Here is a 69,586-nt window from a genome sequence, read left to right as displayed (position 1 = left end):
GCTCACTGCAACCTCCACCTCCCAAGTTCAAGCGATTCTCCCGCCTTAGCCTCCCAAGTAGCTGGGATTACAGGCACCTGTCATCACGCCCAGCTAATTTTTTAATGTATTTTTGTAGAGACGGGGTTTCACCATGCTGGCCAGGCTGGTCTCGAACTACTGACCTCAAGTGATCCTTCTGCCTCGGCCTCCCAAAGTGCTGGGATTACAGGCGTGAGCCACCATGCCCGGCCTTTCTCCCCCTTTTCTACTGAGTTATGATTTACATACAGTAAAGTATACAAATATAATTGTAGCTCAGTGAATTTTTGTATGTGCATACACTCATGAAACCACCATCTGGACCAAGATACAAAATGTTGGCTGGGCATGGTGGCTCACACCTGTAATCCCAGCACTGGGAGGCCAAGGTGGGAGGATTGCTTGAGCTCAGAAATTTGAGACCAACCTGGGCAACATGGCAAGACTCCATCTCTACAAAAATAAAAATAAAAATAAATAACTAGGCTGGGTGTGGTGGCTCATGCCTATAATCCCAACACTTTGGGAGACCAAGGCGGGTGGATCACCTGAGGTCTGGAGTTCGAGACCAGCCTGGCCAATAGGGTGAAACCCTGTCTCTACTAAAAATACAAAAATTAGCTGGGCATGGTGGCAGGCGCCTATAATCTCAGCTACTCAGGAGGCTGAGGCAGGATAAGTGCTTGAACCTGGGAGGTGGAGAGGTTGCGGTGAGCTGAGATCATGCCACTGCACTCCAGCCTGGACAACAAGAGTGAAACTCTGTCTCAAAAAAAAAAAAAAAAAAAAAAAAAGCCCGGTGTGGTGGTGTGCACCTGTAGTCCCAGCTACTCGGGAGGCTGAGGTGGGAGGATTGCTTGAGCCTGGGAGGTAAAGTGCAGTGATTGCACCACTGCATTCCAGGCTGGGCAACAGAGCAAAATCCTGTCTCAAAGAAAAAAAAAAAAAAAAAGAGAAACAGAAAAAGAAAAAAAATATTTAGCATCCCCTAAACTTCCCATCAATACTTGTCACCTGCCAAAAGTAACCTTTCTTTCTTCTCTCACCGCAGATTCATTACTGCCTGGGGCTTTTTTGGTCTTTATTTAAATGGACTTTAGCAATCGATATTCTTGTGTTTAGCTTCTTTTGTTCAACATTGTCCATGAGATTCATTCACATTGTGTATATCAGTAGGTTCTTTTTCATTGCTGTTTAATATTCCATTAAGTTAATATACTACGGTTATTTTTTTCATTTTATAGTTGATAGATTTGTTCTTTCTTGACTCTTATGAATAAAGCTGCTATGAACATTCTCACACATATTTTCGTGGACATAAGTGCTTATTTCTGCTGAGTATATATCCAGAATTGGAGTTGCTGGGCCACTGGGTATATGTATGTTTAGCTTTAGTAGATACTGCCAGCTTTCTGAAGTGTGCCAATTTGTACTCCCACCAGCAATGTATGAGAGCTCCGATTGTTCCACATCCTTGCTAACACTTTGTATTGTCATTCTTTTAAGTTTAGCCATTCTGGTGACTAAAATAATTGATTTTCACAAAAATCCTGTTATGTGTTGGTATTGTTATAATCCCCACTTGACAGACAAGGGGTCTGGGACTCAGCGAGGAGAAGCCACTTATCCCAGATCATGCAGGATGTTAGCAGCAAGTGGGAAACAGCAGGTCTGTGTGATTCTTCTGCATCTGTGGCTGCATGCATTTTTTTTTTTTTTTTTTTTTTTTGAGATAGAGTTTCACTCTGGCACCTAGGCTGAGGTGCAGTGGTTCTATCTCGGCTTACTGCAACCTCCACCTCCTGGACTCAGGTGATCTTCCCACCTCAGCCTCCTGAGTAGCTGGGACTACAAGCGCACACCACTACGCCTGGCTAATTTTTGTATTTTTTGTAGAGACAGGGTTTCGCCATGTTGCCTAGGCTGGTCTTCAACTCCTGGGCTCAAGTGATCTGCCTGCCTTGGCCTCCCAAAGTGCTGAGATTACAGGTGTCAGCCACAGCGCCCAGCCTGCATGGAATTTTAAAGTCAGAATATTTGAGTGTGTCAAATATCATCTTATTTTCATAATTCCTTTCTACAGCACTTATTTCCATTTGACAGCAGAAATATAATCTGATCACTTCCTGGCAAATACAGTCAAGTAAGTGCGTGATCACCCAGTCATTCCAGGGAATACTCAGTCGAGTGTTCTGTCCCTCCACTTCTATCCAGGGGCACAGTTACATTCTGTGGAGGTTATGTGGTCATGGCATGGAGTGGGAAGTGAGGGGGTTAAGGTTGTCTGGTCCTTGGTCATCATCATCTTCCTCTGCTGCTCAGGGAGGCAGGCCGACTTCGCCCCTGCCAGTTGTGGGTTGTCATCTCTGGTTTCTACTCTGCCCACAGATGTATGCATTCGTGCCATGGTCTCTGGCTTGGACTGTGGCGTTAATGCTCCCTTTATTCTGTTTATTATCCCAGAAGTTATTTCCTGGTTATCTGGCCCCTCTCAGCAACTTCATGCTGTTCTAGGGCCTCAGGACACATGCTAATGCTTCCTGGGATTCTCACACATTAGGCATGGGACTGAGATGCTCCCAGGGCCCCCTGCGTAGGCACACCCAGCTGCCATTTCTACTTGACTGCTACCATACTTTCTCATCATGGAAGATTATTTAGACCCTACCCACAGACAGATTCTCCCCTCTCTCAGAACCTCCAAACCTATCTGGGGTCCTAATCCCTCCCTATCCCTGGGTTGAGAGGATGGAAGAATGAGAGAGAGTCCCTTCTCAGAGACCCACACTGGAAGCTAACTGCATGCAGTGGTCTCCTCCCCACCCCAAGCCTGGCATCATACCTTCTTTCCAATTCTTTCAACAGAGGAAGGTGAGGCCCAGAGACGTGAAGTAAGTTACCCAAGATCACGTAACAGAGGCAGGTAGTCTGACTTCAGAGTGGCTATGCTTACCCCTGTATTAGAGGACCAAGACTGAGAGAATTGACACACAGCAGGATGCAGCCAGGAGACCTTTGACCATGCAGACTGAATACTTCCTAGCTTACATGCTGTCCTATGGGATGGAACATGTATCTAAGTCCAGAGTCTGTCCCATGGATGGGTGCACAAGAAATAGAATGAGAACTGAATTCTGGGCTGCAGAGTCCTGTTTGTTTGTTTGTTTACTTTGAGTGGAATCTTGCTCTGCCGCCCAGGCTGGAGTGTAGTGGCGAGATCTCCACTCACTGCAGCCTCCACCTCCTGGGTTCAAGCAATTCTTCTGCCTTAGCCTCCCGAGTAGCTGGGATTACAGACACCTGCCACCATGCCTGGCTAATTTTTTTTTTTTTTTTGTATTTTTAGTAGAGACGGGGTTTCACCATGTTGGCCAGGCTGGTCTCGAACTGCTGACCTCAAGTGATCCTCCTGCCTTGGTCTCTCAAAGTGCTGAGATTACAGGCATGAGCCACTGTGCCCGGCCCAGCGTCCCGCTTTAGATGCACTGACAGGGTTGCTCCTCATAGGAATCCTCCTGTGAATGCTTTATAGCAACGAAGACTCCAACGAAGACTTACAAAGGGAGATCATTTCTGGAAATGAATTCATCATAAAAACTGGATTTTCACATCTGGAATATTTGAATCAAAGGCCTTTAGTCTCCCTGGAAGTAGTATGCTGGGAACAGCTGTAAATTAGAAAATGCTCCTGCATTTGAGGAATGGGGCTAAGATTCACTGCCTGGGCTGTGATGGCAGATACATAGCTGGGGCTGGTGTGATGGCTGGGAAAGTCTCTTTGGTTTTGTTTCCTTCCTCTTAGGACAAGGGGTTTTGATTACCCCTTGGCACGGAGCATATGGAGTGACCGGAGTAAGGGTGGAGCCTCAGCTTCCTCAGGGCCAGCTCTGGTAACATAGGTACCCCTGCCCCTCACACCCACACATGTATCCACACGTACCACAGGGACTCTGTGCGGGCCAATCCTTTCTGACCTGTGGTCATCACTATGGATAAATGAATGGAGATGAGTCACTCCCAGCCTGTCCCACAGTGCTGCAGCTACCTTGGCCCTCCTGAGTGGAGGGTTTGAGAGAAGGTAGGGTTGATCCAGAAAGTGAGGAGCTAAACTAGTCACCTTTGACGAACACTGTTGGCTCCTTCCTGGCAGTGCTTCACCACTGAGACGCTACTACAGAGGTTTATTCACTTACTCTGGGCTTGAGGATCACCTGGAGAACTTGTTTAAAGGGCAGAAAAACCTGCCGCCAGGGAGTTATTAGATTGAAAGTGGACCCAGGAATCTGCATTTTTCTTGAACAAATTTATTTTTAAGTTAAAAATTTTGAATATGTAATACATTGATGTGAATTGATACCCAAAAGGTAGAAAGGGGTATAAGGTGAAAAATTATTCTAACCCGTCCCTCAGTGACCTAGTTCCCTTCCTCTGAGGCGACCAATTTCTTGTGTATCTTTCCTGAGATAATCTATACATAAAGCACCATATACAAGCAAATGAAATATGTTTTATTTATTTATTTTTTGAGACTGCGTCTCACTCTGTCACCCAGGCTGGAGTGCAGTGACATCATCTCAGCTCATCGCAACCTCTGCCTCCTAGGCTCAGGTGATCCTCCCACCTTAACCTCCAGAGTAGCTGGGACTACAGGCTCACGCCACCATACCCAGCTAATTTTTGTTTTTTTGTAGAGATGGGGTTTCACTATGTTGCCCAGGCTGGTCTCGAACTACTGAGTTCAAGTGATCTGCCCACCTCGGCCTCCCAAAGTGCTGAGATTACAGGTGTGAGCCTCCATGCCCGGCCCCGAAATCTCTTTTAAAAGTAGGCATTTCTTGGTGATTCTAATAAAGGGGGTTCTCAGACATATTTGGAAAAGCATATACCTACTTTTACGCCAGACCCTGTGCTGGGGCCCCAGGCTAGCTGTATGACCTGACACTGCACAGTCCTGCTTAGGATGCTCAAGGAGAGTTTATAAGGTATCACCCTGCATACCATAGGCAGGGGAGCAAAGGGGCTCCAGTGGGCCCTGCCTAGGAGGCCTGAAGCTGGAGCTGCTGAGGGCAGGGCTGTGCTGCTGAGAAAATATCTGAGAGCTGCAGGCGTTTCATCTTCTGTCATCAGCTGTGGCACCTGGCAGACACTGGATACCACAGCTTGTAGACAAAGACCTGGTAACTCAAGAAGCTGCTTGGCATTCCTGCCCAGTCCCATCCCAGAGGCACTGTACGTCTCCGGTTTCTTCAGGGGGCCCTGTGTGGAAGTATCTTTTGTCTTCCTGTGTCAGGGATACCATCACGTGCCTATTGGCTAGACGAGCCCGGCGCCCAGTCTCCTAGGACAGGGAGAATAACGTTCCCGAGCAGAGCGGGGTGGGGCTTTCAGACTACTCCCGTTCCTTTACTGCAGGCTTCATTCCATCGACCTCATCACAGCCTTCCTGGGAGCACCCCAGACAAGAGTTCTGTCCAGGCCGGGCCCTGGCTGCCTGGTTCACTGCCGAATCCCCAGCACCACGCCTCGCATGTCGGGCTCAGAGCATGTTTAGTGAAGGAATGGGTACCTATTGCTAGATGGAAGCCATCTCTCTAGATTTGGGGTTTCCCTACGACGATGGCTATTTTTGGCACGGAAGCCTCTTTAGAAGTCAATAGTAGGAAATAAGGGCTAACGGCACCTAACTGTGGAGTAATGTTCAAATCCTGGCTCTGCCACTTAACCGTTCCGAACCTGTTCCCTCACTGCAGAGGCGAAAAGGCTAACACTATTTCACCTCGGAGGGTTACTGTGGAGAATGGAGGCTGGACAAGCTGTATCAGTTCAGTAGTAAAACACACACACACAAGCGCCCCCCCATCCCCACCCCAGGAATGAACACACACACACCCGCGCGCGCACACACATACACCTCAGGAATGAACACACGCGCGTACACACACACGCAGCCCCTCCCAGGAATGAACACACACACACACGCGCGCGCGCCCCGTTCTGTTGTTCCCAGGAACACACACATAGGCGCACACACGCCCCGTTTTGTTTTTTCCAGGCCGTTTAGCTGGGGTATTTTACTCGGCTTAGGGCGCCCCTGCCTGAAAGACCTTTCTAGGCCAGTCAGGGTTCGGCACCCAGTTGATGAGAGAGCGCGGCGCTTTCAGAGCTAGGGAAAGGCGAAAGCTCTCCCGTTCCCCAACCCCCCGGCCAGCCGCCCCGGCAGCTCCTCGTCGCCTCCCGGCCTGGGCCCGCCCCGCCGTCTTCGGCCTGCCGTCAGGCGATCTCGGCGGCCAGCCCAGCCGCTGTGTGACGCCGCGCGCCCCGGGGTCCTCGGCGCCTGCGCCCTCTCCTATAAAGCAGACGCCGCGCCGCGCCGAGAGGCTGTAGTGGCTTCGTCCTCCGCTTTTCTGTTCCTCCGCTGACGTCTCCTAGCTCTCGTCAGCCTCCCGCCGGCAGTCTCCTTAACACCGAACACCGTGAGTAGCCGCCCACTGAGCTGGAAAGGGTCGTGGCTCCCGGATTGCATGCAGGCTGGCCTCACTGCTGCGGTTTGGGCCTGCCCGCGGCGGGCGGTGACTGGGCCTGGCCTTCTTTCGGGCCCGGTGGATCGTGTTGTCGACCCCGTTCTTCGGGAGACACCATCAGGTCTCGTCCACCCTCTCCGCCCCCGATTCAGCGAGGCCTGCTCTGGCCGCGCGTCCTCACAGCGCTCCATAAGTGTGAGCCGAACCCCGGGCTGGGCTTTCTCTGCACCGGCCGAGCGTCAGCCGGCGCAGGCTCGGCTGCAAGGCCCAGGCTATGGCCGGGGGCCTCTCTTGGCCTTAAGCCTGCTGTCCCGGGGACTAGGGCGGGGGTGGCGGCGGGGTTGTGAATGGGGGTCCCTTGGCTGTCGTGAGCATGGGCGTGTGTCGGTGTCTGGCTTTTGTTGTGGTCGGGAGGGAGAGCTGCGGTGGTGGTCTGAGGCCGCCCGGTTCTTGGCTGCCATCCTTTCTCCCCCGTGTCTGGCGTCACTAGCTACCCGTCGGTCCTGGCTAACTGTGTGCGGGCGCCGAGTTTCTGCACATAGCCGCCTGTTCCTTGTAAATATTTCTTCGCGTTGTTTTGCTATGACTTGGAGTCGTTGAAATAACTATTGTGATAGCAGATACCATCTTCAGAGTGGTGTGACTTGTAAGAGCTGTGTATAACTTAACTCGAAGTGTCTGGCTTTTAAAGAAATAGGATGTCCAGCTGCTTTGGTTCACTTTTAGTGGGAACTTCACGTTTGGGTTTTAGGAACATGCATTTTTCCATTAGAGCGTCACAATAGAATGTATCTGTGTCATAGAACAATAGTCTCCTCCACTGTGCAGTCTAAAAAGCAGTGGCAGAATTTCGGGTCACTTAAAACGCAGGGGTTTTTTTCCCTTTATGATGTGATAGAACCCACTTTATGCTGGCCATGGAGAATTATTTACAAGTGCAGGAGCCTTTAGGCCTCTTTCTTTAGAATGGAATTGTTTTGAAAACATTTCAAATCAAAATTTCATCCATTATTACTTAAAAATTTTGCACTTTATTCTACTGTAACACTAAAACTTATCTTTTAGTTTAGTATTACCAAGTGCATCGAATTACAGATTTAACCGATTACCTACCTGCTATTTAGTAAGATCTCAACTCCCTTAAGAGTAACCCAATCCACGAATTTGACTATGACTAAGCACTTGAGTTATTTGAAAGAAATATGAAACGGTCGTCTTGCTTTTAGAGTAATTTTATCAACTGCATTGTTAGACTTGTGATTCTGCACTGTTCATTTCAGTACTATCTGATATAAAAATTACATGTTTAAATGTTTTATAATTAAAAATTGGACTCACGTTAAAATATTTTCTTTTGGAGATACCTTTTATTGTTGTCTTGTCACAGGAAGGGTCCTCTACTCTGGGTCCTTCTTCATTGAGCAGGGACAACGGCATTATTGGCAAGCGCTAAGCAACATGGAGAAGCAGACATGTTTGTGAATTGCAAAGTGAAATCTGATTCTCTCCAACCATGGATGAGTGAGAGTAGGATATTTCAGTGGCTGGTTTTAAAACACGCTTTACTTTTTTGCTTCCTTTGCCTAAGAACCTGTTTGCTTTGGGGTTGCGGACAATTGTCTCAGAGAAGCTGAATGAATATTTTAACCGATGTAATGGGTCATAAGTCTTTGAACATAAAATGGGTGTGATGCATGTTTTAAATGCCAAATGATACACTTTTGTGAAAATATATGCGATTTTTAATACAACACACCTAGAAAACTTCAGAGGTACCATAAGTTAATAGTGACATCATTGGATTATGAATACTTGAGAAGCATGGGCCTTTTAAAAGTTGTATGTGAATTTTAAGAGGCCTTGAATTAATCTGTACCAGGTATTGCTACTCTTTTTGTTGTTGTTTTTCTTTTATGTATGTTTTCTTTTTTAAAAAAAGAATTTGAAGATGGTAAGAAATTGTTGGACTTTTAATTTTAAATTCCTTTTTTTTTTTTTTTGCCAGAACTCAAGTCCTTTGGAATTAATTGCTTAACTTTTTTTTTTGACACGGAGTCTTGCTCTGCCACCCAGGCTGGAGTACAGCGGCGCGGTCTCGGCTCACTGTAAGCTCTGCTTCCTGGGTTCATGCCATTCTCCTGCCTCAGCCTCCCAAGTAGCTGGGACTACAGGCGCCCGCCACCACGCCCGGCTAATTTTTTGTATTTTTGGTAGAGACGGGGTTTCACCATGTTAGCCAGGATGGTCTCGATCTCCTGACCTCGTGATCCACCTGCCTCGGCCTCCCAAAGTGCTGGGATTATAGGCGTGAGCCACCACGCCTGGCCTAATTGCCTAACTTTTTATGTAAGATTATCTTTTTCCTAGTGACTCATAATTACTCTGAGTTAATAAATGCATTTTCAGAGCAAGTAATAGGTTATTATTATGGAGCTCTTGACAAGAGATCTCAAAGTTGGTCAGTTGGACAGTCAGTACTGAAAGATAAAAAGCGCTCTGAAATGAAGCTTCTTACTAGATTTAGGGAATTGTACTCACATCTGCTTATCTTTAAATCATTTTATTCTTGTGTATATGGTCTTGCATTGCCTCAGACATAAATCAGCATATTCTCATTTACTCTCTGGATCTGAACTTATCTTCACAGGTAGGTCTCACTGTGGGGAAAATTTCTGTCTTATTTGGTAGCCTTGTTTATTTTGGACTGACCTTCCTTAGGTTTGCATGTAGTTAATTGTGGCAGTTAACTGCTCAAATGGAGTAGTCCAGTATTCATTGGGAGACGAAAGGCAGGAAGAAAGCAAATACAAATATGTATGTTTTATTAAATTTATACCAATAGTGAGTTCAATAGGGCAGGCCTTAAAAGCTTCTGTTCCTAGTAGTTATACTTTGAAAAAAGTTAATAGAAATACTTGCAGGCTAACCTGTGAATAACTACTTTCAACAGTGTTTTACAGGATTATGTATTGTAGGTCCTTAGAACTTTGTGGTCAATAAGTTATAGCCTTCTGACGGACTGTAGTTGATGAAATATCATGTAGAACTCTCTCTCAAATTTTACATCTAATGTGCTTGTTTTTAGATGCCTTCAATTAAGTTGCAGAGTTCTGATGGAGAGATATTTGAAGTTGATGTGGAAATTGCCAAACAATCTGTGACTATTAAGACCATGTTGGAAGGTAAGTTCATTGGAAAACCTGGGTGGGGAGAAATGTGTAATTTGAGATAATTTGTGAATATCAAGTTTATATGAGCAGCAGGCTGTCATAAGGTACTTGAGAGTATAAAGAGGTAAAGTTTACATTTTTTTCTTTATAACTTACATTTTTCTGATACAAGTCATCCTTTCTGCATTGTCTGAATTAGTGAGGGTTCTGTAATTAAATGGATAAAATCATAAGGTAATAAACATTGAAGTGATTGCCAAGCCTTAGGCAATGGTTAATTTCTGTTCAAGTAAATTTGAATTCATAAGTTCCAGTGACAGAAATTAAAGTCTTTGGAAAAGAGATACCGTCCTATAATGGTAGCTGAATAGAACACCTTATTTCAGTGAAGGGAGTGAGCTCTGTGGATTGCTGTGTAGATTTTATTTATTTATTTATTTATTTATTTATTCATTCATTCATTCATTCATTCATTCGAGACGGAGTCTCACTCTTGCCCAGGCTGGAGTGCAGTGGTGCAGTCATGGCTCACTGCAGCCTCAACCTTCTGGGCTCAAGCAATCCTCTCACTTCAGCCTCCTGAATAACTGGGACTACAGGCACGTGCCACCACATCTAGCTGATTTTTTTTGAGACAGATTTTTGCTCTTGTTGCCCAGCCTGAAGTGCGATGGTGTAATCTTGACTCACTGTAACCTCCGTCTCCCTGGTTCAAGCGATTCTCCTGCCTCAGCCTACCGAATAGCTGGAATTAGAGGCTTACGCCAGCAAGCCCAGCTAATTTTGTATTTTTTTTAGAGACGAGGTTTCTCCATGTTGGTCAGGCTGGTGTCGAACTCCCAACCTCAGGTCATCCGCCCGCCTTGGCCTCCCAAAGTGTTGGGATCACAGGCGTGAGCCACCGTGCCCAGCCCCAGCTGAGTTTTTTTTTTTTTTTTGAGACGGAGTCTTGCTCTGTTGCCCAGGCTGGAGTGCAAGTGGCAAGATCTGAGCTCACTGCAACCTCTGCCTTCCGGGTTCGATTCTCCTGCCTTAGCCTCCCAAGTAGCTGGGATTACAGGTGCACGCCACCATGCCTGGCTAATTTTTGTATTTTTAGTAGAGACAGGATTTCACCATGTTGGTCAGGCTGGTCTCGAACTCGTGACCTCATGATCTGCCTGCCTGAGCCTCCCAAAGTGCTGGGATTACAGGCGTGAGCCACCATGCCCAGCCTAAATGTTACCCTGGCTGTTCTCACACTTTTGGACTCAAGCCATCTTCCCACCTCGGCACCCCAAAGTACTGGGAAGAGCCACATTACAGGCATGAGCCACTGTGCCAGGCAGAATTTTTTATTTATTTATTTATTTATTTATTTATTTTTTTGAGACAGAGTCTCGCTCTGTCGCCCAGGCTGGAGTGCAGTGGCGCAATCTCGGCTCACTGCAAGCTCCGCCTCCCGGGTTCACGCCATTCTCCTGCCTCAGCCTCCTGAGTAGCTGGGACTACAGGCGCCCGCCACCGCGCCTGGCTAATTTTTTGTATTTTTAGTAGAAACGGGGTTTCACCGTGGTCTCGATCTCCTGACCTTGTGATCCGCCCGCCTTGGCCTCCCAAAGTGCTGGGATTACAGGCATGAGCCACCGCGCCTGGCTTTTTTTTTTTTTTTTTAAAACAAGCTTTCTCTTTTTGTCATTCCCCTTAAACTGCTACAAAGTATATATGCAGCATAAGGAAGTGAGTTAGAAAACAGTTCTTGAAACTCACTAGTTAATGTAGATCTCTTTTAAGTATTACCAGTGGGGTGATACAAATCAGTGTCTGGAATTGATGAAAAAAACTCAGTAGTATTGAGTGTTCTTTAGTACTTAAATGTCAGAGGTTTTTTACGTAGGGAAGATCAGTAGCTTATAAATACTTAAACGAAGAGAAGGGTTATATGCCAACATTGGTGCTGGTGAAAAGAAGGTAAGTGAGACATGGCCTTTGCCCTTGAAGAACTTATAAGCTAGGAGGGAAGCCAGACACAAACAAGGCAAACTTGTCACATGGTGTAATTAGCGCATTAATAAAGTTGCGTGCCAAGTGGCGCTGTGGGAACATCTTGGCTAGTGTTATGCTTCAGTCTTGAAGAGATTGTAGTATGTAGTACTGGTGAGGATATTTCTTCTATTTATTTATTTTTTTGAGGCTGAGTTTTGCTCTTGTTGCCCAGCCTGGTGTGCAGTGGTGCGATCTCAGCTCACTGCCACCTCTGCCTCCGGGGTTCAAGCACTTCTTCTGCCTCAGCCTCCCAGGTAGCTGAGATTACAGGCATGCGCCACCATGCCCATCTCATTTTGTATTTTTAGTAGAGACGAGGTTTCTCCATGTTAGGCTGGTCTCAAACTTCTGACCTCAGGTGATCCTCCCACCTCAGCCTCCCAATATGTTGGAATTACAGGCGTGAGCCATTAAGCCCAGCCGAGGTGATATTTAAATCCAGTAAAATTAGGATGTTTTGGGAGATCATTCTGAAGTAAAGTAGACAGGGTGTGCTAGGGAAAGTAAAAATAAGGTTTTCAGTTGGGGTGGGATGGAATTGCGATACTGTAGTTGGTAGAGCTGAAAATGGGTTTGAGAGGAATGGAGAAGAAAATGACTTTAAGCTTAAACCATGTTTGAGATTCCTTCAGAAGATCTATGTAGCAGTCTACTAGGTGATTGAGTTTGTGAATATTGGCCCCAGAGTTAGACTGCTAGAGATAAGGAGACTTGTTTTATATATTGGGTTATGGGAGTTTAACTCTGGAAGATGATGATGTTGGAGCTGGGGTGCTAAAGAGTATAGAAGTCAGTAGTAGAGAATTAGTAAAGTAGCATTTGTGTAAGTTAAGGGAAAAGGGAACATTTCTAGGTGACTAGAGTGATTGCCAGATTTATATACTGTAGACTGGTCCTTAGAATTTCATAGTTAATAAGTTAGAGGACTTCTAGCTGCAGATACTTAGGTGTGGTAGAGGCAGAAGCTGAATTACAGAGATGTGTCTTCCGTTTTGTTTTTTAAGTGGGTGACATCTGTTTTCTGATAAAAGCTTAGAATTCTCTTTAGTAACTGGTACCAATCATGGTGGCCCTTAAAGTCCTGTATTCTGGTAACTTAAGATAACTTCTACTAAGTTGTAAACTGCTTGGTACATCCCACAGTCACTGTTCATCAAGTACCTCTTCAATGAAGAAGTATGTTATGCTCACTAAAAAAAAGTGAAAGTAATCCAAGTGTCCCTAAAAGGCCAGGTGAGTAAGGTTTTATCCAGAAGATGTAGAAACTGATACCTGAATTGCTGCCTGAATACTTTGGCATTGAAAGTGTTCTTTATTTTATCTTGGTGCCTGACACTAATCTGTCCTGTGCTGCTTCAAAGAAGCATTTGCCAAGTTTAAAAACGTAGGGCATCTTGAAGACTTAGCATGCCAACTTTGATCACTGAAGTAAGTGGACTGATAGGCAGTTAGCAACAATTAAATTATTCTTTTACTCCATTGCCTTTGGGAATCAAGTGAATGGTTTTATCTTAAGTACCAATGGCTTACATAAGATTTTAGCCTCTTGAGGACTGGAGTCTTTTGAATTTGGCAACTTACTGCTTTTCTTGTTTTCCATCTGCAGTATCTCTGGTTATGGGTTTTATGTGACTTAGAAAACAAAAATAAAACCTTTTAATCCACAGGACAATCAGAAGTGAGACTCCTGGCACATTTACATGTGGATTGGATGATTAGTTCAGGTCCAGGGTACAGTATCAGGATAGAGATATCTTTCAGAAGTCTCTGAAACTGAATAGCTTAAAGGAATGACTGTTGCTACTTGTGCTTTTAGTCTGAAAGCAAAAAATACTGTACATCCTTAGTTTAAATGCTGGAGGATTTAAAGAGGATTGCTTGAGCCCAGGAGTTCAAAACCAGCCTGGACAACATAGCAAGACCCTGTCTTTACAAAAAATAAAAAATTAGCTTTACGATCCTTTACAGTCATAAAAGCCTTATTTTTTTATTATTATTATTTTTTGAGATGGAGTTTCACTCTTGTTGCCCAGGCTGGAGTGCAGTGGCACAATCGCGGCTCACTGCAATCTCTGCCTCATGGGTTCGAGCAGTTCTGCTGACTCAGCCTCCCAAGTAGCTGGGATTACAGGCACGTGCCACCATGCCCAGCTTTTTTTTTTTTTTTGAGATGGAGTCTGTCACCCAGGCTAGAGTGCAGTGGCACAATCTCGGCCCACTGCAACCTCCGCCTCCTGGGTTCAAGTGATTCTTCTGCCTCAGCCTCCTGAGTAGCTGGGATTACAGGCGTGCAGCACCACACCCGGCTAGTTTTTTGTATTTTTAGTAGAGAAGGGGTTTCACCGTGTTTGTCAGGCTGGTCTTGAACTCCTGACCTCGTGATCTGCCTGCCTCTGTCTCCCAAAGTGCTGAGATTACAGGTGTGAGCCACCACGCCTGGCCAATTTGTATTTTTAGTAGAAATGGGGTTTCACCATGTTAGCCAGGTTGGTCTCGAACTCCTGACTTCAGGTGATCCACCCACCTTGGCCTCCCAAAGTACTGGGATTACATGCGTGAGGCACCATGCCTGGCCAAAAGCCTTATTTTTAGTGTGAGTTAAGCCTCATTCCAAATTACATTTGGATCTAAACAAGCTGGTCTTCTGTATGTTTCCTCTGATATCTTAGTTCTCAAGACCAAAGTATTTTACATTTTATAACTTCTTTCTCTCAGCTGATGAAAAAGATTTCATACTTGTTCAGGAAAGACATAAGCAACTTGTTCCACACAGAGCTTTACATGAGACATTGTCATTTTACAGTTTCACTCTAAGCTGAGATAGGATCAGGGATAGGCATTGGTGGGAGGAAGAAGAGAGGGGAGATGAGTGAATCCATCCATGCAAGATGACATGAATTATTTTTGAATCTACTCTCATCTTTACCGCTCCACTGGAACTGCTTGTAAATAAAGCTCAGTGAACCCCATGTCATCAAGTGCATTGTCTGTTTTCAGTTCTTATCTAGACCTGTTGACATTATTTGATGCTTGATTATTCCCCTCTTCACTTGGTTCCTAAAATTCCTCTTAGTACTTACCTCACACCCTTCTGTCTTCCAGTCTTTAAAGCCTCAGGGCTTCATCTTTGGACCTCTTCACTATATCTATACACATCCATTTGCTTGATCATAGTGTCATAGCATTATAAACCATCTATACACCAATTCCCAAACTTACTTACAGTTCTGATTTCTTCTCTTGATTTCTGGACTTGAACATACAACTGCCCTTGGATATCTAATATTTTACATTTAGGAAACTAGAGCTCTTGCTCCTCTCTTCCTGAAAATAATAGTTCCTCTGACAGCCTTCCCCTTATCAATTGGTGGCAACTTCATCCTTTTCATGCCATAAACCTTAGTGTTAACTCTTTTCACATTCTACTTGCCTTCTGTTGGCAAATTCTATTGTCTCTACTTTCAAAATGCAGACAGAATTAGGTCATTTCTTACCACCTCCTTAGCTACAAACCTTGTCCAGGCTATCATCTTGTGCCTGGATTATTGATAGCCCCATAATTGTGTCCCTTAACTGATGTTCTTTAACTTCCTTACACATAATATTAACTCTTTCTCATATATCCTGTTGGAAAAAAGCGATTTCTATTTTTATTCGGATAATTTTTTTTAACCTAGTTTAAAAACTTTAATCTTGGGATCATACCATTATGTTTGGAGCTGCCTGCCTTGTTTTTGTCAGTGGCTGCATGATTGTGTGTGTGTGTGTATATGTGTGTGTGTGTATTTTTAGTGTTTTTAGTGTGTGTATGTATACACACATCTGTGGGTTTCAGATTTGAATAGATCGATATTTTAACAACTGTAATAGTTTTCATTATTTTACTTTTTAAAATACAGTTCATCTGGAGAATTTGATGTAAAGGGGTAAGGAAAGGGTCTATCTTTAATTTTTTCAGATGGCTGCCCAGTCATTCAAGCCCAACTTACTAAATCACTTTTCCTCCTAATTAAGAACTTCTTTAAATGTAATATTCCTTTATTTGTCTACTCACACAAGTTTATGTAGTTTTGGGTGGTTTTATGGACTCCATCTTTAGGAGCCACCAATTTTTAAATGCTCCTAAGAGAGCTGTTCTAAGTAAAGTCCTTTTTATATTCTTTCAGACATGTCTTAAAAGTTACAGTCGTCCCTTGGTATCCATGGGGGATTGGTTTTAGGACACCCCTGTGGATACCAAAATCCACCAATACTCAAGTCCCTTATAATAGTATAGTGTTGCCATATAACATATGCACATCACCTTGTATACTTAAAATCCTCTCTAGATTACTTACAATACCAAATACAATGTAAATGCTATGTAAGTAGTTTTTATACTGTATTGTTTAGGGAATAATGACAAGGAAACAAGTCTACATGTTTAGTGCAGACACAGCCATCCATTTTTTTTCCCAATATGTTCGATCTGTGGTTGGTTGAATCCACAGATGTAGAACTCATGGATATGGGGGCTGACTCTTATGTTTTGAGACATAGCTTGGTTGGTATAAGTATTATAATGGAATTAGGAAATAGATATTTTCTTCTGGTTTTCTTAGATTTGGGAATGGATGATGAAGGAGATGATGACCCAGTTCCTCTACCAAATGTGAATGCAGCAATATTAAAAAAGGTAAGGTCTTTAAAGAGTTTAAGTTTATTCTGCTTAATATATAACACTAATTGATTAATATAAGTAATTCAACAATCTGTGTTAGAATTTACTGCTTAAAATTACTTTTAAATTTGAATGTTCTTAAACACTTACTTGAATGATGTTTGTATGTTCTTAAAATATACAGAAAAAAGTTCTATCTGCTTTCTTGCCACAGTTGACTATTGTCATTTATTGGGCATCTGTACTGTATATACCTATGCAAACACTTCTCTAGGAAGGATGATCTACATGTAGAATATCTGGATCACAGGTTGGCTTATATACCTAAATTTTGGTAGATATTGTTAAATAGTCTTCTGTAAAGATACCACTTCTAGAGCATGGTGGAATTGAATCGTGACTATCTTTCTTAGATTTATAATTTTGAAATGACTAAAGTCGTAAGAAAGGAATATGTAACACTTTGTTCCCATTTCTGTCCTTATCTATTCCAGTCCCCTTTCCGATAGCAGTTTATCCTTTTAGTATTTGTAATACAGGTATTAACAAGTAAGTGTGTTTCTCCCCGCACCCCCCCCCTTTTTTTTTTTTTTTGAGACCGGAGTCTTGCTCTGTTGCCAGGTTGGAGTGCAGTGACGTGATCTCGGCTCACTGCAACCTCTGCCTCCTGAGTAGCTGGGACTACAGGTGCACACCACCACGCCCAGCTAATTTTTGTATTTTTAGTAGAGACGGGGTTTCACCATGTTGGCCAGGATGGTTTTGATCTCTTGACCTCGTGATCTGCCCACCTCGGCCTCCCAAAGTGCTGGGATTACAGGCGTGAGCCACCGCACCCAGCCTTTTCCCCCATTCTTAAGGTAGCAAACTATACATTTCTATGTTTGTTTGTTTTTTTTTCCATATAACAAAATGAAAGGTGGTTTGTCTGTGTGGTTTTTGTTTGTTTGTTTGTTTTGTTTGAGATGGAGTCTCGCCCTGTGGCCCAGGCTGGAGTGCAGTGGTGTGATCTCAGCTCACTGCAGCCTCTGCCTTCTGGGTTCAAGTAATTCTCCCTGCCTCAGCCTCCCCAATAGCTGGGATTACAGACACCCACCACCACGCCAGCTAATTTTTGTATGTTTTAGTAGAGACAGGTTTTCACCATGTTGCCAGGTTGGTCTCCAACTCTTGACCTCAGGTGATCTCCCTGCCTTGGCCTCCCAAAGTGCTGGGATTACAGGTGGAGCCACCATGCCCAGCCAACCTGAATTTTTTTTTTGTTTGGTGTTTTTTTTTTTTTTTTTTTTTTTTTTGATCTCACTCTGTTGCCCAGGCTGGAGAGCAGTGGCACAATTTCGGCTCACTACAACCTCCACCTTCCAGGTTCAAGCAATTCTCCTGCCTCAGCCTCCCAAGTAGCTGGGATTACAGGCACTTGCCACCATGCCCGGCTAATTTTTGTATTTTTTAGTAGAGACGGGGTTTCACTGTGTTGGTCAGTGAATTCCTGACCTTGTGATCTGCCCGCCTTGGCCTCCCAAAGTGCTGGGATTACAGGCGTGAGCCATTGCACCTGGCCTTTTTTTTTTTTCTGAGACAGAGTCTCACTCTATCGCCCAGGCTGGAGTGCAGTGGCACGATCTCAGCCTACTGCAACCTCTGCCTCTTGGGTTCAAGTGATTTTCCTGCCTCATCCCCTCGAGTAGCTGGGATTACAGGCACCCGCTACCATGCCCAGCTAATTTTTTTATTTTTGTAGAGACTTCCTGGCGCCACCCATTGTGAACCTAGGCATTAGTTTCTTATATATCCTTTTAAGAGTTTTTTATTTTTAAATTTTTATTTTTTGTTAGTAGTGGTAGTGATTTTTTTTTTTTTTTGACAGAATGTCACACTTTTGCCCAGGTTGGAGTGCAGTGGCACAGTCATGGCTCACTACAGCGTTAACCTCCTGGGCTCAAGTGATTCTCTTGCCTCAACCTTCTGAGTAGCTGGGACCGTCGGTGTGCACAACCACTCCTATCTCATTTTTGTATTTTTTATAGAGACAGGGTTTCACCATGTTACCCAGGCTGGTCTTGAACTTCTGGGCTCAACTAAGTCACCCACCTCGGCCTCCCAAAGTGCTAGGATTACAGGTGTGAGCCACAGTGTCCAGCCTATTATTATTATCATCATCATATTTTGTAGAGATGGGGTCTCTCTATATTGCCCAGGAGGCTAGTCTTGAACTTCTGGCCTTAAGCAGTCATCCTGCCTCAGCCTCCAAAAGTGCTGGGATTACAAGTATGAGCCACTGCACCCAAGTTTAGAGTGTTTTAAATGTCTGGATAAGCAAATATTAATTGACATTTGTTTCTTTTCTTATATAAGTGGAATACTTCTTAAGAAGCTATTATTTATTTCATTAAAAACCCTTAGCTGGTCGCGGTGGCTCATGCCTGTAATCCCAGCACTTTGGGAGGCCAAGGCGGGTGGATCATCTGAGGTCAGGAGTTCGAGACCAACCTGGCCAACTAAAAATATTTTTAAAAATTAGCTGGGCATTGTGGCAGGTACCTGTAATCCTAGCTACTCAGGAGGCCGAGGCAGAATTGCTTGAACCCAAGAGGTGGAGGTTGCAGTGAGCCAAGATAGCGCCATTACACTCCAGCCTGGGCAACAAGAGTGAAACTCCGTCTCAAAATTAAAACAAAAACAAAAACCTTTTGCTGGCCAGGCACGGTGGCTCATACTTGTAATCCCAACACTTTGGGAGAGCAAGGTGGGTGAATTGCTTGAGTTCAGGAGTTTGCAACATGATGAAACGTTATGTCTACAGAAGCAAAATACAAAAATGAGCCAGGCTACTCGGGAGGCTGAGGTGGGAGGATCGCTGAAGCACAGGAGGTCGAGTGAGCCATGATCAGAGCACTGCATTCCAGCCTGGGTGACACAGTGAGACCTTGTCCTCAAAAACAAACAAAAAACCCATTGCTTGGCTTTTCCTTATTGAAATTGTTTCCTTTTTTTTTTTTTTTTGTATCCTGGCAGTATAATTTCTTGACCCTGTCGTTTTCTCTCAGCATTGTTTATTCCTCCAACATTTTGCTATGAAAAAGTTTTAACCATACAGAAAAATTGAAAAAATTTTTGTCACAGTAGACACCCATGTAGCCACTGCCTAGATTCTACAACTGAAAACACTTTCAGTATTGATTTTGGTCTTCATGCTGGTATGTATAGTCTAGGTAATCAGCTTCCTGAAACTTTATGAAGCAATTATTCTCCTATTAAGGGAATTTTGGGGGCTTTTCCTGCTTTGTTCCTACACCAAATAGTCTTACACATGTGTCTGGGGTATTTGGAATTTCCTGGTTACAATATATATACATATTCAGTTTTAACTGAGGAGTGCTGGATTAGCTTTCAAAGGGGTTATACCAGTTTATACTCCCTATAGAGTTCGTGTTTCCTTTCCACTGTTGCCGAACAATTAGTATCAGTTTCTTGATTTTTTTCAATCTAGAGAAGTATCCATAGTGTTAGTTTTGCTTCTGGTAAAGTTGAGTGTTCCTTGTGTTTGGCCTTTCAGATTTCATTTATTGCCTGTACATATTATTAACCCATTTCTCTATAATGATTTTTTTTTTTTTTTTTTTTTGAGACGGAGTCTGGCTCTGTCGCCCAGGCTGGAGTGCAGTGGCCGGATCTCAGCTCACTGCAGGCTCCGCCTCCCGGGTTTACGCCATTCTCCTGCCTCAGCCTCCCGAGTAGCTGGGACTATAGGCGCCTACCACCTCTCCTGGCTAGTTTTTTGTATTTTTTTTTTTAGTAGAGACAGGGTTTCACCGTGTTAGCCAGGATGGTCTCCATCTCCTGAGCTCGTGATCCGCCCGTCTCGGCCTCCCAAAGTACTGGGATTACAGGCTTGAGCCACCGCGCCTGGCCTCTATAATGATTTTTTAAACATTTTATATTCTCTCGGCTAATCATTGTACATACTGCAGGTATCTTCCAGTCATTGTCCTGTCTAACTTTTCTTTTTGCATAGAAGCTTTTTAATGTAGTCAAGTACAGTACTCTGTCAGCATGGCTTGCTTTTATCTAATAAGATCTTTTCCCTTCTAGGGTTATAAAGATTCTTCATTTTTGCTTTTCAAGCTTGGCTGTTAATGGCTCAAGTCAACCTCTAGCTAGTTATTATTCCAGTATAGGGATAAGTTGTCCCAGCAGTGATTCGAATGAGTACCTTGTGACAAAATGCCACAGAGGAATAAAACTTTTTTGTTGTTGTAGGTCATTCAGTGGTGCACCCACCACAAGGATGACCCTCCTCCTCCTGAAGATGATGAGAACAAAGAAAAGCGAACAGACGATATCCCTGTTTGGGACCAAGAATTCCTGAAAGTTGACCAAGGAACACTTTTTGAACTCATTCTGGTAAGTGTTTAACGTGTAAGATAGCTCTGTTCCAGAGCCTTTAAACACTTCTTATAGATTTAAAATTTGCTAACTTCATTGACACTGAATTTTAATACTCTCTAAATTCAAATGTAATGCCATATTTAAATCCACATATCAGTAACACACTAAATGTAAATGGTCTCAACACAGCTAAAAGGCAGAAATTACCAGATCAGAAAAGCAAGCTTAGCTATGCTGTCTATAAGAAACCCACTTTAGGCTGGACGCGGTGGCTCAAGCCTGTAATCCCAGCACTTTGGGAGGCCGAGACGGGCGGATCACGAGGTCAGGAGATCGAGACCATCGTGGCCTACACGGTGAAACCCCGTCTCTACTAAAAAATACAAAAAACTAGCCGGGCGAGGTGGCGGGCGCCTGTAGTCCCAGCTACTCGGGAGGCTGAGGCAGGAGAATGGCGTAAACCCAGGAGGCGGAGCTTGCAGTGAGCTGAGATCTGGTCACTGTACTCCAACCTGGACGACAGAGCGAGACTCCGTCTCAAAAAAAAAAAAAAAAAAAGAAACCCACTTTAAATATATAGACACAACTAGGTTTAAAGAATGGAAGAAGATACACTACACTAACACGAGTCAAAAGAAAGCTGGAGTAACTATATTAAAATAGGTTTGGAGGGAAAGAATATTACCAGGGTTAAAGAGGATTATTTCATATTGATAAGGGGATCAGTTTTTTAAAAAGACGTAACAGTTATAAATGTTTATCTGCCTAGAAGCAGAACTTCCAAGTGAAACAAAACCCAGTAGAACTCAAAGAAGTCCACAAAGTGACAATCATAGAGATTTCAGCACCTCTCTCAGTTAATATAACTAGACAGAAATCAGGATAACTTGATATAACACTATTGACCAAATTGTCTTAATGGACATTTATAAAACATTTTATATATATATATATATATATATATATATTTTTTTTTTTTTTTTTTTTTTTTTTTTTTTGAGACAGAGTTTCACTCTTGTCACACAGGCTGTGTTGCAGTGGTGTGATTTTGGCTCACTGCAACCTCCACCTCCCGGGTTCAAGCGATTCTCTGCCTTAGCCTTATGAGTAGCTGAGATTACAGGCATGAGCCATCACACCTAGCTAATTTTTTATATTTTTAGTAGAGATGGGGTTTCATCATGCTGGCCAGGCTGGTCTCGAACTCCTAGCCTCAAGTGATCCACCCGCCTCGCCCTCCCAAGTGTCGGGGTTATAGGCGTGAGCCACTGCGCCTGGCTGAGACTTGTTTTATGGCCCAGGACATGGTCTGTCTTGGTAATATACACTTGAAAAGAATATGTATTCTGCTATCATTACATATAATGTTTTAGGCTGGGCACAGTGGCTCACACCTGTAATCCCAGCACTTTAGGAGGCCGAGGCGGGAGGATCACGAGGTCAGGAAATCGAGACCATCTTGGCTAACATGGTGAAATCCCGTCTCTACTAAAAATACAAAAAATTAGCCGGGCGTGGTGGCAGGCGCCTGTAGTCTTAGCTACTTGGAGGCTGTGGAGAATGGCGTGAACCCGGGAGGTGGAGCTTGCAGTGAGCCAAGATCGCTCCACCGCCCTCCAGTGACAGAGCGAGAGACCCGTCTCAAAAATAAATAAATAAATTAGCTGGGTGTGGAGACACGCACCTGTAATCCCACCTACTTGGGAGACTGAGGCAAGAGAATCGGCTGAACCTGGGAGGTGCAGGTTGCAGTAAGCCGAGATCATGCCACTGAATTCCAGCCTGGGTGACAGAGTGAGATGGTGTCTCAAAAAAAGTCTATTGTAAAAGGATTCAAGTCATACAAAGTTTGTCTTCTGACTGCAATGGAATTAGAAATCACAAACAGAAAGATATCTGGAAAAATCTGCAACTACTTTTAAACTAACACATTTGCAGGTAAGCTACGGGTCAAAGAAGAAATAGAAAGTATTTTGAGCTGAATGGAAATAAAACACATGAAAAATCTGTGAGATGCAGCTAAAGAATTACTTAGAAGGAAACTGATGGAATGAAATACCTATATTATTAGAAAGGAAAAAAGTTTCAGATCGGTGATTAAGCTTCCACCTTAAACTAGTAAAGGATGAAATTAAAGTAAACAGAAAAATGAGAATATTAAAGGGCAGAAATCAATGAAATAGAAAACAGGTAAACAATAAAGTCAATGAAACCAAAACCTGTTTTTTAAAAAGAGATCAATAAAGTGTAGTGCTTTAACTGCTTATTTTTGAACTCTTTAAGTGTGGACAAATATTTTTGCCAAGACCTGATGTGGTATTTGTGTGCATGTGTACACACATACACAACAGTAGTGGCTGTTATTTAACATTTGAGCTAGTATAGTTTGGTTAAGGAAGCATAGGGATGCAACATTATAGAGGTGTAACAAAGAAGGTCACATAAAAGTCTTTCACAGAAGAACTTAAGAGTGATTTATTCTCCCTTTAATTTAAAATTAGCATTTTAAGCTTTATTAGATATGGAATGTGAATCATTAACTTTGGATTTAGTTTAAAACATCAAGTATACTTTAAGGAAAACAACTGTCTCTTTACAGGCTGCAAACTACTTAGACATCAAAGGTTTGCTTGATGTTACATGCAAGACTGTTGCCAATATGATCAAGGGGAAGACTCCTGAGGAGATTCGCAAGACCTTCAATATCAAAAATGACTTTACTGAAGAGGAGGAAGCCCAGGTAGGTAGCAAAGTTTTGTCTTTGATCACATGCTCTTAAAAAGGGACTAACGCCTATAACATGCCAGGAAAAGAGGTGACTGTATCAAGTAGTCTTGATACTTCAGGGATAATATGTACTTTATGTGTCTTAAACATATTCTTACTGGTCTGTCTTTATGAATCTGAACACTTAGGTGGTACTGCATTTTAAGCATAAGAACAATTAGTTTTCAATGAGAAGAGCTCTTGTTACTGTATTAACAGTTACCAGTTTTGGCACCTGCAACTTTCTGTATAGACCATACATATCTGACTTCAGAAAAGCAAGCCCTATAGAGAAGTGTATGCTAGGGTACTTTAGAGTAACTTAATGAGGGGAGGAAATGAAATAATAGATCAGAATGATTTTGTTGACATGACTACAGACTGAAATTATGTGACTGAATTAACTGAATTTGCTCTGTCAACTTTAGTAAATTGCCCATTGCCTTTGCTTTGTTCATAATTTCAGCAGGGCAGAATAAAAACCGTGGGAGGCAAAAAAAGGAAATCCGGAAATATAGTCTTAATCTGATGTTATTCTAATTTTCCATGGGTTCTCAGTTCTGACTCAACTCACTGGCTATTGATGAATCAGTAGGTAGTATTTTAAGTCTTAGGAAAGACTACTCAAGTTAAGGTACTTCCTTATATTCATCTCTTTTAGGTACGCAAAGAGAACCAGTGGTGTGAAGAGAAGTGAAATGTTGTGCCTGACACTATAACACTGTAAGGATTGTTCCAAATACTAGTTGCACTGCTCTGTTTATAATTGTTAATATTAGACAAACAGTAGACAAATGCAGCAGCAAGTCAATTGTATTAGCAGAATATTGTCCTCATTGCATGTGTAGTTTGAGTATAGATTCCAAACCTATGGCTGAGTTTCTTTTAGTATGATCGAAAGTTTCTTTTTTCTTTGCTCTGAATAAAACTGAACTGTGGGTTCTCTGTAAGTGGCATTTTGGGCTTTCCCTCTTTTTTGTAAAGCAATTTCTGCCTAGTTTATTGTCCAGTTAACTTTAGTGACCTTTTGAAAGTTGGCATTGTAAATAAAACAAGTTGCAAAAAAGTTTTTTGGAATAGAATTAACAAAATATTCTCTTTATTCATGAGTTGGAAACTGGAAAAAGGCTTCTTGAGGTAAATGTTCTGAGTGGAATTACTAGGATGTCTTCCAGCCTCCTGCAGTCAAGGAGTACCACTGTATTGATTAGCCTGTATGTAGCAGGGCTCCCTTCATTGCATCTGAGGACTTGTTTTCTTTTTCTTTAATTTTATTTTTAATCCTCTTAGTTTTAAATATATTGCCTAGAGACTCAGTTACTACCTAGTTTGTGGGTTTTTGGGAGAAATGTAACTGGACAGTTTGTTAGCTTTTCAATTAAAAAAGACACTTAACCCATGTGGGATGTCATCTTTTTATAATCAGTGTTCCCACGTGGGGAAAATTATTCACACTACTTGCATGTAAAAAATAATTTAACTTTTATCATTAAAATATGTGGTAAAACCCAGAAAGCATCCATCATGAATGCAAGATACTTTCAATAAAAAGTAAGTTGTATAGTAGGTAGTTAAGTTTGCTTTTGTGGACTTAAATGTGTCTCTTCACTTAAATGGGTTGAAAGTGTATATATATTTGTTTAGCTTGAAAAGAGTTCATATCCTAGCTCACTGGAGGCTGCTGACATAACCATAACTTCTTTCCCTTCTAATTGTCATTTATATGCCTAACTGGAGCTAGTACTTTAATTTTTTTTTTTTTTTTGAGACGGAGTCTCGCTCTGTCGCCCAGGCTGGAGTGCAGTGGCGCGATCTCAGTTCACTGCAAGCTCCGCCTCCCGGGTTCCCGCCATTCTCCTGCCTCAGCCTCCCGAGTAGCTGGGACTACAGGCGCCCGCCACCTTGCCCGGCTAGTTTTTGTATTTTTAGTAGAGATGGGGGTTTCACATGTTAGCCAGGATGGTCTCGATCTCCTGACCTCGTGATCCGCCCATCTCGGCCTCCCAAAGTGCTGGGATTACAGGCTTGAGCCACCGCGCCCGGCCGTACTTTAATTCTTAACACATTACTCTGTCATTGTTTCCAGCTTCTCTCCTACAATAGAATGAAGTTTTTTTATGGCTTGAGATGGCTCACAAATTTTGATTTTTTTTTCTTCCTTGTGCTCCCTTTTTTTCTCCTTCCTTTTCCAGTTGACATCTATATTCGTATGTAATCTTGTTTTCTCTTCACATTCACTGAATTGTTGAGGCTCAGATCATCCCTTGACAGTAGTTTGCCTTCATCTCACCTTTCATTTGTCCCAGATTCACCTAAGTCCCATATGTTGTCTCACTTAATTCCAATTTGTTGTCTGTACCAGAGATAGGAAACTATAACGTGTGTGGGTCAAATCAGGCCCATAGCCTGTTTTTGTAGTCTTTGAGCTAAAAATGGTTTTTGCATTGTAAAGGGTTGTTTAAAATACACACACACATACACACACACACACACACAAACAAACAGAAACTGTATTTGACCAAAAAGTAACATATTTTACTATCTGGCATTTTACAGAAAATATTTGCCAACCCCTGTGACTACTTTTGGATTCCTGGTTCCCGTTATTCTTAGGAGATAAGCTTGTTTTCTCTTTGTCCTGGTTTTAGTGGGAAAGGTAGCAGTGTACAGTCCTAGCTGAATTGTCTCATCTACCAATTCCTGCTATAAGATCAACTTCTGCAAAAACCTTATCCACCTCAAGTATCCTTAGCAGTTGGGCATGGTGGCTTATGCCTGTAATCTCAACATTTTGGGAGGACAAGGCAGGAGGATCATTTGAGCCCAGGAGTTCGAGACCAGCCTGGGCAACACAGGAAGTCCCTGTCTCTCCAAAAAAAATAAATAAATAAAAAGCAGTCATTTGGTGCATGCCTGTGATCCCAACTACTTGGGAGGCTGAGGTGGGAAGATTGCTTGAGCCTGAGAGGTCGAGGCTACAGTGAGCTGGCATTGCACCACTGCACTCCAGCCTAGGCGGTAGAGTAAGACCTTGTCTCAAAAACAAACCAAAAGTATCCTAGCAGTATTATAACAAATCTTCACTGAAGGTCCAGGATTACTGCTATATGCCATGTTTAACTTGTAAAGGAAGTATCACCTTCTAAGAAACTGGAGCTTGTTAGTATTACCACTTGATCTGTATAATACTCAGGAGTTGTTAGAATTATATAAGTAAATAATGTCACTATCCATATTTAAAGGATACTGGGATCTTTCAGAAAGATTGGATGGACAGACAATATAGTAGTAATTTAAATTTTTGTTTCCTTCTTGACTTTCTGTAGTCCCTAAACAAACAACAGAAAATCCTGGTAATCTTAAATTTTTACATTAATAGAGATCCAAGAGAAAATAGTCCATTTGTGACCATTATGGACCCAAATAAATCATAGACATGGTATTAAGAAGCCCTTTTCAGTCTGGTTGCAGTATTCTTTTCGTACCTTTTTCCTGTTCCCTGCTGTATGCCCACTATTCCTTTAATATATCTACTAGAACTTTTCTAGGCTCTCACCTGGAGTGAGTGGTCCTTTCTCATTATCACAGCAGCCAAACCTCAATCTTCAAAACTCCACTCACGTCTGGCTACTCTCTTCTCAACCATTCTTCTAAACTAATACTGTGGCATTAAGTCATACCTTGAGGCTGGCATTTTAGTGTCTGCATGGCCTTGGGCAAGTTGGAAATAGTAGGTACTATGGTTTTATAGATCTAGTGCAGTCTGTTTTATATTAGTTCCAAGACTTAATTGGAAGTCACTTGACAGCAGGATTTAACTTGTATTTAGTAGCACTACTCCATGAATTTCAATATAGGTAACATAAGCGAAAAGTCCTTGTGAAATGCAGGTACAGGGTATAATGAAAACAAGAAGAGCAGTTTTAATGCATGAGAGGGGAGAGCTTCGTAATAGCTGGTAATAGCCTTGGTTTGGAGAGTGGTTACTGATGAATTATGAAGACTTTCTCTAATTACTGTTATAGTAGTAAAGGAAAGAAAACCCTTCTTGATAAAGTAACCTTAGGGATTAATTAGGAAATGCCCTTTATTTCACCAGGAAAGAGAATGAGAGGAAGAAGGTATTTGGCAGATTTGGGTAATTGAAGAATATTTTTCAGTTTCCTCTGTAAACAAAATGCGTGCTGCTTTCTGCAGTGTGCTGCTTTTAATGAAGAAGTCCTTTCAAGGACTCCATCACAGTCCTTTGGCTTCTCACCTTTTCATTGATTATGTCACTTGTGATCTAAAAGTAAACCAAAACCTTCCTGAATGTTAGCTTATTACTTTCTCCTTAACATTGTCATAAAGATGTGCCCCCTCAATTTTTTTTATTTTTTTTTATTTTTTTTTATTTTTTGAGACAGTCTCACTCTGTCGCCTAGGCTGGACTGCAGTGGTGCAATCTCAGCTCACTGCAACCTCCGCCTCCCGGGTTCAAGTGATTCTCCTGCCTCAGACTCCTGAGTAGCTGGGATTACAAGCACATGCCAACATGCCTGGCTAATTTTTTTGTATTTTTATTAGAGATGGAGTTTTACCATATTGGCCAGGCTGGTCTCAAACTCCTGACCTTGTGATCTGCCCGCCTTAGCCTCCCAAAGTGCTGGGATTACAGGCGTGAATCACCGCACACAGCCCTAATAATTCTTAAGTTGCAGAAGCAAGTTCCTCTTTTGAAGTGCCATGTGTTAGCTTGCCTTAATCTATTCTTGATATACAAAATAGATACTGCTTTACAGTTCTTATGTTTTCTCAAAGATTCACAAAATCATCCTGTAGCTCCCTATGTGGGATTATAGCTGTGACTTTTTACTCTACAGCTGTCAGAATACACCAGCTGCTGGAATTAAGCAAGAGCTGTATTGTGACTTGGTTGGACAGGTAACTGCAGCCCTGTAACATGACATCATAGTAATGCTGAGCTTAAAACTAGCTGGGGAGGGAGGATAGTAACAGTGAGTCACTGTGGGCATCTGACTTAGGGCAGGCAGATATTCCAAATCACCTGATCTTTCAGTTTACTTAAAAATTGGCCAATCCTATGGGCTGTGTTCTGATCCCAATATAAATTTTGTTTAAATTAATTTGCCTAGGCTGTTAATAAGGCAGTTTGGGAATATGAAGTGGTTTCCACCAGAAAAGAGATAATTGAGAGAGCAGCAGACCTCTTTCTCTAAGCACCCTTTACAAGCTTAACTTTTGCTTGCCACCATTACCTTTTGAAGATTTTTTTAAACTGCTCCTTGCAGAGCAGGACTACCCCATAGGCAGTGTGCCCAGAGTAGCCTGAAGAGCTTTTTGATTCTTCTAAGACACAAGGTCTCACCTCTGCTGCCCAGGCTGGAGTGCAGTGGTGTGATCACAGCTCACTGCAGCCTCGAACTCTTGGGCTGCAACAGTCCTCCTGCCTCAGCCTCCTGAATAGCTAGGACTACATGTGTGCACTACCATGCCTTGCTAGTTTTGGTATTTTTAAACGGGTTTTTTTTTTTTTTTTGAGATGGAGTCTTGCTCTGTCGCCCAGGCTGGAGTGCGGTGGCGCGATCTCGGCTCACTGCAAGCTCCGCCTCTTGGGTTCACGCCATTCTCCTGCCTCAGCCTCCGGAGCAGCTGGGACTACAGGCGCCCGCCACCGCGCCCGGCTAATTTTTTGTATTTTTAGTAGAGATGGAGTTTCACCGTGTTAGCATGGATGGTCTCCATCTCCTGACCTCGTAATCCGCCCGCCTCGGCCTCCCAAAGTGCTGGGATTACAGGCGTGAGCCACCGCGCCTGGCTTAAACTGTTTTTATAGAGATGAGGTCTCCCCATGTTGCCCAGGCTGTTTTCTAATTCCTGGGCTCGAGATCCTCCTGCCTCAGCCTCCCAAAGTGCTGGGATTATAGATATGAGCCACAGCACCCACCAATTTTTCCTTTTCTAAAGCTCAGTGTACATTCTGGTAGGAAAGACTCAACCAAGTAAATATTCTCCCTACAAAGTTGTTTGAGGATTTGAAAAGTTAATCTTTAATTATCTGGATTTGAAACCAGTGTATAACTTTTTAAGCTAGGAAGAAGTCAAGAATAAGAAGACTGCAAGCAAAGGGAAAGCTTACAAAATGGCTGAATCCTTAAAGTGTAGCTCCTGGCTTCTCCTTGATAGGAAGCATTAGACATGGTTTCCCTCTTGGGAGCTGGGAGCTTTTGGTGTAGTTCAGGCGACAAGGCATAAATACTGCTGGGAGGGAGTGGATAACTCTAATAAAAATGTTCCTGGGCCAGGCTCGGTGGCTCACGCTTGTAATCCCAACATTTTCAGAGGCTGAGGTGGGCGGATCACGAGGTCAAGAGATTGAGACCAGCCTGGCCAACATGGTGAAACCCCATCTCTACTAAAAATACAAAAATTAGCTGGGCGTGGTGGCACACACCTGTAGTTCGAGCTACTCGGGAGGCTGAGGCAGGAGAACCGCTTGAACCTGGGAGGCGGAGGTTGCAGTGAGCCGAGATTGCGCCACTGACTTCACTCCAGCTTGGCGATAGACCGAGACTCCGTCTCAAAAAAAAAGTGTTTCTGGACAGAACAAGATTAATGAGCCAATGAGGGGCTACAGAGCTGAAAGTTGCTAGGAAAGGTTCTGTAAAGTGAAACTAACTTGGTTTTAAGAATCAAGTTGGATTTGTTTGGGGGTGGAGAGATGCCAAAGTGAGGAAAAAGCAGTGCTCAGTTAGGAACTAACAGCAGAAGGTTGAGTGTTGGTACATTTCCCTGAGAATATAGACTGTAAAGAGAAATTAGGGCAGGATTAGTGATAGTACTTTGCTGACACTCGGTAGTATTTTATCAGCATTTATTCATCAGACCCACATTAGGCAGGGCAATTTTGAGTGTGTGAGCTAAATTCTAATTTTTTTTTTTGCTCTTGAACTAAACTAGTCTTTTGAATGTTGGGGGTTTTACAGTTAGAGTCCTGATGACTTTTTCTTGTTTACTGTTGTTAAAAATCACTACCTCCAATGGTCAAAGAGAATGAGTAAGAGAACTGGCTGTGCATATCAAGATGAAGTATGTGTCAGTGGAGATGATCATTGGTGGTGGCAGAAAAGTATTGTCAAAGGTGCTCTTGCTTGACACACTTCCAATGCGGAACATGGTTTAAGTGATAGATGGCTAATTCACTGATAATGTACTTGTTGCTTTGCAGTCTTGTGTACTGCTGGCTACCTCTGGTCTGTGTGCCAGTATTGAGCAGCATTCTATGGGAGGAATTTAGTTGCTCACAACAGTGTCTGCTTCCACATCTAGTTCTTGTGACCTCTGATATCTCTCAACTTTAAATTTTCTGGAAGTATTTAAGTATATTCAGACCTTCTGATATGTCTTAACTTTAAATTTTCAACCTGCTGTACAGCAGCCTTTTATTGCACACTGAGGATCAGCTTATTTCATTAAAGTGCTCTCACTTTGAATACCTCCCACCTATTTGGTGAAAATTCGTATTTGTCCTTTCCTGAGTATACCATTTCACAACCTCTAATTCTTTGCCTTCTTCAATTGGTTTGCAGACTTTTCTGTTCCAGGAAGCTTACGGAAAGGGGTGGGAAAATAGAGAAGCTGTACTCTGTATCCTGAAGTACTTAAGCAGGGTTTCCAGAGTGGCTTTTTTCTTTTTTGGTGAGTGGAACCTGGCTTTTTCTCTTCCCTCCCCAAGCCCCCCACCCTGCTTCCTGACATTGCACATGCCCGAAAGAACAAGGCTTCAGATAAAAGAATGAGAACACTTGAATGAAAAAGGAAGACTTGGTCCAAAGCCCCTGGTGAATATGAAAGAAGTGTTGGCCTGGGCTATCTCCCACATAATTCACAGCTGCTATCTTGTCTTCACAAGTGAAACATCCCTTACCAATAGTGACCTACCTTGTGAGGACTGCTTGTGATAGGATAGTTCCACCCCCAGGACGTAAGTTTTCTCTTTCCAATTAACATGCCTAATCCCATGCTATCTTTAAGAGCTTGAAAATCCTTCCTGGCCTGAGCTAGGCTTTTATTCTAGGGGACTGTATGAGAACATCCCCACCATCTGTGTTCCCTGTTTTCAAACTCCCTGCTGTTTGAGTATATTCAGATGCTCACTGCCAGTAATGGTTTGTTAGTAGCTCCAAACCATTAGAGAAGAGCTCAGGAGACTGAATTTGAAAGATGCCCACAGGGTGATTTGAGATTTGGAACAAGGTTATCACAGTAAGTTGGGATTGGGGGAGTTGACACAACCAGGGTCTGCTTGGGTGGGCAGCTGTTTCAAAAACCCTTGGTGAACTCTTAAAGCCCTGAAGAGCTTAAAAAAAGCTCTGAAGAGATCTGAGAGTCACACTTAAAGCAGCCTTTCTAACATCGAAGAAAAGCCAACTTAGCCTTTTTATACAATTAACTAGATTTGGGTCTTAAATTCTTCTACTTTGACATACAGTCCTAAGTAGTTGTTTAACATGGCCTTGTTACCTTTGCCCCTTTTGTGCTGTTTTCTGAAAAGCAGATGCAGAAACTGATTCCCTTTCTTCCTCTCTGGAACGGGATATAAAGAACTATTGTGCTTCCCTTTACTTGTGGCCTTCCTGGCCAGGCTTACTGTACGCTGAACAAAGCTAGGGAGCAGTGCTTCTGAGCCAGCTGTTGGGGGTCCACAGCCAGAAGGAACGGGAGACCACAGGAGCCATTCAAAAGATAATTACATGTCAGAAGAGAGTCCAGCCATGGGGTTCTGTTAAAGTAGACACCTTCAGGTTGGGAGACATAAGCTTTTTGTCTGCTTGCTGGGCTGAACCCTCACCATATCCACTGAGCACAAAATGGGGAGCAGCTGTACCAAAGGAGGGACGAACATCTTTCACCCAAGTTGCAGGTCTGCTAGTTGTCGGGAAATGTTGAAGGGAGGCTAAGGTATCTTGTCTTACAGTGTCTCAGGAAACAGGGTTGGTTCTCAGCTGGCAGTGAAGGGGGCCTGGTGTGGTATTAGAAGTTGAACTTGAGGTTGCAATCTCAAGTCACCCTCTGGCCTCATAGGAATGCACCAGGGTGATTTGGGAGGATCTGAGTTTATGAAGTCAGACTGAAAAGAAAAAAAAAAAGCTGATCTGATTTAAACAGAGTTGCCAAAGGCTTCCCCGCCAATACACAAAGACTGCATTGTTCATGTACCCTGTGTACTCTAAGTGAGACACCAAATCAGATGCAGCAACCTGGTCTTGCATTTGCATAAGCCCTGGTTAGAATGTAGGTTTTTTTTTTTTTTTTAAAAAAAAAAAAAACAACTAGGCCAGTAGCCAGAACAGAATTATTTAAAATGGGACAGATGTCCAGAGAATGGCTAGTGTCCTCTAGCACTCTCTCAGAAAGAAGCAAAAGCAGCAAGTCTGCGGTTACAACTTCCAGTGGCCTACTTTATTTATTTATTTTTTTTTTGAGACGGAGTCTCGCTCTGTCGCCCAGGCTGGAGTGCAGTGGCCGGATCTTGGCTCACTGCAAGCTCCGCCTCCTGGGTTCACGCCATTCTCCTGCCTCAGCCTCCGGAGTAGCTGGGACTACAGGCGCCCGCCACCTCGCCCAGCTAGTTTTTTGTATTTTTTAGTAGAGATGGGGTTTCACCGTGTTAGCCAGGATGGTCTCGATCTCCTGACCTCGTGATCCACCCGTCTTGGCCTCCCAAAGTGCTGGGATTACAGGCGTGAGCCACCACGCCCGGCCCAGTGGCCTACTTTAAATAGACACTGCTCTGAAAGATGACTTTGTTTATAAGTATCTTTAAATACAAAATCCAAAAAATAGAACTCAGTGGAATGACAATGACAATGCATGATGGTGGCCCACTGGCTGTCCCATGTGAAATACCTCTTGCCTGACATTCATCATCTACTTGTTAACTGACTCATTGAGGTGCCTTCATGACACCTTTTACATTCATGATGAGTCTCTGGAAGACAGTAGTGTGCTTGGTGGAAACTGTCATGTAAAAAGTGAGTTGTAGGGAGCTACACAGTGAGTACACATGGTATATGGATACGGAATGGAATAATAGACACTGGCAACTTCAAAAGGTAGGAGATGATTTGGTTTTTTTTTTTTTTTTTTTTTTTTTGAGACGGAGTCTCGCTCTGCCGCCCAGGCTGGAGTGCAGTGGCCGGATCTCAGCTCACTGCAAGCTCCGCCTCCCGGGTTCACGCCATTCTCCTGCCTCAGCCTCCCGAGTAGTTGGGACTACAGGCGCCCGCCACCGCGCCCGGCTAGTTTTTTGTATTTTTTAGTAGAGACGGGGTTTCACCGTGTTAGCCAGGATGGTCTCGATCTCCTGACCTCGTGATCCGCCCGTCTCGGCCTCCTAAAGTGCTGGGATTACAGGCTTGAGCCACCGCGCCCGGCCAAAAGGTGGGAGATGAAAGGGGATGAGGTCTGAAATCCTGTTGAGTACAACGTACACTACTTACGTGCACAGTACACTCTCTGGGTGGGGGGCACACTAAAAGTCCAGACCTCACCGCTACACAATATATCCATGTAACACAGCTGCACTTGTACCCCCTAAATGTATACAAATAATGTAAAAATAAAGTGGATATGGTGGCTCTCGTGTCCACCAACAGTGTGTATGACTTTTTAAAAAGTGGGTTATAGATTTATCAAACTGAAAGGCTTGTGTGAAAATATGAAAAATACTTTGTGTCTTAGAGGGTGCTATTAAAAAAATCCTCCTTTAGGATTCTGTGGTGCTAATAGGTTATAAAAGACTCCTGTTTGCTCTTGTTTTCCTTGAAATAGGATATGCACTTGTGGAATGTTTTCTTTTCTCTCTGCCCTCAGAGGAAAATGGAGCCTAGTGGTCATGTGTGGTCAAATGGAGCCTAGCTGGGTCATTTCAGGTTGGATTCTCTTTTTTTTTTTTTCCCCTTGAGACGGAGTCTCGCTCTGTCGCCCAGGCTGGAGTGCAGTGACCGAATCTCAGCTCACTGCAAGCTCCGCCTCCCGGGTTCACGCCATTCTCCTGCCTCAGCTTCCCGAGTAGCTGGGACTACAGGCGCCCGCCACCACGCCCGGCTAGTTTTCTTATTTTAATTTTTAGTAGAGACGGGGTTTCTCCGTGTTAGCCAGGATGGTCTCGATCTCCTGACCTCGTGATCCGCCAGTCTCGGCCTCCCAAAGTGCTGGGATTACAGGCTTGAGCCACCACGCCCGGCCTTCAGGTTGGATTCTCTTTTCAGCCTTTATGGACAGCAGTTACCAACTGATCTATTTTATATGAGCACTGGGGAGCAGGCTGGCCTGCATCATTGTGGGGTCTGCATCACTGGGGGGATTGGGGGCTAAGAGAGCAAAGCTTAGGAGTATAGGCCTAGCTCTCAGGGGTGAGGCAGGCAGGGCCCACACCCCTTTAGAGGAGATGACAAGTGTAATCCCTGGTTTCTGCAGGCTGGAGGTTTGGGAACATATGCACCATAGGGAACAAACTCCAAGTTTCCTAACTGTGGAGAAGAAAAGGAAATAATATTGTGCTCTGTTACTGAAACAACTTATTCCTCAGGGTCAGGCTTTGAAAAACAAATCCAGTAAAAAGTATCTTTATTCTCATGTTTAAAAAAGTTTTTCTATGATGATGTATTAACAATGCAAAAATATTTTGAACACTACAATAATCTTTTTCTCAAGACTTCTTGCAGTGTTACACTAGAATATGTGATCTTTGGATTCTGAGAAACCAGTGGCTAAAGTAGGAACTAAAAGGCTTTTTTTGAGGGGTGTGTGAGTACATGGACAGCCCTCTTTTTTTTGTTTTTTGAGATACACTCTCCCTGTTACCCAGGCTGGAGTGCAGTAGCGCCATCTTGGCTCACTGTAACCTCCACCTCCCGGATTGAAGCAATTCTCCCACCTCAGCCTCTGGAGTAGCTGGGATTACACATGCACACCACCACATCCGGCTAATTTTTGTATTTTTAGTAGGTACAGGGTTTCACCATGTTGGCCAGGCTAGTCTCAAACTACTGACCTCAGGTGATCCACCTGTCTCGGCCTGCCAAAGTGCTGGGATTACAGGCGTGAGCCACCGCACCCGGCCAGGCAGCCCTTTTTCTTTGGATTCAGGCTACGTACGATGAGAAGGAGGCAAAAAACAAAAATTAAATTAAAAAAAGACTTGTTTTTCAAGGCTCAGGGTTGAAGCTTGGCTCAAAAATGGGTTAAAGTAGGCTATGGTGAAAACCTGTTTGGACTACTGGAGGTTTTCTGGGCTCCTTGATCTAGTTGTAATGGTCCTCTGTCCCGCAGCCCCATGGGGAAACTGGAGCTGGTCTGGACTGAATGCTGGAAAATAGGCTCTGGCTGTCGTGAGGTTTTGGGTTTGCCATCTCACAGCTGCCCAGGAGCTGGCTGGACTGCCATAGATAAACTGGAAATGGAACTGTGAAAAAGGCTCTGTGAGTGGGGAGAGGTGCACACTGGATTTGGGCCATGACTTCTTTGAACTGTTGACTGCGCTGCTAGTGACAAGCCTGGGGCCTTGGTATCAGAGCTTCTTAGGCCGGTGAGTTTCTCAGGAAACACTTCCAAATAATTTGAAATAGAGCTAGATACACCCCCGCTCCCCAACTTGCCTGATAAGGTAGTGTCAGGTTATTTCTGTTGCTTAGGTTGATAGGCCTAAACAACCTATTCCATTCCCCTCCCTGCTTCTCGCAAGCTCCTGAGAACATGGTAAGAGGCTTCCTCTGGTCCAACTTATGAGTAGCAGCTGGTTTTGTTTTATAAACAGAGCTTCTCCATTTCCTTAAAAGAGTTGTCATCTTGAGCTTTGTGGCTGTTTGACAAACCAGGTCATTCTTGGTCCATGAATGGGGAGGGTGTGGCAGTGGGGGATGGGGGAGATGGATAGAGAAGGTAGCTAGGCTCAGTTCAGCCCATCTCTAACCTAGAGCAGAAAAGCTAGAGAGGCAGAGGCTTCTGGCTGGCAAGACAGATGGTACAAAGAATAGATGCAGGCAGCCACAGGTACAAGGGATTCCCTTAATTAGATGACAACAACACAGATCTGATTCCCACCACTTGGAGCAGTTTGAATCGATGGCCTCAGGTTCAGGTGGAAATTTTGCAGCCTCTGGAATCTTCAGGGTCTGAACCCTGAGATGGAGTTAACAGGACCCCTGGCTGGTTTTCATGCAATCTGGGTCTCTGTTGCTTTCTCTCAGGGGGTAGGCTCCTGGAGGAGGCCAGGTGTCCTGTGCCTGCTAGGCTGCCTGTCTCTGAGATTCCTGTTGCTGTACCTGTGTACTCTGCAGGGTGCTGCGGGGGGCCTGTGGGGGCCCTGGGGTTAGGAGGCTGAGAGCAGTGGAGAGACCTGGGGATGTAGGTGCCGGCTTCGCAGGGCTAGCAAGCAGTTCTGTGGGGAAGCGGGGCAGCAGATGGTAAGAGGGTGAGTCCTGGGGAGCTGGGGACCCAGGGCAGCCTAGAGCACTGTCATCGGAAGGAACGGGGCTGGGGCAGCGGCCTTCTCCGGGTAAGTACCGAATGCATTTCTTTTTCCTCCTAGGAATAGTGAAGAGAGTTATCTGTAAACAGAGGGTGAATTCATAGTCATACACCACAACCAAAAAGTGCTGCCTTTGCACAGGCCTGGCTGATTTCTTGTCCTCTCTTCCCGTGACTTGGGTGGTAAGTCAGTGTCCTCAGACTACCACTCTGCTTGGCCTGGCCCAGACCTAGGACAGGTGCAGTTCCCAGAACAGCCACAAGGTGGCACAGGGGCCTTCTGTCACTAGGCCTGTGGGCTGTCACCTGTCTTCCAAGGGAGTCATCTCCCAGTCCCAGCCTTTGAGCTTCTCCAGGTGTGTTTGTGGGACTCAGATCTGCACCAAGGCAAGGGGCCGTAATGCCTATGGCTTCCTTGCCCAGCCATCCCAGTCCTCAGGTTGGGCTAGAGAAGAAGACATGGACAGTGACTCTTCTTGTCCATTACCATCCTTGAGTTCTCTGGGCCAGTTTGTCTCTGATGGAATGAATGGAATAGAACTTCCTCTGAAGACAGGGTTGTTTCCCACTGTGCATATATATGTGGGTACACAGACACACTCCAAACTCCACTCCTCCTTACCCTTAGACAGGGAGTGTGGTGGATACACTGAGGGGCTGGATAAGTGTTCCTTAGAGCCACTGGCCTTACTGCCTGGAGTACCCTCCGTATTAGCCCTGCCAGGCCTGGCCTGAAACTGAGGAAACTTTAACCACTTGTTGGGTAAACTTTGTCACAACCACAAGTATTTCTCTGTTGTATGGTGAAACACGTGGGCCCTTTCCCTCACACAGCCCAGGGTACCCTGGCTTCTCTCCCCCAGCCTCTTCAGCCCTTTGGTCTCAGTAGGTACAAGATAGCAAGTCACATGGTTGCCTGGCAACCAGATGGTTCTGTGTCATCACCTTGTTTTTTCAGATTAAGGGCTCAGGATGGTACAGGCAGGGATCCCATCTTGAAGAGGAAGTGAGGGAGCCGATGGGCCATGACTTTGAGGCCTGGGAGAATGGGCTTCAGGCCCCCTTAGTGGTGTTTGAGCTGTCTGTTTGCTGAGGACCTGCTAGGCCCGCTGGCATCAGAGCTACCTTCTTGAGTCTGTCCTTCCTTTCTGGAACATTCTGTCTTTCTTTCCACTCCTCCTGCACTTAGACCCAAGCCTTCTTCTCCACACACTGTGTTCAGTATTTACTACTATTCTCAGGAGGCCTGGGCTCCCCAGTCTGCTGAGTATGCTAGTGGGCTGAGGGGCCAAAGGAGGGGGCTGCAGGCCCAGTGGAAATTGTGCAGAGTCAGGGAAGCAGCTTAAAGCAAAGGGAGAACGATGGTGGGGACAAACCCACCTGCACGGACCACACCAATCCGTCTGCTGGTTGAGGCCAAAGCGAGCACGGCATTTCTTAGGCGAGCCAGGGTCTGCTCACAGCCATGCCAGAGGGGCAGAGCAGGGCAGAGGGCGAGCAGGCAGCGGGGCAGAGCAGGGCCCAGAAAGAAGAGTGACATCAGTGTTAGCCAGTTATAGACACCCTACAGCCCCCATAGGCAGAGTGGGCCTCTCCATGGCACAGCCAGCCCCAGTGGGAGCCCAAGAGCCCAGAGCCAAGATATCAGGAAAAGTGGGCACCCAGCTACACAGTAGAGGCAGTGGGAAGAATGGGAGGGAGGGAGTCCTGTCAGTCTGGCTTATCTCTGTGGCTTATGGGGCCCTTGCAGCATGGAGGCTGCAGAGGAGCCCAAGGAAGACCATGGAGATCCAGCCTCTTCTGCCCTAGGGCCACCTACCTCCTCCCCAACCCCCTACCCATTTTATCCAGTTTTTCTTCATTCTTGACCTACATTCCTTCAAGAGATAAGGCTGAAGGCTATACCTTATGCCTGTTCACTTGCAGATGGAAGGAAGGGCCCATTCTTTACCTTGGAAAAAGGGCTAGGAACTCTGCCCTGCTCTATCCCAGTCCTAGCCTCCAGCTTCCCTGTATGGGGACAGCACATCTGAGAAGGTCAGGGATGTAGAGTCTAAGTTACCAGAGGGGCAGGAATTCACCCACAGGAAGGAGGCCTGCAGCAGAGTGTGGGCTTCTCTACATAGAGCACTTTGCACTGCCATGAAAAATGTTGAAGTAGGGGTGATAAATTGCCAGGCTCCAGCCAGTAGGCTGTGTGATTACTGGGCCTAGTCATGGGGCCTAGCTCAGCCTCTCCCAATCTCAGCAGTACTAGCCAGGACATTGTTTGGGCTAAGCATCAAACCATAGTCAGTTCCTTGCTAGTTTCTCTGGTGAGTGGAGCTAGCAAAGGTCATGGGTGCAAGGCAGAGGAATACACCGTCTACCCAATTCTACCCAGCAGAAGCCAGTTCTGCTGAGTTTCCCTGGGACTTAGTATAATATAGCTGTTTCTTGCATGGGAATTTGACTTGTGAGATGCAGGTCTTATTTTCATAGGCCCCAGGCCCTGAAGGCTCCTGGCTGGGTACCGTGCTCCTCCCTTTGGGTCAGAGGAGGGCTGCTCTTAAAATGGGGACATGGAGAGGAGCCTCCACTACTGCTGAGGGAAGGTCTCACCTGTGGTGGATTCTTGGTGCTTTTCCCTCGACCGCCTCTTCTTCTTCCCCTGCAGGGAACAAAAGGAGGGATGCTCAGATCTGGGAGGCAGACACTGGGATACCCACAGCCTGCTGCCTAGCATTGGTACCTCTGGGATTCTGGGCATACAGGCCCCTCCTACCTTGGGGATGCTGGTGTTTCTCGATTGCTGTTCTTGCTAGGCTGCTATGGAGTGCATTTAGAAGCTCTTCCCGTACCCCATTCTGGTCTCCAATTTGAATGGAGGGAGGTGAGGTGACTTCCAGACCCTTTTCTCCCCTTCTGCCCATGTGGCCCAATCAAATGTTGGCTAACAGCCCATGTGTGAGCATATTCTGGAGTGGAGAATAGGATGTGGGCTTGTCCTCTTCTGAGGCAGCCATGGGAGGCCTTAGACACTCCATGCCCTTCCTCATCAGTGCCTTCAGGACAGTAGTTCTGCGTTCCTTGCTGAGATTGTGGCCTGGGGCATGGTATCTGGAAGGGTCCCCTGCCCACCCCTGCTGTGTGTCACTGGCCACTCACATAGTTGTCCCGCGCTGACCAGCCTGGGTATAGCTGCATGTGCAGCTGCCTCTCCTTGCGGGCCAGCTCATAGTACTTGGCCTGCTCTTCTCGCGACAGCGCATGCCACTGCAACAGGGAAGGGGGACAGGTGGGGTGCATCAGGGAGTCAGCAGGCTGCACCAGGCTGAAGAGGGTCAGGGAGCATCCCTGCCAGCCCACCTGCCCATGGTCTTACCCTGCGGCCCAGGATCTGGTTGATGGCAGCACTCTCCTTAAGTGTGCACTCTGCGATGACCTTGGCTCTCATCTCCTTCATGTACAGCATGAAGGCATTGAGGGGCTTCTTGATGGTTGGTTTCTTGGCCTCCTTCTCTGCCTTGGACTCTGCTTGTGTCTTCCTGAGGAGCACAAATCCAGATTGCTGAGGAGCCCCCTGAGTGCCCACCTAATGGCAGCCTCCTCCTCTAGTGTGGGCCTAGTGTGTGCATAAGTGTATGATACCAGAGTTTTCTAAGTGGAATCTTTTCTAGCTGCCCCCAAATGGGTGAGCAGACAGCTAAGTAACTGTTCCTTATAGGGATACTACAGCCAAGTGGGAAAAGCATGTGTTAAGGACTTCTGAGCCCCTCCTCTGTTGGCTCAGAAAAATCCTTGTTCCCCATCCCACCCACCCCCTCCTACTTCTGAGGATCAAAAACATGTAGCCAGAGGCACAAACAGCTTGGCCAGTGAGCTGGTGGCAGTCCTCAGGCCTGATGGGGAGGCATGTGTATCCTGACTGACGACACCCCCTGCCATCATTGTCTTTTCACTCACAGGTTGCGGTCGAAGGACTGAAGCTCCTGCTTCCCTGAGGGGGGCACAATGGCCGGGTGGGGGATGGCTGCTGGGTGACCAGGTACACTAGAACCTAGCATCAAGGACGGGTGGGTGAACCTGGAGGCAGGAAGAAAGTTAACACTGAGCCAAGAATTATGGGCCAGACCTTTGGACACACACGGAGGCCCCTGCATAGTACATGACTGGAGAACACAGGTGAACAGATACTCTACCCCTACTGGCCTAGACATAAGTACACAGAGATAAATACAAATACCTGCTCCCAGCACACTACACAGACACACTGTAAAAATCTACATAGATTGCCATTCAGGTGGTTACTACATAGGTCCCAAGTAGCTTTTGAATCTGTCCCCTTCTCACGTCCTTCCCCCACCAACCCAGCCTCAGGAGCCTGTGGCTGCCCTGTGAGGCCTCATCCCTCTCCTGCTTGACCCTTCCAGGCCTCTCTCCACCCAATAGCCAGAGTGACCATTAAAAACACCTGAATGTTCCTGACCTGCTCCTGCTGAAATTCCCCCAGCATCCACACAATAGAACGCAGGCTGCTCCCAAGGGCCTGCACAGCCCTGCATGAGCATCCTGCTGCTGTTTCTAGCCCCTTCTCTTCCCCTCTGCTTCCTGTCCCTCTCCACTCCCAGTCAGCCCCAATAATGGCTGTTCCCTTGTCTTCCTCTTGCAAAAAATGTACTACTCTTTCCATGAAGCTCTCCCTGACCCATCAGGCCTGCTTCCCCATCACTCAGCTGGCCCATTAAGCTGCTGGTGCCATGTCTACACTTGCTATACTGGGCTGTGAGCTCCAGTGGGCTAGAAATGTCTGTGGAATCCCCTGCCATTGCATATCTGGCACTGAGTCTGTCACTGAGGGAGCGACCTAAGTGAAGGGATTCATGTACACACACCTCCCACTTCACTTTCTTGCTGTTCTGTGGAGACCATTCTGCCCCTTACTGCTTGCACAGGTGTTATCCCTGAGCCAGCAGCCCCTAAGGGTCAGAGGTTGGGGACTTATGTAAAAGGTGCTGTCTCAGCTTGAGGCAGAGCTCAGGGGATTCCCAGGAGAGTCCTAAGTAGGGATGAACAGAGGTGAGTGCACACACATCTGCACAAGGGGTGAGCCACGTATGCATGTACTGTCCTGGCCTCTGGGGCTCTGCTGCATGGTGTGGCCCGGGCTGAGGCCTCTTGGCACTTGTACTAGCTTCATTCTCAGGCACAGGACAGCAGGGGGCTGCAAAATGACAGACGGACAGATGGACAAACGACTAACACAGGGCAAGCACTGGCCCGGGCATGGCCTTGTGTGGGCATTGAAGCCTGGGCAACAGGAAGCAGGAGCCTGGCTGCAGTGTAGGGGACTCACCTGGGGTAGGGGGCGCCAGGGGCTGCAGTGGGGGCAGGGAAGTGCTGTCTATATCCGCAGGAAGGGGACAAGGGGTAGAGAGGAGGGCTGGGCCTGTGGTTGGGAGAGACAGCTGTTAGCAGTCTGGCTGCTGGCCAGACACAGGGAAGGACTTCCCTACCTTGCTAGGCAGGCCTTGACCCATCCTGTGAGACAGATGGGCCTCTGCTGGAATTTCAAGCATCTGCCACCAGAGGGCAGCTTGTGCTGCACCTGTTTCCCTCTGTGAACTTGTATGGGTGCTTGAGGAATGGAAACGGTATCCTCCTTCTGGGGCCCAGCTTAGCAGGCCCCTGGGCCCCTCCAGCCTGCTTCTGTTTCTTTGACGGTATAGGGCTGATACCTGTCCTGGGGCCATTGCAGCCACTGTTAACACTGGATTGTTTTGCACCACTTTGCCTGCTTCAACTCCTGGTCATCCTTCAGGTCTTCCATGGCTAAGTGACCCTTTCTCCTGAAATCCCTGAGATTCCAAGCTGGATGAGGTACCCCTCTGGGCTCCTACAGTCCCTAACCAGAGCACTACCAAGAGTGCCCTATAACTGTCTGGTTTTTTGCCTGGGTTGCCCACTAGGTAGACTGAGTTCTGAGAGGGCAGGGACCTAAGGATCAGTCAGCTTCAGCAGTGCCGACTTCCCTGGTGCCCAGAACCCTGCCTGGCACACAGTAGGGCTCAGTGGAAAGATGGCGAAAATACCCCCACTTCTTTCCTCACAGCCAAGTGCTACCGGGTGGAAGCGAGAGCACAGGGCTGCCTAAAGTCGCCTCCTTACAGCCTTGGTAGGTAAAATCTACTCAAGTCTCTTAGACTTTAGCACTGCTGGCCTAGGGGATGTTTTGGAAAGGCTGGCCTAAAGATTTGCATCCACGGAACTCTGGTCTAGTCCAGTAAGGCTGGGCTCTTGAGCATCTTGCTACACCTTGATCCTAGGGGTATTCATGGGAGTAGTCTTGATTTGTATTCAGAATGGATTGTCCAAGGAGAATCTGGAACAGAGGAGGGTGCTGACTATGGGTAAAGGGCAAGTTGGGCCTCTGGCCTGCATGATCTCCCTGGGAAGTCAAGTGTTCCTGCTGTTGGGTGACTGCCGCAGTCCAGCTCTCTGAAATAGGCTATAGACCTGCACAGCTCACACTATCGTTGATGAGTAAAGGGCCAAGTAGCCTGCCAAGGCCCAGCTCCAGCTGACAGGCCCTTTGGCCCATAGTCAGGCCTACTGGCTGAGGAGGCCAGGCTTTCTTTTCCTGGCCTAGCCTTAAGACTCTCCAAGCAGGCTGGTCAGAGGCTTGGGCTCAAGCAGGCACCACAGGGAGGGACACTGCCCCTCAACCAGCCCAGCCAAGGAAAGGACCAAAAGCAGTAGGCACTGAGGACAGTGAGCTGAGAAGCAGCAGCCTCTCTGGTGGCCACTCATGCTGTCCCCGCCCTGCTCGGGCCCACCTTTCTTCTTCATATATGCATATGGCCCTGGAGGTCCCTTAGCAGCCCAGAGTTCTCCCATCCAAGGGGACTTCTTGGACACTGAGGGAGACAGGGCTGGGACCAGGGAGCAGCTCTCCTGCCTCCCCAAAGGGAGTATGTCAGGCTACCTGGGGAATGCAGGCCAGGGGTACATGAAGACCCCTAGCTCGGAGCCAGGTTAGGACAGAGTTGCTGGCCAGCCTCTGGCATCTAAACAGAGCTGGCAGCAGGGTGGCCAGCCAAGAGGGATGGAGGAGGAAATGGAAGGGCAGGCAGGTCTTGGTCTGACCAGCACACGGTGCCCCTTTCCCATTGGACCCCCACTCACCAGCTCACAGTGTGGGGGAGCTGCCCCATGCTGCCTGAGGTCAGGGAGTAGAAGCCAGAGAGGTCAGGGGTCTGCAGAGGCCTGTGAACTGCAGAGGAGAGAGGCTGAGTGAGTGGGCTAGCCTGACCTGGCAGGCCACATCAGCAGTTACTGCAACCTAGAGCCTCCTACAGGGGCCTTAAGATCCCACCAGCTTTGCTAGAGGACCGGACATAAACTGGTTTATTCAGGAGGATCCCAGTGTGATAATAGTGCCCCTTAGACAAGGGAACCCAGGGCAGAGGGCTGGGGTGACTTGCCTAAGACGTTAGGGGGCCAGTAGGCAGAGCTGAAGTCACTCAGGCATGGAGGCATTGGGGCATCTCTGCTTGGGGGACTCCAGCCTGGCTTTCTGGGCAGGAGGCAGGCCCCTGGTCTAGGGGAACCCAGCCTGGGGAGCCAAGGCTCCACCTGCCCCCCAGGGTTGAGTCAGCAGGTTTCCCACAGCTGACAATGAGGGATTTCAGAATGACTTTGCCTGAGGCTGAGGTGAATCAGCCGTCACAACCACCACTTTCCATTTTCTCACTGAGGGGAGGAAAGGCTACAGTTTTACAGTTCTCAGCAATGCTGCAATACTGGCAGCGAGGTCACCCATGAGATTTAGGCTTGTAGCTCAACCTGAAGCCTTCACAGTTTGACCTAGCACCCCCTTTTCCAGTCTTCTGGTGCCCTCATACCCCCAGTCCACCTTTCTGGAATTTTCTTTGGGCCCTTAGTTTGCACAGCCCCAGGTTCTCCAGTTATAAAATGGACCCAGCTACCTGATCTCAGAAGCCGGGGTCTTGGCCCTTAGGCTCTGGTTTCACTGGGCCCCTCCCCATCCCAGGCTTGTACCTTGCTTCTGGCTGACGTCCGCAGGTGCAGGGGTGGGGTGTGGGCTGTTGAAATGGTCGTAGAGAGAGAGTTGGGGGACACCATGGGGGGGCTGATTGGCCTTGTGCTGAAAAATGAGAAGGAGAGTGGGTGAGTGTGGAGAGTCCTGAGGGTGGGAAGGCACTGGGGTGAGGGTGTGCAGAAAGCCCAGCTGTCAAAGAAAAGTAGTGGTGGCCAAAACCACAAGCCTCAGGGAAGGGGATACCACTCAAGTCACCATGTCCAGTGCCCCTGCCCACTAGCCCCTAAGACTTTGCCCAAGCAGTCCCACCCCCTAGAAAGCCTCTTGGTCTTTCTGGGCACTCAGTTCCTGGAGGTGCATCTCCTCTGTCCAGAAAACCCTTATTGGCCTCCTCATCTCAGGTTTGGCTTGTCTGGGGGTTGCTTACAGCCTCCAGCCCTCTAAAGCAGGGCATGGCCTGAGGACCCAGGCCTACCCCAGCACAGCCTGGAGCTTTCTTTTCCTCCTCCTCTAGCCCCCAGTCTGGGGATTCTGAGTCTGACCATTTGTCTTAGCTCAGGCCTAACAGGATTTTCTGACACAGGGAAGGGCCCTCTTCAATCCCCTAACTCAGGGGAGATGGGGCCTGGCTTCCTCCAGGGCCAACCTTGCCCAGCCCCCATACTTCCTGCTTCCTCAGCACCGCAGGACTCTTTTCTTTTCTCTTTTTTTTTTTTTTTTTTTTTTGAGACAGAGTCTCGCTCTGTGGCCCAGGCTGGAGTACAGTGGCACGATCTCAGCTCACTGCAACCTCCGCCTCCTGGGGGTTTAAGCGATTCTCCTGCCTCAGCCTCCCGAATAGCTGGGATTACAGGCACCCACCACCATGCCCAGCTAATTTTTGTATTTTTAGTAGACATGGGGTTTCGCCACGTTGGCCAGGCTGGTCTCAAACTCCTGACCTCAAGTGATCCACCCGCCTCAGTCTCCCAAAGTGCTGGGATTACAGGCGTGAGCCACTGCGCCTGGCCAAGACTCTTAACACTAGTTGCATTGCTCTATCAAGAGATGACTCAGTCAGCAGACTGGAAGGAGGGGCTCCCCAGGGAGACCTGGCTGCAGGGAGTCGCTGCCAGGGCCAAGGCCCAGCTCTACAGTATTCTCAGTGTACATCTGCACGGGTCAGGGCCCTGGAGACATCTTCTGCAACCAAGGCTCAACTTCCCACTTTGAAAAGCCCATCTGCAGGGCTGCTGTTGGCTGGGAGCATGGATGAGTGATCACTGACCCCTGGCACAGAGGAAACGAGACGTCTTTGGGGCAAGTCAGTAATAAGGGGCTGTGGCCTGGTTTCCTACCCACTCTGTGGGTGCAATTCCTGACTGGGTGAGTTTAGCCAGACTCCTTAAGAGCTTCAGGCATCTCTCCTAGTAGTGAATAGGGTTCATGGCCCCTTTATTACCAGGCCTGGAGAAGGGTGGCTCATGGTGAGGGGGCCTGGCACAGTCCCTTGGCACTTGGTTATTAGAAGCCCAGGGCAAGCCTAGATGGAAGGCTGGGTATGAGCCCCACTGTAGCCAAGGAATGAAGCTCCCAGCTGGGCACAGGCTCCCACACCTGCCAGCAACAGCCGTGTTGCTGGCATCTTTCCTCACATTCCTGCCTCCGGGCTACAGGCTTCACCCTTCCCTTCAGGTCTTGGGGAAGGTGCTGACACTGCCACCTGTCAGGGCCCTGCTCATCCATCTGCCCACCAGGAGGAGCCTTACATAACAGGGCTTCCCAGGTTTCCTCCTTTCCTCAGGCAGACAGGGGCGGATGTCCCTATAGATGGCTAGCAAGGAAGAGGAGAGGCTGGGGCAGCTGCAGGGTGTGTGAACACATGTGAACTCCTTCAGGCATCTGGTACCTGCCACATGCCAGGGACTGTGTCATGCATTTTGTAAACCCTATCTTTCCCATCAGGGTACAAACAGGCTGCCACTTCTCCCATCTCTAAATCCTCCCCCAGCTACCACCTCCTCCCTTTTACAGAAACCTCAGCAGACCTGTCCCCATTCACTGCCCCTAGTTCTCAGCCCTCATTCTGCCTTCAACCCAGCCAGTCTCTTGCCCCATCCCTCCACCAGATGACTCTTGTCAAAGTCCCAGTGACTTCCACAATCCTGAACTCAATGGTCAGTTCTTAGTCTTCATTTTACGCGACCTCTCTGCAGCATCAGACACAATGGTTTCTCCCACTTCCTTGAAAGAGTTTCTTCACTTGGCTTGCAGAATGCCACACTGCCTGATATTCCTCCAGCTTCATGGACCACTCCTTCCTGACCTTGTTTCTGGCTCCCATCTTCCTCTCATCTGGGTTTACAGCTTTAAACATCTTCATGTGATGACTCCACATTTCTTCTCCAGCCCCACTTCTGGGAACTCTACTTTCCAAATGCTTACTCAACTCTACTTGGTGGTCTGAAATGCCCCCTAAACTCAACATATCCAGATCAGAACCTCTGACTTCCTGCCCCAAACGCTCCTCCCTGTCTTCCTCAGTTAATGGCAACTCCATCCTTTCAGCTGCTCAGACTAAAGACCTTGGAGTCATCCTTGACTTCTTCTTCTCTGATACTCCATATCCAATTTGTCAGCAAATCCTAATGCTCTACCTTCTAAATGTATCTAGAATCCCAGCACTTCTTCCTTCTTCCTTGTCCCCCACCCAGTCTAAGCCACCATCACTTTGCACCTGGATGACTGCGGCAGCCCCCTCCCTAGACCCCTGCTTCTCTCCTGTCCCTCCGCCAGTCCTCAATCCAGCAGCAACAGGAATGAGATTGTGTCAGTTCTGCCTGAAGCTTCCAGTGGCTTCCCACAGTATCTCCTGACCTGGAGCCTACAAAGTTCTCTGTGGGCTGGGCACCGTGGCTTCATGCCTGTAATTCCAGCACTTTGGGAGGCTGAGGCAGGAGGATTGCTTTAGGTCAGGAGTTCAAGACCAGCCTGAGCAACATAGCAAGACCCTGTCTCTACTGAAAATAAAATAAAAATAACTAACCTGGGCATGGTGGTACATGCCTGTAGCCCCAGCTACTCAGAAGGCTGAAGCAGGAGGATCGTTTGAGCCCTGGAGATCGAGGCTGCAGTGAGCCGTGATTGTGCCACTACACTCCAGCCTGGGTGACAGAGCGAGATGCTGTCTCAAATAAATAAAGCTCTACATGATCTGGCCCCTGCTGCCTCTGTAACCCCAGCACCTTCTACTCTCTTCCTTGTTCACAATGCCTGGGACTTCCCATGGGTGCTTTAGCCTCCAGCATCCTTCTTCATTTACTCCAGTGATAATTTTGAAAGTGTGCCATGATGTGAGGTAGGTTGGGAAGCCCAGCTCTAGGCTTGTTGACCTTTTCACTGACCTTTTACTAGAGGGTCCTGGGCCAGTCTCATCCCTTCTCTGGAGCTGCATTTTCTCTCCGTGTAAAATGGAGATGAGAATACCAGTCCTACTCACCTCATTGGTCACAGATGTAAAAGTTCTGCTCTGTCCTAAAGTTCCAGGGAGAAGGAGCCAAGGGCCTGTTAAAGTAGGAAGTTTCCTGGAAACCCCTGGAGTGTTTTTATCCTAACAGGTTCCTAGAATAGCACCAGCCAGCCAGACAGCATCAGCCCTGACCAGGCCTCGTGACAGCTGAGGGCACGGAGACTGAGCCTCAGGGCGTACTCCTTCAGGAACATTGGATCCTGCCAGAAAGCATTCCACCATTCACCACCTTAGGGCACAAATGCCTGGAGTATGGGGGGCTTTCGAGTCTAAGCTCCTGCTTCAGAGGAGGCCTTGCCATCCAGCCTTGGCTCTGGCTCTTTGACCCTTGGGATGGACCAAATGCCTGGCTAGCAGAATAGGCACGGAAGTCTAAGGAGCTGAGCCAGGGGTCCATGGTGCCAGCTCTTGGAAGACAGTCCCAGAGTCTCTGCTCTGCCCAGAGTTGGGGCTCTGATCCAAGGTAGTGAGAGCATGGCTCCATGGCAAGTTTCTCAGTAAACTCCCCTTCCCCTGCGAGTGGGTGGTTTACCGAGAAACTACCCACAGGAGTTTTGGCCGGGAAGCCATGGAGAGCCCTCCTGCCAGGAGCGGGCAGGCCAGAGCTGACCCTCCTTGGCCATGCTGGGCCTGGCTCAGGTCCAGCTTTGCCACCTGAGCCCCAGGTTGCAGCACAGCTCAGGCTGGGCCTAGGAAACCTCCAAGAGAATCCAGACCAGTCTACAGCTACTGGCCTAGTATATATGCATGTGATGGGCAGTGTTACGGGGTGTTGCCTGGCAGGCTGTGGTCTCATTCTGTCTACCAGCCTTCCTTGGGAACTGGGAAAAAATGCACTAAACAGAAGTCTGCTGTCAGACCACAGGAGAAGTGCTGGATGGGCAGGGGTGGGGCAGAGAACTCACTGGCAGCTGGAGGTCCTGGGGTGGCCAGGGCTCCAGGGCAGAGCATCAAGGGCCTGGCCAGTCCCTCCCACATTCATGCATGCTGCCTCTTAGCCTCAATCTCCAGCCCTCTTTGTGCCTGGTGGTAGGAGCCAGGGGAAGCCGTCCAGCACATGGCCTGGCACCCATGTCCCCCCTCACCCAGTGGAACGTCCCACTCCAGGGCCCCAGCACAAGGCTGTCTCAGGGCCAGGCTGCCTAGACAACAGGGTGGGGTCACCTGGGGCCTGGCGTGTATATGGGAAACCCGATGACTGGAGGCCCCCTCCCCTGCTCCCCCTGATGGTCACTGTGCCCAGCCCTCAATGGAAGGAGGTAGGCCTAGGGTGATTGTCCCCACCAGGCCCTGAGCATCTCAATGGCACACCTTCATCTTGCCCTCACCCTCTGAGGGCAGAGTACCAAACAGAGCTGGGTGCACAGTAAGTGCTCAAAGCATGCTGGGATGTTTAAATGTGTTGACGCCTCACCAGCAGTCCATACTGCTTGATCAGCAAACCCCAGACTCCTGCTTTTTGCCTTTGCCCCTCTGTCTCCCCCACCATCCCAGACACCCCAGGGCTACCCTGAGAGTCATCTCTGTCCCACCAGTGCCTGTCCAGCCTTCTACTGGATGCCTGGTGACAGGGCTCACTCCCAGCAAAGGTGGTCCTTCCTGCCACTGCATTGCTCTTACTGCTCAAAGACTTCCTCAGGCCACTCCAGTCCACTGTCCCACAGGGGCTCCTCACCCTTTTGAACTATTTCCTTAGCCCATGGCTAGGAATTCCTCATTCAGGTGCTCCAGCATGCCCTCTTGTTTGCCAGGCAGGAGTCCAGAAGAGAGCCAGGCAGGGCCAGGCAGGAGGAAGTGGAAACGGGAGACTCCTGAGGTAGTTCTCCTCTGTTCTGAAGTCGAGCTTGGGCCTGGCTTGGCATCCCCCTTCACCACCACCCCCCAACCCCCTCAACTTCCTGCAGGCTCAGGTGAAAAATAAACACAGTCGGCATTTTCCCTGCAGACCGCAGCGGTCTGCTCGCAGGCTGTGCGCACGCTGACAGCCCTTGCCACCGCCAGCAGAGAAACTCCCTCGCCTCTGACGGTTGACTCTGAAAACCCCCAAATGCTTGAGCCCCACAACACTTTCCCAGCGAAGAAAGTTGCTGTTTCCTCTGGCCTCAAGCCTGTGGGGGTAGGGCATAGGTGAGGCCTGTTAAGGCCCTCCCAAGAACGCCTCCCAGTGGCAGGGGACTGTGCCAGCAGAAACAGCCCCCCAAGAGATCAGGATGCTCAGCTGGTCACTATTGGTACCATTCGGTCAGGGTGTATTTATGAGCTCCTATTACGTGCCAGGCAAAAAAATGCTTCAGGCCTAGAGAAAAGCATGTGCTAATGTGAGCGGAGCATTTCCCATGTGTGAGGCAGAGTTCTGAGCACCGTGCAGAGTTGAACTCAGATACTCCTAACACAGACCTTTGATATTTAGGTACAACTAATATGCCCACCTGACAGATGGGGAAGCTGAGGCATGAGGTCACACAGCTAGTAAGTGGCAGAGCTGGGACGACACCCACGACACTGCAAAGGACACCCATGACAGTGCAAAGGGCCTATGATTATTGTGCCCAGGACACTGTCCCAGTTCTAAACTCAGTCTCTCCCTTTCCCAGCCTGGCTGGTCAGGGTGACCGGAACCAGTGCTTCCCTCACCCAAAAAATGCTCCAGCAAGTTTTAGGACCCCTGGGATGGGGGTTCTGCCTACACTGGCAGCCTGTCTGGTGGCAGTAGTTGAGCATGGCCCCAAGGCCCCAGCCATGGCCCCTGCTCACCACGGCACAGCCATGCCGGCCTGCTCCTCTGGCCCTGGTGCCTTCCTCCTGCAATGTTCCATACTTCCTCCTGCTCTGGGCCAGGCTGGCCCACTCTCATCCTGACTTCGGTCTAAGGGTCACCTTGTGGAAAGGCCTGTGACCTGGCTTGGGGTGCCACCAGCCTAGCCAGCAGAGGTTAGCCTGGGGGTCCTGGAAGGCAGGGTCTGCTTGTTAGCATCTCTGTCTGTCTGGGCTCTGCACTCAGCAGGCTTGTTGCATGAAGACCTCTAGAATCCCGGTGCCTCCAGAACCTGTGCATGCCCCCGTCCTCAGCCACAGGGCTGTGGGCTGTGACTTCTTCCCTCAGGTCCCTCAAGCGGAAGGCTGCTCCTGAAGCCTGGACCGGAGCTGGGAGAGGCCTTGGGGAAAAGCCGATGGAAGGAAGGGCAGATCCCCACCTTGAGCCTTGTGTTGCCTCCAGGGCAAAGGCTGACCAGACAGAAAGGTGGGCTATTGCTATGGTTACTCTTCTGTTTGCCAAGCACACAGAGGTGACACTGACTAACATAAATGCCATGTGTGACAACCCACTTGAGGCAGGCATGATGTATTCTTCCCATTTCACACATGTGGGAAGCAGGGCTCAGTGAGGTGAGAAAGTCAGCCGTGGCCCCACAGCCCTTCCTCTACCAGGTCAGTGCCAGGGCCCTTTATGGGCTCTCCAGGTCTTCAGTGGTGCCAGCCTCATTCTCCCCTTCTCACTCTGTACTATAGCCACGTGGGGACACTGGCTCTGAGGGCCATGATTCCCTCTGTTTGGAGCACTCTTCTTACTACTTGGCTTGGCAAACTCCTATCCATCTTTCAGGACTCATATAAATGAGACTTCCTCCTAGAAGTCTATCCTACCCTCCTTATCTGAGGAGGGGTCCCTTGCCATTCCCTCATCCCCAGCTCCTTCTGTAGCACCGATCCACTATGCTATAGTTGACTGTTCATCTGTCCTGTCCTTCCTGTGGTCTGGGATTGTGCCCTAAGTTATTTATATGGAATGTATTAGAACTGGGCCCTTGAAGTTGAGTCCAGTGCAGGTAGGGTGGGAGGTGTGTGTGAGCCAGTGTTTAGGGAGAATGTGGCTGCACTAAATAAGGCACCCTGGCTGGGGCTGGGCACAGGGTCACTGCAGCATACAGGTTAGGAAGCTGGGAGGAGCTAGAGCCACTACTTGGACTCAGGACATCCTACCTGCTACCTAAGACCCTTTGGCCTCCTCCTACCCCTGTCCTCTCCTGCCTGTAATACTTTGGGAGTCAGAATGACCAGTCAACATCAGGGCTGCCATTAATTTACATAGGGCATTTGTGCTAATTAGAAAAAGCACCCTTTCTTTTGGACAGACACCCGGGCCATGCCATGCCAGGGCAGTGGCTTGGGAAGCACAGTGCAGGCTGGTCTCAGCCCTTGGCCCAGCTCCCCTGGCACAGCCCCTCCAGTTCTCACTTTCCTTCTTTGCGCTGTTAGGGCCCACCAGTCAGCCCTACAGCTCCCCAGGAGTCTGTGTCTAGAGCTGGAGCCCCACTGCCCAGCACCAGTGGCACTTTAGTGCCAAGGAGTCTGTCTGCCCAGTTGCTGAGCAGGATGCCCCTCAAGGCCTCAGACTATAAGAATCAACTGCTCGGGGGGCGGGACGAGGCTTGCCTGCATATGGACCAGGCCTTGATTTTTGGGCTTTCACAGACCCCATCTCTGCAGATAATACTCCAGTAGGGCCGAGAATGCCAGCCAGGCTGGAGGCGCCCCTGCTCATGCCCTTTTATCCCTAGCCCCCGCTCCAGGCACCACTGCCCAGGACACAGTGCTCTCCAAAGGACGGCCCGCAAGCTCCCTGCCCACAGCGTGCTGGATGCCCTGTGCCAGACGCCCACCACAAAGCACAGAAAAAAGCACAGAGTGTGGCTGCGTGGCCAGCTGAGCTGGAAGGGGTGGGAGATGGCAAGGCCACACCCTCCTGGACCAAGAGGCTTCAGTCTCACCTGCTGGCACAAGGCTGTTGCTACAGTTGCACAGAGCTCTGCTAGGTGCGTGTGGCCAGTTCACCCACCGCCTGACCTTGACATCAGATAAAGGGGCCTGCCACAGCGGAGGTGGGGACTGGAGTCCCTGCATGCAGCCTTGGCAAACCACAGGCCTGCTCTAGCCCAGCCCGGCCCAAGGCACCCTCGGAACTCACTGAGCCCCACTTAGCCGAGTGGCCTGGCCCATGGCCTCCAGTGGTTTCTATGCATTCGTTTACTTGCGTTTTCCTTCCTCCACTTTGAGGTGAACGCCCCTCAGGACAGGATGTTTTTAGAGGAAAATATAAGCTTCCGGGAGCTGCTGCAACTGAGCTGCTAGTTGATGCTACCAACACAGCCTGGAGACTGCACAGCAGCCCTGAGGCTGGGCAACCCCCAGCCCAGGCAGTTACTCATGCAGCTCCTCATCAGTGCCCAGCCGTCCAGAAGCCCAGCGTGGACTGTGGACCGAGCACAACCTCATAGCTACGCTGTCTTTGGCAGTAGGGAATGGAAAACAGGGATCTGGGGATGCAGGTGTTTGAGGAGTTCTCAGGCTGTTTTCCAGAAAAGGCAGGAAAATACCAGAGGTGCAGATTTAGAGATGGCAGCCCCCACTAGTAACAGCCAACTGAGTGTCTCGCAGTCTGCAGAGCTCCACCCCTGCCGGAATCCCACGTCTTCCCAACCACGTTGTGCTGTGCATACGGACTTTGCAGACGAGGAAAGTGAAGCACAGAGAAGCTAAGAATCTTGCCCAAGGTCTCACAGCAAGCAGTGATGGATCTGGATTGGAATCTGGCCCATTGGGGTTTCTGGCCACAGATCTTTACCATTCAGTGACAGGCCTCAACAGGCAGCACTTCGGCTGGCAGCAGCCTGCCAAGCATCTTCCTTGAAATCAATTGGCTAGTAGTGTGGCTCTGACCTCCCCCCGGCCCTAGGTGAGGGCACTCTGTCCTTGAAGGAAGTGATTTTGATTCTCAGTCATAAATGACCAAAAGAAAAGCAAGAGGTCATCCCTCCCACAGGGTCTGGCTGGTGCTCCCTGGCCCCACGTGTGAGGAGGGGTGGGACAGCCCCCGGAGGCTGGGGTGCTCTCACCGCGGCTTGTCTAGCTCCAAGCCCGGGAATGACAGAGTCCAGGCAAGGCCCAAAAAGGCAGGGGCTCAAGGGCGGAGGGACAGAGCCTTGGAGATCGCCTCCCCAGCCTCGGCCCTGCATTCTTGCCCCAATTTAATCTAGCAGCCTCTGAGGAGCAAAGACAAAACAGGGGTCTCCAAGTCATGTGTTCTGTCCTGCAGCCTGCACCAGCCTAGGAGGACAGTCCTGCCCTGAGGCCATGGTCATGAAGCGCTCACTCCCCCAGCTACGGCCAGTCAAGGCCCCTGGGGCTCTGTCTGGACTGTCTAGCCATTTATCCAAAGGGAAACAAGGCATGGAAAGGAGCTCCTGGAGGTGCCAGGCCCTTGTGTGCTGCTGCCCGAGCCCTCACACCCAGTGTAAGCAGAGGGAGGAGGCTGGGCTGTGCCAGCTGCATGGGAGCCTCAGGAGAGCCCTTCATGAAGCGAGTAGGGGAGGGTCACACAAAACTGCCCCAGACAGCTCTCAGAAACACACCTGGGTGTAGCATTACACAACCAGGGCAGAGGACGAAATACCAAACTCCTGGGGTTGAGGAGTGGGAAGGGATGCGACGGGTGAGCCAGGCACCCAGCTGTGGCTGCAACACACATGTGCGCGGCCAAAGATGCAACGGAGTGTAAGGGGAGGGACAGCGAATGCCGAGTCAGATGTCTGGGTTCAAATCCCTCCTCCAGTACCCACTAGGCGCAAGTCTCTCCATGCCTGGGGGTCCCCATCTGTAAAACATCCAGGTCTCATGGGGTTGCTATGAAGATTAGATGAATATTTGTGCTTTTTTCTTAATATTCCTTTTTTACTTAAGAACAAAGTGAAACAAAAGGAGAAAAATCAAAAGCAAGTATGTCCCAAGAAAAAGGCTTTTCAGGAACGCCAGCACTGTGCCAGGTTGGGGCTGCCAGCCCTTGATTTCCTCTGGACCACTGCCTGATTCCTGTCAGGCCAGATCACTGAGCTCCTGGCTGGCCCACAATGACCAGAGTGAGAGGGTGGGAGGCGGTGGGGCAGCGAGAGAAGAAACTGCCCTCAAAGTGCCCCAGTGGGGCTGGCAGCAGCTCTGGTTCCTAAGCAGCTTTCCCATGGGGGAATAAGGTGGGTGGGCGCACCCATACGCTGGGACTCCCTCAGCTGCCTCAATCCAGCATTTTGCACGACTCAGCCTAGGAAACCCCCTAGCCCAGCCCGGGACCATACAGAGGAGGGTGCCTGGCCCAGGAGTCCAACAGCAGGCCCTGAGCTGCATCAGGACCAACACTAGAAAGAGAAAGTGATCCACCTATAGACAGGCCTTAACTGTCCTTCCATCACGCACCAAATCAGAATCAATCCTAATGTCATTTGTGGATACTTTTCCATGTAACATTTCTTCTGGAAGCCCTGGGCATCTGCCTTTCAAGTAAGAAAGACAGCCCTTTTGGCCCTGGGAGCCCTGAACTTGCCAGGTGTCTGGGGAGAAAAGGGGTCATCCCTGACCCAGGCCCAGAGCTATGAGGTACCCCTGGGGAGGCAGTGAGAGCAATGGCCTTTCTCTGGGGCCAGAGGAATCCAGCTGGGTCCAGCTTATGAATCTGGCAGTGTGCTAGGGGTATCACCCAGCTTCTTGGCCCACAGTGCCCCCATCTCCACACATTCTACAGCAAGTGGGACAGAGCAGGGAGGAGCATGGGTTTCAGGGTAAAACAAACCAAAGTTCAAATCCTGACTCTGCCAGGTATTAGCGCATTCCTTATCCTCTCTGAGCCTCAGTTTCCTCATCTGCAAAAGGGAGGCCACAGTAGTACCTGCTTTCTTGGCTTGTATAATCTTTTTTTGTGTGTTTTTAGAGACAGAGTCTAGCTCTGTTGCCCAGGCTGGAGTGCAGTGGCACAATCTCGGCTCACTGCAACCTCTGCCTCCTGGGTTCACGTGATTCTCCTGCCTCAGCCTCCTGAGTAGTGGGATTACAGGCGTGCGCCACCATGCCGGGCTAATTTTTGTATTTTTAGTAGAGGCGGGGTTTCATCATGTTGGTCAAGCTGGTCTCGAACTCCTGACCTTGTGATCCGCCCGCCTCGGCCTCCCAAAGTGCTGGGATTACAGGCGTGAGGCACCACGCCCTGTCGATCTGTACCATCTTGATACCATCAGGAGTAAAAGCCCCTGGCACAGGTCTGGTGCTTGGGAAGTGCTTGACACATGAACTACTGTAGTTGTTGTTATTCTTTCAACAACTGCTTACTGAGCACCTACTGTGTGCCAGGCCCTAGGGTGGGCGCTGAGAATCCAGTGGTGAAATGAACAGATGTGGCCTGGGCCCCACAGATCCTCTCCAGCCCTTTCTGATCCCAACTCCATCCCTGACACCACCCCCTGCAACATGGCCATCAACCCTGTGGCCTTGGCTCTTCCAGGTTCATCTGTCCCCACATCCCCACCCATGGGGCTGCCCACTGCTTCAAAGGCTGCCAGCGAGCTCCGGGGTGGCTGCTGCAGCCAGGCACGCACTCAGTGGCCAGCCAGCCTGGACCATGGCTGTACCCAGCCAGCAGAGACCTCACTGCTGCCACCGCCGCAAGGCTCTCCACAGGCTGCCTCTCAGCATCTCAGAGGGCCCACCCACCTCTGCCTGCCTGGCCACCGGGCCAGCCACAGAGCCATCTGATTTGAATGAAACTTCAAACTTAATGACTTTCATGCTGGTTATTTAAAACACAATGTAATTTTCTAAAACACCCTATTATTTCCTTTGATAGCTACAAAGCTTCCCCCAATCCCATAAGCATGTTTATTTTTAGGGAAAAGAGTGGTTTGCAGTTGGTCATAGAGACCATAAGGAGAGGGAACCCACAGACAGCAGGGCAAAGAGTCAACCCTAGCAGCTCGGAGGCCTGTGCTGCGCTGCCTCCTACTTAGTGGGTTTTCCACTGGACACTGGGGTCTCCCGGGCAGGCCGTGCCCTACTCTCACAAGCACGTTGGCAGTGACTCTTTCGTCCAACATTGGACAGTGGCCAAATAAACATCAGACTACTGCCCTCCCAGTACTCCCCTCCTTGGGGCTGCTGTGTCCTCTTCTGGAAGATGGTTCCACTAGCTTTCCAATAAGCTTCCCGCCAGCATTCCAGGCATGACAAGTCTGGGGAAGGGTCCTGAGACCACCACTTCACCCTCAGCAGCCTCCTCCTGGCTCTCCCAGACATTCTGCCCTGGGTACAGCCACAGGGCCTGAAGCTTTGACCAGCTAAGTGAGACCTGTGCCCAGATAAATTGGCCCCAGGCAGTGGCTGCCCACACTGCGAGGGTGAGTGGGTGGGGCCCTGCCAGTCGGGGCTCCCTGGCAAGGGAGGTGGCCTGGTGGTGGGTGGGTGTGCGTGCAGAGGTCAGCTGAGCCCCACCAATGCGGGGCGTCCTCTGGGAGCAGCTATTTTTAGGTCCCAGGCTTTCATGTGGCCAAATGATGTGGAGTTTACAAAGCATCAGTAATGCGTTTCAGATGGCGGCCCAGCAGGCCAGGAGGCTGGGCCCGCTGCCACCAGAGCCAGGTCAGAGTTAGTCAGAATCCCTCAGCCTAGACTCCCATCACCTGTCCCTCCCTCCCCACGACCCCTTCTTGCCTGATGGGGAGGCTGGCTCTGGAGCAGTACTTGCAGGGAGCTGCCCAGCAGACCCCGGCTGAGGCCCACCCAGCACACAGGCCTCTCCATGGCCAGGGATTCCCACCCCATTTTACAGGAAGAAACTGAGACCTAGAGAGGTTCCCAGATTTGCGTGAGGTCACACAGCAGGGGAAGGGATGGCTTCCTTCCCATCACAGCTCCCTGCCCTCATGGGAAAACTGGGTTTCCTGGGAGGAGATGATTTGCCACCAATGGCACCCAAACCAGCTCAGACATGGAGTGGGGGCAGCCCTAACCATGTAAACTCCCAAAGCCCACACCCACTGTTCCCTGGGGCCACGTCCTGCCCATCCATGCCTGGAGCCTCTGCCGCACACTCATTATTTGGAAGCACATGGTGTGGGGCCCAGACAGCTTTCCTGCCCTTGAAGAGAAAGCTGGTGGTTTTAATGGGGGGCAGGGTGGGGGGGTTAGGAGGAAGCTTATTTCACAGAGTCTGCTCCTCTGATCTCCAGGGAGTTCTAGCTGTGGAGTCGGGGCTGCGGAGTGAGGGCTGTGTGTCCCCAGGCTTGCTCTGGCACTAGGGTAGTCTGCTAGCAGAACCCAAGCAGGTGGCCTCCTCTCAGAAGAGGGCCAGACTCAGGCTCATCCCAGCTATGCCCTAGGCCAGAATCTCTAACCAGCAAGGGACGGAGGCCCTCTGCTCCCTGGGGAACTGGCCAAGAGGAGCCCCATGTTCCAGCAGAAAGCAGGGGAAGGGGGCACCTCTGCGGAGGACAAGCCCACCCAGGCGGCAGACAGCTTGCATGCAGCAGCGGAAGCGGGCCACACGTTTTTAAGGGAGGGAGGCGGTTTCCCAGGTCCAGACCCCAAGCATGACAGGTTGGCGAAACAGGGCAGCAAACTGCCTGAATGAAGAAGCTGACAACATCCTGGTTTCTCGGAGACACCCACCCTCCACCCCTGCCAAAGCCCCAGGGACCCTGGAGCTCTGCTAGAGACAGTGCTGGTCAGAGATGCTCTCCACACCATGGCTAAGTCACCAATGGGCCTTGGGACCTGAGCAAGCCACTGACCTGTGGGGCAGAGTTCCCCTCAGTAATCAGAGGGCCAGACCCTAGGCTCCCGAACCCCGAGACAGCATGAGAGTCAAATGGAAGGACGGGAAAATGGAAACTTCTCACCTCTGAGGTAGCCCTGCCTTGCACTGCCCAACACCCTTGGGTCTTCTCCGCCCAAAGCCTACCCCTCTCTTGGCTCTGCTCAAGTTCCTCCCATGCTCCCCATGCCTCCTAGCATGCACCCTGCCCCAGCAGCTGGCTCTCCCCGCCTTTGTCCTCCGTGTCCAATTCACACCATTGCAGGTGGGCACCGCCTTGCCCTACCATGACACCAACATGCTGCATGTGCCCATCAGCCTCTCCCAGGCTCTGGAACCTGTGCTGCCCCAGCACCAAGGTCACAGGCTGAGCCCTTCTTCTCCAGCGTCACCGCACATCCCTCACAGATCCTGGGCCTCTGTCTGCCCCTCTCCTGGTGGAGCATGCCAGCCTCTGCCTCTCTCCTCCTTTGTTCCAGCAGGGCCCCCGCCCAGAGTGTTCTCCCCCTCTCACCTGTGTAGGCCCCTCTCTCAGGAGCCTCCCCTGCTGCCCCCACTGGCCTCTCCCTCCCCTGTGCCCTTTTTCCAACTCCAGCAGAACCTCAAAGCCAACTTAGAGGCTCCCAGTGAAAGTCTCTTTGTCTCCCAGGATTAAGCTCTGGAAGGGCAGAGGGAGCCCGCCACGTGCTAACCCAGGTCAAGTATAGAGAAGGGACTCAGTCGGGGTGTGGACCCCAGATTACAGCAGAGAAAGTGTAGTCTATCGACAGGCTGAGGGCCCAAGGGTAGGGTAGGCCAGAGGACACTGTCCCAGGGGAGCTGGGAAAGGAAAGTGCAGCCAAGGCCCCAGTCCCACCTCAGCTTTCGGAGCACTCACACTCCTAGTAGAGGCCTTCCCTCCACCACCACTGCCACTCAGGAGGCACCTACTGTGTGCTGGGTTTCACATACACTGTCTCTTTCCATTCCATACTGACCCAAACAGGTGAGAACCCTCATTATCCTCAGTTTTCGATAAGAAAACTAAGGCCCAGAGGGCTAAGTAACTCACCCAGGGCCACCCAAAGAATGGCAGATACAGTATCAGAGGGTGCATCGCGCAGACTCAACACCTTCCCTCTGTCCACTCCTCTAAGGGGCCTTGGATAAGTCCCTTCCCTGATCTGGCCTCCCTGTCCCCACCTGCAGCAGGAGGATCTGTGCACTGTACCATTGGGGGTGGGGGCCCCTGTGACCTGATAAAACACCTGTTTCCTCCAACGGAGCCTTGTTTGTACACAGCAGCAGGAAGCACCAGTCACAAGGTGTGAGGGGTGTGACTGTATGGCTTTGGGACCGCAACAGCCTGTGGAGGCTCAGAGGGGCTGTGGCTTGCCTTGCACCTCCAGGAGGCTCTGGGCCCACCCCTGACCCACCTGACCTCAGCAGTTATGTGACTTTAAACCAGCACCCCCAGAGCCCTGCTTAAGCTCAGCTAAACCTCCCTCCTTGGAGGGGCAGGGGATGGGGTATGGTTTCCACAGACCCAGAAAGGGGGCCACCCTCATCTGCTTCAGCCCCGCTCACTTGAGTCTCAGAGCAGCTGAGGAGGTGGCAGTGCTGGTATGAATATTCCCGAGTGCTGCTGTGGAAACTGGCTTGGTGGAACCTGGTAGAGCTGGGGGAAGGATCCCAGGTCTCAGCAACCAATCCACGGCTCTTTGCCAGCCCTGGGTCTTGGGAAGGTCTTTTCTGCCCTGCTGAGCTGGTACTCACCCTGACTTTCCAGAGGAGGGGCAAGCCACCCTGAATTCCCAGCCATCCCTCCCTGCTCCCAGGACAGGGTGGGGCAGGAAGCCTGGCTCTAACCAGGGGTCTGCAGCATCGGCCCCCTTCATGGTGCTCTCCTGGCTTTGAGGGAGCCACCCTCAAAGTCCCACCTTGGGAGCAGCGGAGAAGAGGCTGCAGATTTTTCAAATGTGATAGCCAATACTACGCAGGCAGCCTTCCAAGGAAAGAAATGTAATTCAAAATAGCTCACAGTCGCACTGCCCACCACAAACCTATTCAATGCAGAACAAACAAGGCAGAACTCCATGTCAGCTGTGCTGAGCCACTGTAAGCACGGGACACTCACAGCTCAGAACCTACAGCGAACTGGGGCACCAGGGAAGCAAACGCCTTGACTCTTCCTGCCCCTTGACCCCATAATTCTGTGTGGGTATTATGCTTCAGGAAAAAGTCAAGGTGGAAACGAAGGAGTGATGTGTACAGAACATCACTCACCCTGGGAAAGAAGGCAGCCCGGGAGCAAGCCAGAGCCACAGGGGAGGCTGCGAGCAAGGAGGATGCCCACACCTGTGGCATCATGGCAAGAATGAGGGGCACGCACAGGGTGGCCATGGCTTCCCAGGCTGATGGCCATGAGAGTTTTTTGGGTTTTTTTTTTTTGACGAGTCTGGCTCTGTTGCCCAGGCTGGAGTGTAGTGGCTGATCTGGGCTCACTGCAACCTCCACCTCCCAGGTTCAAGCGATTCTCCTGCCTCAGCCTCCCAAGTAGAGGAGTTGGGATTATAGGCGTGTGCCACCATGCCCAGCTAATTTTTGTATTTTTAGTAGAGACTGGGTTTCACCATGTTGGCCAGGCTGGTCTTGAACTCCTGGCCTCAAGTGATCCACCTACCTTGACCTCCCGAAGTGCTGGGATTACAGGCATGAGCCACTGCGCCATTTTTTTTTTTTTTTTTTTTTTTAAACAAAACAGCTTAAGCTTCTAATGTCTCATGTAAAGGACTTTTACATGACAAGGAAGGGGAGTCTCTTTCAGATCAATCTTTGTGGTGGCAGGAGAGAATTCTGAGGAAGGAATGAGTGGCTGTGGCTCCCTGGTGGCCCCAGGGATAGCACTTTCCCTCCTAAGAATTCTGGGTCAGGCAGGGTAGTGAGTAGGTGGCCTGTACACCTGAGTCCCCAGTCCCCGGGTTCAGACCTCCAGACCCCTCCGTGCCCAAGTCCATGTGGGGCCCATGAGTGAGCCACCACTGGCCCCCTGGGAGCCAGGCCAGCAAGGGACAAGGGTTCAGTCATGGCTGACTCCCCCTGGCCAGGCTGCACTGGCACCTCTCTGGGCCCCTCCCTGGCACTGCTGCTGGTCCTCACTCCAACTCTGGGAGGAGGGCTCACCACTCCCATTGTGCAGAGGAGGAAACGAACAGCCGGGCTTTCTTTGGGTTAAGCATGGTGAGTGCATTGGAAAGCAGTGCCAACCGTCTGAGCCTAAAGAGTTGCCAGGGCGGGCAAGGCAGCCAGAGTCGAGGGATGAGGAGGGGCCCACTGGGAATGGTCAGAGGCGGCTCCCTGAGGTGGAGACATGTGAATTGAGCCCTGGGTGAGGAATGAAAAGGTGGCGGCTATGTGCAGGGCTGCGGCAGAGACTTCCAAGCGGAGGGAAGCAGTGTAGGAGTCCTGGGGTGGAAAGAAGTTGCTGGCTGTAAGACCCCCTAGGACAGGGAGGGGACTGCCGTCAGGGAGACAGCAAGAGGCTGGTGCAGGTGATGAGGGGCGGCTGGTGGGGGCCACCCAGGCGCTCAGCTGTGGTGAGTGGCTTGGACCTTACTCCAAGAGCAATGGGAAGCTAATGCAGGGTTTAATCAGGTAAGAGATGTGATCTGATTCTGTTTTTAAAGGACCCCTTGGCTGCTACATGAAGCCTGGACTGTGGGTTAGGATGGGGGTTGGGGGTGAGGGAGGGGTCCTCTGGAGGCTGTTGCTGCTGTCTGGGTGAGAGATGGCGATGGCTGGGGCTTCGGGTGCCGACTGCAGAGAAGTAGGGAGGTTTGGGATGTGTTCAGAGGGAAGCCTGGGGCCTGCCAGTCCCTCCTCTGTCTTCATCCAAACCCTGTGGCCTTCAGAGTGCTGCTCAGTGGGCCCTCCCTCACAGCCGGGGCTGGGGCTGGCTCTGCCCGGGACACCTCAGTGACAGCACTCCTCTGGCCAGCTCTGCTTCAGGTCTCTATCTGTCTCCTCTGCTCAGCCGGGCACTCCCAGGGGAAGAGCCTGGTTCCAGTCTGGGGGTCCAGTACCTGATACCCAGCCTGGTGCCAAATTCCCACCTAATAGGCTTCACTCCAACCAGGACTGGCGCTCAACACCAATAACTAACACTTTTCAGCAAGGCCCATGGCTCGCTTTGCAGCATGTGGAAGCCGGTGGGTGCTCCTGCACCTACTCATCTCTGCAGAGCTCCTCGGACAGGCTGGCCATGCGTCAGCAGCACTTCCTTCCTCTGCTGGAGCCTTGCTCATACCCTCACCTCCTGTTCCCCCGGGCACGCTCTGGACCTGCCGGGAGTCCCAACATGAGTCCACTGCCTCAGTGAGGCTCCTTCTGCTGGACCTGACACCTGACGCCTGACCCCCTGGCTTGGGGCATCCCTAGGCATCTGGATGGCTGTGGAGATCAGGGACAGGGACACATGGCCCCAAGCCTGCAACAGCCAAAGGCTTCAGCCTTCTTATTTAAATTGAGATGTAATTCACATATCGTGAAATACGCTGTTTTAAAGGTATATAATTCAGTGGCTTTTAGTATATTCCTAAGATTGTGCAGCTGCCACCACTATCTAATTCCAGAACCTATTTATCACCCCAGAAAGTATCCCCATACCCATGCGCAGTCGCTCCCTGGGCCCCTCTTCCGTCAGCCCCTAGCAAGCACGAATCCTCTTTCTGTCTCTATGGATGTGTCTATTCTGGATATTTCATCAAAATGGCAAAAGGCTCGGCATCTGTCCAAGCTACAGACTCCAAGTGGAGCTCATAGAAGAAGCCACAGCGCAACGCGGCCTCACATCATTTTTGGATATGACAAGACTGACTACACTGCTGTATGCATTCAGGAACCTGAGTTTGCCTAAGGAACGATGCCTTACTCATCCCAGAATCCCCCCAGAGTATAGCCTAAGATCAGCTCACTATCCTCCCACTCACCACCTCCACCTACTCTCAGGTCTCAAAGCAGAGAAGAGAAAACAAAACCAAACCAAAGCCCAGGCAACACAGTGAGACCCATCGCTACAGAAACAAAAACAAACTTAGCTGGGTATGGTAGTGCATACCTGTTGTCCCAGCTACTCAGGAGGCTGAGGTGGGAGGATCGCTTGAGCCCAGGAGTTCGAGGCTGCAGTGAGCCAAGATCACACCACTGCACTCCAGCCTGGGCACCAGAGTGAGACCCTGTCTCTAAAAAAACACAAACACAAACACAAAACAAAACAAAACAAAAAAACCCTGGTTACTGGTCTAGGCCAGTAACTGCCTGTAAGCCTACATTAGGTGCTTGACAGTGTTCATGGAATAAACTTTGACCTAATTTTTTCTTCCTCTAACAAGCTTAAGAGAAGCCAACTACCAAAAAGAAGGAACCTTTTCGGAAGAAAAAAAAAAAGTATGTCCCGTGGCAGTTGGCTGTGGGGTGGTCATTCAGCCCATTGCTCCCGGCAAGGTTCAAGCTGGCCTATTTCGAGGTCTCTTAACACAGCAGCCGCATGGGCATCCCACCCACATGGGCAGAGCAGGTCCCTGGTACAGGCTTTCCCCGCTCCCAAGGGAGGTCCAATGACTGGCCTCAAGCCTCTCAGCTAAGTGTTGACCACATGGGTGCCCTCAGAGAAGACCGGGCAAAGGGCATGGGGGCCTGGATCTAAGGCCTGTGGCAGGACCCGAGCAGCAAGCTGTCTGTCCTTTAAAGATGGGCTTGGGAAAGTGACCAGCTTTGGAAAAATCTTCCAAAGGCAATTTTTCCTCAGGGCCCTTGCAAGGGGCTCCTGATCCAAGATAAGAGGATCATTCCGGGTTCCAGACACATGAACCTTGAATCCAATGATAAATGTGCTTCTAAAATGTGGGGGTGGATTCACTTTGCTTGGTAAAACCCAATCACATTTTAAATGCCCACACGTCTTCAGGTAATGCAAGCAAATACTCTGACTTGCTATGTGTTTATAACTGTCAGGTTTGCTTAAAAGAGGTTCCCCTACATTCACATACATCTTCCTCACCCAGTGTCACTCCAGCTTACACCTTTGCCTCTGTCCTTTTCTGCAGCCCCACAGAGCAGCTGAGGCCAGGGCACAGAGAGCCAGTGTCAGAGCCCGTCCTTCTTCTCCTCATGTGAGCCCAGAAGCCACACGGTGGGGACTGTGGCTGCGTGGGGAGGAGGGCAAGGGGCTATGTACCTATAGGAGCAGGTGCGATACATAGAAATGTATCTGCTGTAGCTTGAGAAAGACTGAAAGGTGAAAAGACAGGTCAGTGGTGGTGTGCCTCCCGCACTGTCCTGACTTTTAGAGCCCACTCTTGACCCATGTGGGCCAAAGGACACCAAATGGTTCCATCACCCATACCCTGACAGCAGAACAAGGCCTTCCCTGCTCCAGATACTCCCCCAGCACTTGCCCACACCACTAGATGACCTCCGAAAGGCGGCCTTTTCCCTGCGCTGCTGTGGAGCCCCAGGAGGCTGGAGTGGAGCCTTGGGCCTAGGCCTTTTGTCTAATCATGGTTCCAAGGTGACCCCGGCCCCCATGCAAGTGGCTCACCTGTCAGAAGTTTGGCACTGGTAAGTTATGTTAACCTGGTCCCAAATCTAAGGGTTTACATCTTGTAGGGATCCAAAATGCATCTTCATTAAGCATGGGCTCATGCAGGGTGAGTTCTCTGGGTATAGTCACTGTATCGGGCGGGAATGCTGGGGGGCACGCCCCTCACCTCACAGACTTGGAAGGAAGTGAACCACCTCATATACCAAGCCACTCCAGAGCAGAAAGTCGGATACAGAGACTACTTGGAAAACATGCTCATTTTACAGATGAGGAAATAGGGGCCCAAAGGGCAAGGAGTTCATTTCTAGAGCTGGCCATATAACAGGTTTTCCAGCCTGGGCTTCTGGAAAGCCTGTATGTCTTCTCACTCCCACTGACTTGGCATCCAGCAGCTCTCAGAACCACCCTCTTCACTCCTGGTCTGAAACAGCCTAGCAGTTACTCTCCTCCCTCTGGTGACCCCACTGTAGCCATGTGAGCCTCCAGCCTGCTAGCCCCACCTGCACTGGGCTTACATTCACACCCAACACTCGCTTACCACAGTCTCCAAACCTTCCATGTACCTTCACCCCAACTTGGACCAACTGAGAAGAGTGTGAAACACGAATAGGAATTTCTTTAAAAGCACAGCTGTACTGCTCCAAAGCACTCAGAATAGGCTCTTCGCACTTTAGGTCATCTGCACCAATGGGCATGGTTTGTAATGATCATGAAATGTTTTCAAAGCACTGGGACTTAAAAATATTTAATTCCCGAATTAATTAAACTGGTCCCTTCTCAACATCTCTGATTTGTAGCACCTTTGCCAACCCTTCCTGGTGTGTCTGAGACCAAGCCAGTTTCCTAAGAACCCACTTTCCACACATGGTGTTCAGGGTCCTTCTTTGGCAAGGGTGCACTCACGCCAGTAAGGACACAGCCGAGTACAGCACGTTTCTCCTGCACAACCAGGGCACCTGAACAGATCAGCTTTCCTGCCCACTCCTCCAAGCGCCAAGGAGGCTCAGGGTTTCCTGGGCTAGTTAGAAAGTTAATTGCAAAGCTCTGAGATCAGATCAGAGCAGCCAGGAGCGACGGTGGTCTCGACTCAGAAGTTCTCTAAGAAGACCCCACCCTGGCATCACCCCGCACCAGGACAGACTGCACCTGCTTATGAGCAAGCTGGGAAGACAAAAGCCAAGAGCCAGAGGGCAAGGGGGTGCCCCAGGGCGGCCTCTCCTTCCTTCACCAAATTTCTCCTTTTGGTTCAGATCCCACTGGGTGTGTATGGGAAGAAAGACCAGCACAGGAGTCTCGTCTATTTTGTTCCAGGCAGAAGTCTTGCCCGTGCCTCACCTACCTGGTCAAGGAGGCTGCAAGCACAGGGCGGCACTGACTGCCGGGTCCACTTACCAGCGGGGGCTGCGGCTGGGGGTGCTGCCCTGCTCCCGAGGGGGGTGGGTAGTGCATGAGCAGATTGAAGGCGGAGTAGACGGTCTCTTTGTACATGCCGCTGGTACACTCCGGGGCCTTCAGGCCTGGAAAAACCACAGCTGGGTCAGACACACCAGCCCTGGTGGCGGCTGGGACTGAAGGCTGTCTGCTCTTGAGAGAAAAAGAATTGCCAAGGGGTCCCCTTCAAGTTCCTGACTTGGGAAGGAACGGGTTGGGAGTATCCGCAGTGCCAGGTTGTAGGGGAAGGACCTGGAGTGCAGGCCTCCCCGAGGTGGCCACTACTTGACCTCCCCCCGCCCCCCTCGCCCTCCAACCAAGAAACCTTGGCCAGTTCTGTCTCCTGAAGACGGCGGATTAGTCAGTCACCTGGGCAGGAGGGGAGGCGGGCATGGCGGGGGTCTGTTTACTCCTATAAAGGTCAGGGCACCGGAAGTGACTCGACCCGGCGGCGCCCGGGAAGCCCGCCCCCCACTCCCCACCCCTGGGTTTTGCCGCCTCCCGAGCAGCGGTGGAGGAGGCACCCGGCTTCCCGCGGTCCTCGGCGTCCGCGTCCCACCGAGGCCAGGGCCTGAGAGCGAGGAAGGGGGGCCGGGTCGGGCCGAAACTCACCGTCCTCCAGGGGCTCTGGAAGTTTGTCCGGGAAGAGTCTCTGCGCAGCGTGTTCCCGCCCGAGAGCCTGGAGGGAGAACCGGAGGGGAGTGAGGGGCGGTGGGACCGCGGGGATCGGGGCAGACGCCGGGGCAGGGACGCACTGCGCGCTGGAGACCCCGAGGGCCGCGCGCAGCTGGGGCGGCGGGGCGCGGCGACCGCGGGGGAGGAGCCGGCGCCGGCGGGGGCTCACCTCGGCCCCGACCTCGGCCTCGCCGCGGGCCCCGGCGCCGGCTCCCGGGACCCCCGGGATCCCTGCGCCGCCGGCCGCGCCCTCGGACTCGTTCACGAGCGACGACTTGAGCTCGGCGAGGTCGCGCTCGGGACCGGCGGCGCTGTCGCGGATCTTGTCGTCCTGCTCCTCGCCCTCATCCTGGAAGGCCAGCAGCTCGTCCGGTGCGCCGAGGTCGTCGCCGCCGCCCGCGCCGCCCCCGCCTGAGTCCAGCTGCGGCATGGTGCGCTCCGCTCGCCGTGGCGCGGGACGCTGGGCGCGGGGAGTGCGGGGCGCGCAGCCGGCCCGGGGGGCGGCGAGCCCGGAGTCCGAACCTCCGAGCCCGGATTGCGGCGGGCGGAGCGCGGGCTGACTCCGCCTGGGCGGGCTGCAGGCGCGGGCTAGGGCGCTGGGCAGAGCGGCTCCGGGAGCTGGCGGGTCCGAACATCAAAGGCGCCGCCGGCCGAGTGCCGGGGGCGGGGCGGGCGGTGGGGGCGGGCCCGGCCGGGGGCGGGACACAGGTCCGCCCCGCCCCTCCTCTCCCGGGTGAGGCCGGGACGCGCCCACTGGGCGTAGCCTTAAAGGGCTCGCTCTCCCGGAGCGCACCCCGAGCGAGAAGTCGGACGAGCCTGAGAATGATCACCATTCTTCCGAAACGCAGAGACTCTAAAGGGAACTCCTGACGCCCCCCTTACTCAGCTACAACCGATATTCCCCCTGCTTCCTGCGCCCAGGTTTCTCCTCCAGCTGCCGAGGGCGGGAGTCCCCTAGGCCCTTGGGGCTTGGGCGTGGCTTACCACTGCAGCCTTGGTTTGAACTGTATGGTGCTCAGCCTCCAGTGCACCCTGTGCTTTGAACTGGGGGCTTCCTAGGGCTTGGGGCTGCTTGAGGCTGTGCTCGGACCCCAGGGAACCGGCAGCGTTGGGACTCCGCGGCGCTGTCGCGGCTCTTGCCCCATCCTCCATCCCTGTGCCAATCAGAGACTTCCCTCTAGGCTGCCTGCATGCAGCGCGAACACAAGCATACCCCCCTTCGCATATTTATTGAGCTCCTGTTGCATGCAGAGCTTGTACATCACACATCTGTGACGGGCCCCTCGGGCAGGCGACGGCTCTGAGCCGCGAACACAGCCAAGAGCATCAGACCTCAGCCGATCCTCCAAGTCCCAGCCCCTGCTACTCTCCCAACTCGGTTCCATGACTAGAACCTGCATCCCGGAGACTCAGAGCTTTGGGCAGCCACGTGGGCGCGGGATTCCGACGTGGATCCCTCGTCCACAGCAACTCCACCCTAGAAGTCGCATTTAGGGAGCACATGACTCTCAAGTTGACCCTGGCCTGACTAATCCTCTAACCCTCGCTCGATCCAGGCTGAAACATCTAGATTTGCGGAGCGCGGGAAAGTGCCTGGATTCCAGCGCATCTGCATAGCACCCGGGTCTGCGTCCACGCG

General features: G+C 49.5%; 2 protein-coding genes and 1 long non-coding RNA gene across 14 annotated transcripts; 2 read left to right on the top strand and 1 right to left on the bottom strand.

Annotated features, from left to right (window-relative positions):
* Positions 1–6,394: 6,394 nt before the first annotated feature.
* On the top strand, positions 6,395–25,113 carry SKP1 (S-phase kinase associated protein 1). Of its 2 annotated transcripts, none has more exons than NM_001193590.1 (6): positions 6,395–6,494; positions 9,628–9,724; positions 16,339–16,412; positions 20,658–20,801; positions 23,386–23,526; positions 24,214–24,665. In NM_001193590.1, exons 2-6 carry the CDS (start codon positions 9,628–9,630, stop codon positions 24,247–24,249), a joined length of 492 nt encoding a protein of 163 aa, NP_001180519.1. In that variant the 5' UTR covers positions 6,395–6,494; the 3' UTR covers positions 24,250–24,665. The 2 variants fall into 2 exon arrangements, with proteins under 2 accessions (NP_001180519.1, XP_028704844.1); XM_028849011.2 differs by having other exon boundaries at positions 6,399–6,663; positions 24,214–25,113.
* Positions 25,114–32,711: 7,598 nt separating this feature from the next.
* LOC144341539 (uncharacterized) lies at positions 32,712–32,977 on the top strand. Its single transcript, XR_013418533.1, has 2 exons — positions 32,712–32,850; positions 32,889–32,977. It is a non-coding gene; the product is annotated as an uncharacterized LOC144341539 (long non-coding RNA).
* A 2,189-nt stretch (positions 32,978–35,166) lies between these two features.
* On the bottom strand, positions 35,167–68,621 carry TCF7 (transcription factor 7). Of its 11 annotated transcripts, none has more exons than XM_078005187.1 (11): positions 68,117–68,617; positions 67,885–67,951; positions 67,234–67,358; positions 45,126–45,231; positions 44,250–44,337; positions 42,421–42,513; positions 41,031–41,150; positions 40,450–40,612; positions 40,233–40,340; positions 39,687–39,735; positions 35,167–38,538 (listed from the first exon to the last, which is right to left on the bottom strand). In XM_078005187.1, the coding sequence occupies exons 1-11, from the start codon at positions 68,375–68,377 to the stop codon at positions 38,207–38,209; spliced, it is 1,512 nt and encodes a 503-aa protein (XP_077861313.1). In that variant the 5' UTR covers positions 68,378–68,617; the 3' UTR covers positions 35,167–38,206. The 11 variants fall into 11 exon arrangements, with proteins under 11 accessions (XP_077861313.1, XP_014996401.2, XP_028705556.1 ...); XM_015140915.3 differs by having other exon boundaries at positions 35,167–37,165; XM_028849723.2 differs by having other exon boundaries at positions 35,167–37,142.
* Positions 68,622–69,586: the final 965 nt, after the last annotated feature.

This window comes from Macaca mulatta, chromosome 6 (assembly GCF_049350105.2).
Source record: "Macaca mulatta isolate MMU2019108-1 chromosome 6, T2T-MMU8v2.0, whole genome shotgun sequence".
NCBI classification, from domain to species: Eukaryota; Metazoa; Chordata; class Mammalia; order Primates; family Cercopithecidae; genus Macaca; species Macaca mulatta.
The sequence above is the reverse complement of the archived record's forward strand: the minus strand, read 5'-3'. Positions and strand labels throughout refer to the sequence as shown.

Bases quoted from the DNA above. Each gene is read 5' to 3' on its own strand.
- SKP1 (XM_028849011.2), top strand. From the start codon at position 9,628: ATGCCTTCAATTAAGTTGCAGAGTTCTGATGGAGAGATATTTGAAGTT. The intron at 16,413-20,657 runs GTAAGGTCTTTA...TTGTTGTTGTAG, and splicing joins ATGCAGCAATATTAAAAAAG to GTCATTCAGTGGTGCACCCA. The intron at 20,802-23,385 runs GTAAGTGTTTAA...GTCTCTTTACAG, and splicing joins CACTTTTTGAACTCATTCTG to GCTGCAAACTACTTAGACAT.
- TCF7 (XM_078005187.1), bottom strand. From the start codon at position 68,377: ATGCCGCAGCTGGACTCAGGCGGGGGCGGCGCGGGCGGCGGCGACGAC. The intron at 67,359-67,884 runs GTGAGTTTCGGC...TGGTTTTTCCAG, and splicing joins TCCAGAGCCCCTGGAGGACG to GCCTGAAGGCCCCGGAGTGT. The intron at 39,736-40,232 runs GTGAGTGGCCAG...TGTTCCCTGCAG, and splicing joins GGTCAGCGCGGGACAACTAT to GGGAAGAAGAAGAGGCGGTC.